This window comes from Populus alba, chromosome 4 (genome assembly GCF_005239225.2).
Source record: "Populus alba chromosome 4, ASM523922v2, whole genome shotgun sequence".
In the NCBI taxonomy this organism is placed as follows: domain Eukaryota; kingdom Viridiplantae; phylum Streptophyta; class Magnoliopsida; order Malpighiales; family Salicaceae; genus Populus; species Populus alba.
This window is the reverse complement of record NC_133287.1, coordinates 11,464,287-11,516,781: the sequence shown is the minus strand read 5'-3', so window position 1 is coordinate 11,516,781 and position 52,495 is coordinate 11,464,287. Positions and strand designations below refer to the sequence as shown.

Genomic DNA, 52,495 nt, shown 5'->3' with positions numbered 1-52,495 from the left:
CCAAAATATGATATAAAAACAATATGAAATAGGAATTATAATCCAAAATTTCAAATTTGATACCATAGGTACCCAACTAATTTTAATGAAATTAAACCCCAAAACTTCAATTTACCTTGTTACCTAAATGAATTAGTCCCTGTAAACCTAAATTTATGAATTTTTTTTTACTCTAAATAGATATTCTAGACATAATAAAACATTAGACAATTTTTTTTAATCAAAGGACCCTTGACACAAAACTAGACAATAAAAAAAGAAGAGAGAAAAAAAATTCACCTAATAAAACTTTAACCAAATCAGATCCAAAACGAAACAAGAAGAAAAACAATTTTAAATAATGAAAACAAAAAGGATATAACCTGATAAATAGAGTCAAGCTTTGATACCAAAATGATATGGAATTGTCCTTTAGATTGCTAATATGAGGTTTGAAGAAAAGTTTGCAAGTTGACCCAACAAGAACCTTGCCTTAAAAACCAAAGTTATATGCAATTGATCACCTTCACCTTACTACACCTATAATGAGATGCGAATGAGAAGTATAAATTATAACAAAATTGATCAATCATTTGAAGAGTTTGCAAGTTCAATCAAGAACTTAGTATGGAAATCACTCAATCACAAAGAAAAAAAAGGCAACAATTTGCGACAACTTGTATATAAAAACTCATTAACCATCGAAACTTATAAGGTCTACCATGCTTAACAGTGTTTAGATTCAATTTCTTAACAAGTATAGTACTATGAATATTAGAATAACTTTCACTATCAATAATTATACTACACACCTTGTTACTAATGTGACTTCTAGTATGGAAGTTGATCTCTCTTTGTTGCTCATTTACCAACTTCATAGCAACTTTCTAATCATCAACCCTTCAAAACTTCTTTTCTTTAACTTTAGAAACTCCTTGTCTACTAATCATCTCATCAATTTTACTCATTAACACCTACATCATAACTTCCATTTTATCATGCATTTCCTCCACAGTTCTCATTTTTTTAACACTTTTTGAAGACATTGTTTATACTCAAAATAAAGGTTACTAGCAAATAAAAAACTAATTATATTTTTCCTCACACAAACCTCACATGTTTACTCTTACAATAAAATTCATTTTTCTCGTGTTTCACATAATTTATAGGTTTTTCACTTTAATATACCTGCTACACCTTTTACCACTTTATTATTATACTTTGGTTCTTAAAAGTAACTTAACATCTTATCAAACAATTAACCAAACTATACAATGATTTATTTTATATTTAAAGACTCAAGAATCAAGAATTATTCAAAATTTCTTCAAAATCTCTCATACTTTGGTTCTAAAAAGTAACTTAACAACTTATCAAACAATTAATCAAACTACACAATTATCGCACGTGTGTGGCGTCGTGACGATCGTCCACCCTCAAGGAAAAATGGAATAGTCTATTTCCTGGCAAATGTGTAGAGATAAGGAATTCTTGTCTCTTATCAGTAAAATATAGACTAGGAGTCGCCACCTAGTATTCTGGTTACTAGGAACCCTAACTGATCTAAAAGATGGGGTACGAAGACTGGTTGCGTAAAGGGAAGGTATTAGCACCCCAAATACACCCTATCTAAGGTAGGGTGCATTGTTTTAATGTCTGATAAAATCTAAGGTTTTGTTTGTGGTTTCTAATTGTCAATATGTTTATGGTTCAAGAAAAGTTCTCCTTTGTAAGGAGATCCTTATCTTATTGGATAAAAACCTAACTATTCTAAGTCGTCAAAAGAAAATACCTTTTTAATATCAGGAATATGTTTTAGGTATAAATTCATAATCCTTGATACTAAAATCAAACAAAATAAAATTTTTTTTGTTTTTGAAATTTTGGCCAATGTTCTCTTGACTTTAATAAACTAGTTATTAAAGCCAAAATGCATGCTAAAACATTGATTTTTGATGTATGAAAAATACGATATGATTTTTTTTAGCTTTGAGACACTTAGCCGTATGCACAAAAAATATTTTCTCTCTTTTTCCATTTTTTTTTGTATTTTTGAAAGTTTTTACGACATGAAATACAGACCAATATTTAAGGAAAAAAAAAGTAGAGAAATACACTTGAGAAATTATGATTTTTAAAAGCCCATTTTTTAAGAAAAAAAATTGAATTGGGTCGGATCCGCCCAAACATTTTGGGTTAGGCCGGATCAGCCAGCCCATAAAAAAAAATAGTGGGTCTCTATTTTTTGCGACAACTTGTATATAAAAACTCATTAACCATCGAAACTTATAAGGTCTACCATGCTTAACAGTGTTTAGATTCAATTTCTTAACAAGTATAGTACTATGAATATTAGAATAACTTTCACTATCAATAATTATACTACACACCTTGTTACTAATGTGACATCTAGTATGGAAGTTGATCTCTCTTTGTTGCTCATTTACCAACTTCATAGCAACTTTCTAATCATCAACCCTTCAAAACTTCTTTTCTTTAACTTTAGAAACTCCTTGTCTACTAATCATCTCATCAATTTTACTCATTAACACCTACATCATAACTTCCATTTTATCATGCATTTCCTCCACAGTTCTCTTTTTTTTAACACTTTTTGAAGACATTGTTTTATACTCAAAATAAAGGTTACTAGCAAATAAAAAAACTAATTATATTTTTTCCTCACACAAACCTCACATGTTTTACTCTTACAATAAAATTCATTTTTCTCGTGTTTCACATAATTTATAGGTTTTTCACTTTAATATACCTGCTACACCTTTTACCACTTTATTATTGTACTTTGGTTCTTAAAAGTAACTTAACATCTTATCAAACAATTAACCAAACTATACAATGATTTATTTTATATTTAAAGACTCAAGAATCAAGAATTATTCAAAATTTCTTCAAAATCTCTCATACTTTGGTTCTAAAAAGTAACTTAACAACTTATCAAACAATTAATCAAACTACACAATTATCGCACGTGTGTGGAGTCGTGACGATCGTCCACCCTCAAGGAAAAATGGAATAGTCTATTTCCTGGCAAATGTGTAGAGATAAGAAATTCTTGTCTCTTATCAGTAAAATATAGACTAGGAGTCGCCACCTAGTATTCTGGTTACTAGGAACCCTAACTGATCTCAAAGATGGGGTACGAAGACTGGTTGCGTAAAGGGAAGGTATTAACACCCCAAATACACCCTATCTAAGGTAGGGTGCATTGTTTTAATGTCTGATAAAATCTAAGGTTTTGTTTGTGGTTTCTAATTGTCAATCTGTTTATGGTTCAAGAAAAGTTCTCCTTTGTAAGGAGATCCTTATCTTATTGGATAAAAACCTAACTATTCTAAGTCGTCAAAAGAAAATACCTTTTTAATATCAGGAATATGTTTTAGGTATAAATTCATAATCCTTGATACTAAAATCAAACAAAATAAAATTTTTGTTGTTTTTGAAATTTTGGCCAATGTTCTCTTGACTTTAATAAACTAGTTATTAAAGCCAAAATGCATGCTAAAACATTGATTTTTGATGTATGAAAAATACGATATGATTTTTTAGCTTTGAGACACTTAGCCGTATGCACAAAAATATTTTTCTCTTTTTCCATTTTTTTTGTATTTTTGAAAGTTTTTACGACATGAAATACAGACCAATATTTAAGGAAAAAAAAAAAAGTAGAGAAATACACTTGAGAAATTATGATTTTTAAAAGCCTATTTTTTGAGAAAAAAAATTGAATTGGGTCGGATCCGCCCAAACGTTTTGGGTTAGGCCGGATCAGCCAGCCCATAAAAAAAAATAGTGGGTCTCTCCACTGTTCACATGCAACGTGAACAGTGGCGAGACCCGAAGAAGAAGAAGAAAAAGAAATGGAAGGGAAGAAGGCTTACCTGCGGTGGCTCATGGTGCTACTAGAGATTGTGACGGTGGCAACAACGCAGCTAGTAGTGGTTGGGGTACGATGGCGTGCGGTGGCTAAAGATGTTGCTATGTCTCTTCTTTCTTCCTCTTCAGGTCTTCTTCTTGTTTTTTTTTTATTATTATTATTTCTTTCAGTATGTCCTCCTTTCTCTTATGTGCTATGTCTTCCTTTTTTCCTCTTCTGTTATGCTCCTTCTCTTTTCTTTTTTTTTTTTTTCCTTTGCTCTCTCTCTCTCTCTTACTCTATTTTTTTTTTTTTTTTTTTTTCTATCCTTCCATTTCTCTCCCTCTCCTCTCTTTGTTTTTTTTTCATCCTCATGTGTCTCTTTTCTCCCCTGTATTTAGAAGAAAGAAAGGAGGCCTACACCCCTACCCAGTCAATGGCGCAGGGGTGTAGAATGGATGGGGCGGCCACTATTCAGCCGCCCCTCTACCACCCTAGGGACACCTCTTGTCCCCTAACTCTAGCACATTGAAAGCTTTCCAAGGTGGAGGGGTCAGGTAGGCGTCTTTTTGGAAGGAGTCGGTAGCGGTGATAAAGGAAGAAAAAAATCTTCTTCTTCCCCTGCTTTGCGCGTCCAGAGGAAGAAGAAGACCCATAGTGCTGACAAAACAGCAACGTTTTAATCCCTTCTTCTTCTTTTTTTTGGTGAACAATATATGAAACGACGTCATTTTTCCCAAAATGCGTCTTTTCATTTAAATGGATTTTGGTGTCAAAACACGTCAGATTCAAAATCAGCCTTTAATTTGGGCGCGTTTTGCATTGTAGTCCCTGGTCTCGAATTTCTTCAATTAAGTCCTTAATTGGCCATCAAACTTCAATATTTTTGCAATTAAGCCTCTAATTTGATCAAATTAACTCTAAAAAATTATATTTTGACCCCAGAACTTTAATTTGTTCCAATTAAAGCTCAAATTAACTCCAAAATCAATTTTTTTTGCAATCAAAAACTCCAAAAATTCAATTAAACCTTTAGTAAAATTTAATTGAGTCCATAAACATCAGATTTTGGACTTTTCTTCCTCAAATTGAATTTTCTTTGTCAACAGGGTTCTCATCAGTCAATAAAATATTGTCAAATTTTAATTTTTGTATTTTTGAAACCTCTTCAACCAATTTTTAAACGGCATTTTATTAGGCACTTTGGCATCCTTTTTTCACTATTATTATTTTTTGGGTTTTTCGAATAGATATTTATTATTTATTATTTTTTGTATTTTTTTCTTTTTGTGTGCGGACCCCAAAAACGGGTTTACAACAGTTGCCCCCTCTTTACAATGCTTATGAATCAAAGATTTTTGTGTAGTAAGTGTTGTAAAGATAAACAAAATTGGTCTTCCAAAACTAGTATTCTTAAAATTTGGTTGACCTAAAACTTCAACCGAACCTAAAGTCCTGTGTGTGGTTGGGCTATACTGAGATTCCTTTCATCAATCCCCTCTAACCAGAACCAAAATCCTGTGTGTGTGGTTAGGATAGACTGAGATTCCTTTTGCCAATCCCCTTTAACCAGAACCAAAATCCTATGTGTGTGGTTAGGATAGACTAAGATTTCTTTTGCCAATCCCCTCTAACCAGAACCAAAATCCTATGTGTGGTTTAGGATAGACTGAGATTCCTTTCGCCAATCCCCTCTAACCATAACATCTAACTAGAAACCAAAATCTATATGTTCAAATCCTTTGTTTTTTTGAAGAAAAATGGTCTATTTTCACAGGTGACCTGCCTACATACTCACACTTACCCTGGTCTATTTTTCATGGGCCACCTGTCCACACACATACTCAAAATAGTTCTATTTTTAGGGGGGACCAACCCACACACACACGTCGGCCCTAGTCTATTTTCATGGGCGAAATGCCTAAACATTCTCAAAGTGGTATATTTTCAGGGGCAGCCAGTCCACACACTCACGCTGACACTAGTCTATTTTTATGGGCGACCTGCCCAAACATAAAAGGAAAGAGTGGTCTTATTGTAAATGGTGACCTACCTAGATGAAGGAATGGTCTCATTGTAATGGATAACCTATCCAAAGAAAAAAACATAAAGAATGGTCGAATTGTAATGGGTGACGTACCCAGATAGAAAAAGGAAGAGTGGTCGTGTTGTAATAGGTGACCTACCTAGGTGAAGGAATTGTCTCATTGTAATGGGTGACCTACCCAGATAAAAACATGGAGAATTGCTCGAATTGTAATGGGTGACCTATCCAAAAATAAAAATAAAAAGGAAGAATGGTTGTGTTGTAATGGATGACCTACCCAAGTGAAGGAATGGTCTCATTGTAAATATTGCTTTTAATTTTTATATTTTTGAACCTTTTCAACCAATTTTTAACCATTTACTGGGCACTTTAGCATCCTTTTTTCACTGTTATTATTTTTTGGGTTTTTTTGAAATATGTTTTATTTATTATTATTTTTTGTATTTTCTTCTTTTTTTTTTGTATGGGGATCCAAAAATGGGTTACACAAAAACCAATTATTTATTTTATATTTAAAGGCTCAAGAATCAAAGAATTATTTAAAAATTTCTTCAAAACCTCAAGTTAGCAATCTAAGGGACAATTTTGCATCAAAGCTCGGCTAATTTTAAGTTATATCTCTCTACTTTTCTTTGTTACAGTAATTCTAGGGTTTTTTCTTTATATATCTTGCTATATCTAGGGTTTTTTCTTGTGTTTCTTAGTTTCTTTCTCTCTAGGGTTTCGACTATTACAACAACAAAAAAGATTGAATCTTGATTAATCTTTATGGTATTTCAGTGGAATCTTAATTAAAAAGAAAGAAGAAGAATAAGAGAATCAATTTTTTATAGGAAAAGAAAAGAAAAGGTCTTGAAGTTGCTAGAAAAACAAATTTCATACAAACAACAAATTGTATTCATCTTTGGATTGGAGAAATTCAACACCTGTTAAAAAAAGGAATCAAAATTAGAAATCTTGAAAAAAAAATTGAAATTTTGGATCTTGCATGAACTAGGGTTTAGCCGAAACTTGTTGAAAGAGCGGTGTGGTTTAGTATCTTTGTTTGAAAAGAGTTTTATGATGTGTTTTGTTTGGACATAAATCAATATGCCTAAACTAAATACCAGCATTGGAGTATATAGGTTGTCTTTTATAGATGGGTGTAAACCTGTATAGCAGAAATAAAGAAGAATGAGGCCAGACGAAGTGAGGAAGCAATGGGATGAGGAAGCAATGGGATGCAGGTTTCCTAAAAGTGGTCAAATACCCTCAATGGGTATCCAATATAAAGGCAGTACCCATTAAAGGAAATAAGATCCGATTATATGTGGATTTTAAAGACTTGAATAAAACTAGCCTGAAAAATGACTTTCCTCCTTTTCATATTGACATGTTTGTAGACAATGACACAAAGAAATTACTTATTTTTTAATGGATGGCTTCTTAGGTTATAATTAGATCAAGATAACAAAAAAAAAAAGAAGGAAAAAAACTACCTTTGTTAACCCATTAGGAACATTCTGATACAAAGGAATGCCTTTTGGTTTGAATAATATTAGAGCCACATATTAGCGAGCAATGGTAACTCTCTTTCATGATATGATGTATAAATAGATTAAAGTATATGTCGATGACATGATCACTAAAATCTGGATAGGAGAAGATCATGTGCAAACTTTGAGGAAATTCTTTGAAAGACAAAGAAAATATCAATTAAAGTTGAATCCTTCAAGATGTAAATTTAAAGTTAAAACTAGAAAGTTATTGGGATATATGATAAGTAATAAAGTAATTGAGGTATCCAGTTAAAGTCAAAATCATCCCAAGATATGCTCTGTAGCCAAGATTGAGAAAGAAATAAAAAGGTTTCTTAGAAAGGCGAATTATTATTAGCTCATTTTATCATCTAGTTGACAACTACAATGCAAACCAATCTTCATATTGTTTGAGGAAGAATTAACACAGGAATTTGGAATGAAGATTATCAAAAGAGGCTTTTGATAAATTAAGCAATACTTTTGGTAAACCCACTTCTTTTAAGTAACACCAATTCCTAGGAGGTCTATGATACTATATTTATTGAAGCAATCATGAGTGATGTTTTGACTTTTCAAGATTCATTATCAATTTTATTATTAGTTGTATGATCACGTGATAATGATGATCGTATTAGATATTTTATTGGTGAACATGTAATTGATATTAGCTAATATATGCACATGTGAGCTTAGGGAAAAAGTCATAAAACATGTTAAATTCCTTTGTCACTGCACTTGAAAATAAATCGAATGTTGGTAGTTAATTTTGTCTATATGATTATAATCTTAAGCAAAACCATAAATGAATGCCAAATTCAATTAGAACCATTTTCTGCTTCGATTATTTCCTCGTTCTTATGATACAGTCCAAAAGCGTACGTGGAAAAAGCTGCTGTATTCCTTCTGTTCTTTTTAAACTAAGCCGTTGCAGCTAATCCCATGTGTTATTTTTGGATATAGAACAAACTCATATTTCTTAGTTTTGGTTTTATGTGCAATACAAGTATCCAGAATAAACTATCTGTAGAGTAACATAGATATTCAAATTTAATACGCACAAGAGAAGGAAATATTTAAATTAAAAAAGGGAAAAAAAAAACAAATAAGATTAGATTATTGATAATTCTCAGATTTGTATTCAACAAAAAACTGTTCTCCCATGAAACTTTACCAAATTCATTTAAAAATCTAATCTTCCATCTCCATTTTCATCAAAGATTCTGATAATCTTTTCTGCACTTCTTTCCAGCTCAAGTTTCTCCTTCAATCCCAATATGTTAGAAAACTCTCTGCAACTCACTTGCTTCAATAAAACCATCACTGTTGTGGTCAAAAACATTGAAAGTTTCCTTAATTTCGTCCAAGCTCGGCTCCTTCTCATCAAACAGCTGTGAAAGTTCATCAGAATCCATCCACTCCTTAAGATCCTCACTTTCTCTGCTGCAAAAAAGTCCAAAGTTTGCCATCACCATCTCCACATCTTCTCTGCAGATATTCCTTTCGTCTCTCTTGTTGTCAAAGCAAGACTCCTGGGATTTCATTGATGTCTCAGAATCCTGATTTCCATCATCATCTTCCCAAAGCTCTGAGTTGCCAAGGCTTAGTTGGGATTGGATGAAGAACCGAAATCTTGAAAAAAACTTCTGAAAATTACTGAACCTACTAAATATCAATTTAGATAAGAATAAAAGAACCATTTTAAACCATAGAGAAGAGGATCGGTTGGCGTTTGATGATGCCTTTTGCACCGTGATTAAGCTGGATAAATGGCAAGCCTCCATTGACTGAGTAATATATTGCTGCAAGAGAGGAAACTCAAAGGAAAAAAGAAATTATGAATGATGTGCTTTAAAGAATGGAGAGGAGGGATGCTAATTATATAGGCTCAACAGTCATAAGAGGCGGCATCTGAATGCACGAAGAGTCAGCTTTCAAAGGAGGTGAAGGGAAGCTGCTTGTATGTTGCCCATGGCGGCAAAGACGTAGAAAAAACACGAGGAAATGGTCACTAAAATCCCAATACTTGGATGGAAGTTTCTCTGCTCCTTCACCACAAAGAAAAGGAAATTCAGGCAGGAATTGAATGTTTTATAAGCAAAGTGGGGGTTACTTTTTATTTGTTTATTTTTTTATATATGGTGATACAAGTGACTATCTTGGAATTTTCTTCTTATTCCCTCTACCATTGTCGACTAATATTTAATTAAATTATTGCTTTTACTTAGTCCCTTTATTAGCTAGTCCCTCTGGTTTTAAAAGTCCCATATAGCATCCTTATGTCGCTCTTTCCATTAATCTTTCGGTTACGTATAAGGTTACAGATGATTATTAATACCCGTAGGTTAGATTTCTCGATATTTAAACCTTGCCGTTTATCCATCAAGATATAAGAAATTTAGATATTTATTAAATATTATTAAATTTTTAGATATTCAATTGATATCTATTATAATTAATAAAAAATAAAATAGTTAGTATATGTTATGTATAATAAATAATTAAATAATAAATATTTATTTAAATACATGTGTTTTATTTCAGTATTAAGGTAAATATATCTTAATTTGTATTAAAAAAATCTAAATATTCTACAAATATATATATATATATATATATTGAGTTAGGTTCAGGCGGTTTGAGATCGGGTTTGTCAATATTTATACTCTACTTTCTATCTATCAAGTTAAAAAAATATTTATCATCAGATCATGTTAAGTTTGTATTCATCAAACTCGATTAATTTGTCATCCCTGGATAAGGTGAAGAGCTATCACTTATTGATTTATTTTTCTTTTCAAAATACCCTTTACACTGTATATTAATTGGAAGATATGTAGAGATGGTTTGGTCATTAAAAAAAAAAAGTTAACAGAGATTTTAAAGAATTGACAGTGATAGTCAAAGGACTAAGATGTTGATTTTTTAAAACTAAAAGGATTAAGTTATTGTATCACTAAAGATAAAGGGAGTAAACTATTATTGTATTTGCGGTTTCCAATCATGAATCACAATGTTCCAACCATCTATGTGCATTTTTTTTTATAAAAAAATTCTTATTATTTTTCTAAAATTATTAGCATTATTTCCAAATTAAATAGCAATTGAACTTTAAAGTAGTGTTTGATTACTGTACTAAAATAAAAAAAGATAAAAACAATAAAAACACAAATGTATTTTGTTAAAGAGAAAGAACCACAAATAAATTTGTTTTTAAAATAATTTTGAAGGTGAATTTTTTTATTTTTCAAAAACAAAAGGTATAGAGAAACATATTTTTAGAGCCAATATTTATTATTTTTTTATTTCTAAAATATTCTTGTAAAAAAATTTTCAATTTCAAAATTACTCAATTAAAACATATAATTATAAAATAATTATTATCATAATTTTTAAAACCCAACTTGGGTCGTTCCAGGACAAAGTTTGGTTCATTAGTTGAGGCTCAGGTTTATAAGTTAGGTTGACCCAAGTCAATATAAAAATAAAAATAAAGAGTAAAACTAGGGTCATAAATCAAGAGGGTTAACCCGGATTAATATAATGATAAACATTATTATTATCATAATTTTTAAAATTCAACTCGAAGTTCAACCAGGATAAAACCCAGGTCACAAGTTAAGAGGTTAAATGTTTTTTAGTCAATATTCTTTATTCTTGTATTTATTTTATTTAAATATATTTTTTTTATCTAACAATAGTTCTTTAAATAAAGACCCATCATCATTTGAAAACCAAGTTAAAATATAAAAAAATTAATATCATAATAATTTTTACATATTTATATAAAAAACAAAATAATAAAAAAATAACAATAAAATATATATTTTTTCTCATTAAATAATTATCATCAATTTCTTAAAAACAATTATGTATATTACATTCATATATAATTATTCATATTTTTTATTTTTTAATTATTTTTTTCTTTTCTTTTTATTAAAAATGTAGTTTCTTTTTAAATAAAATTATTTAGATGATATTTAAAAAAATTCACAACTTTCACTATAAAAACTATAATCTTATTTAAAATTATGGTATAAAAAAATAATTTTTAAAATATCATATTAATAATTTAGTTGAAGATAATTTTATTTTTAAAATTAAAATAAAAAGAAAATAATTAATTAAAAAAGAAAGAAAAGAGGGGGGAACTTTAAAAATCAGCCTAGGCGTTGCTAGGACTTGAAGTCTAGGTCTATAACGTCACGCCAACACGTTTGACTTTCCTTTAAAAAGAAATTGAATGGACGCTTGGTTTCCAACTGGTCATCTAGTGGTACGTTTCAGTCATTTTCAGCTAAATGTTATAGACTATATAAATTAGGACTCGGTTCCAGGTTTTTTACCCTGTTATTTGGTTTTGACCAGATTATTTGGGTTAAATTTATTTTTTTAATAAAAATTTAAAATAATATTATTTTAGTTAAAAAATAAATAAAAATCAATGGGTTACAATCATAATTTTGACCGGGTTTTGTCAAGTTAACCGAGTCATACCAGGTTTTTTGTTACTGTTTTTTCTTCAACCTGGCCTGGTTCCAGTCTTGGGTTGGCCGGGTTTCAGGTTGACCCATCAAACTAAATTTTAAAAATTATAGTTCTTAGTCTCTTCTGTTTTTTTTTTTTTTTTTTTTTTTTGCATGGTTAAAGAAAAAATGTATGTGTAAAAAAAATAAATGACCAAATTATTAAAGTATAGCTAAAAGGGCTCCGTCTTTTACTGTGGACTGCACATTCCAGTCCACATTAAAAGCTGAGCTTTTTTATTTTATTTTATTTTTATTTTTAACCTTTTGCTTTTTGTTTTTTTTTTTTAAGTTTTTTTTTCTTTTTTTTTTTGTATTTCAAACTTTTATAACACGCATTCTGGATTTAATGGGTTAACCCAGATTTTTTTTTTTCTGGTTTTTCTTTTTAATTAATTTTTTTTTTTTTTATTTAATTTTATTAATTGGTTAAACCAAATTAATTATGGGTTAATCTGGTTTCATAGGTTAACCAAATTAATTATGGGTTAACCCGTTAATTTTTTTTCTATGTAGTTATCAAACTTTAATGACGCGAATCCCAAGTTTGACGGGTTAACTTGGTTTGAGGGTTAACCCAATTAATTTAGATTTTGTTTTTTTTTTTTTGCTTTTTGCTTTTCTTTTTCTTCATTTTTTCTTTTTTTTTTAATGGATATTTTTAATTTTTTTTTTGTTGCTAATGTTAAATTTTTTTCTATCTCAAACTTTTCTAACACGCATTCCAGGTTTAACGGGTTAACTCAGATTTTTTTTTTAATTATTTTCTTTCATTTCTACTGTAAAACACTGATTCCTTAGGCGTTTTTTTTTTTTTTTTAAGTTGTCTTAGTTTTTTTAGCTATTTTTTTTATGTTTTTTTGGGACTTTTTTTTTGCTTCTTCCTTTGTTTTTTTTTTTAATTTTTTTTGTTAATTTAGTTTATTAATGTTTAATTTTTTTATTTAGTTATCAGACTTTCATGACACATTTACCGGATTTAACGGGTTAACTTGGTTGACAAGTTAAAATAGAATTTTTTTTTTGCTTTTTATTCTTTTTAATTAAATTGTTTTCGTTTAGTTTAGTTTGTTAATGTTAAATTTCTTTCTATTTAGTTATTAGACTTTTATGACACATATTCCGAGTTTCATGGGTGAACCCGGTTAATTCCGGGTTGACCCGTCAATTTTTATTATTATTATTTTCATAAATGTTTTTGTTTAATTTAGTTTGTCAATGTTAAATTTTTTTTTTATTTAGTTATCAGACTTTCATGACACAGATTCTGGATTTAATGGTTAGCATGGTTTGACAAGGTAACCCGGAAATTTTTTTTTCTTTTTAATTAATTTCTTTTTGTTTAATTTAGTTTGTTAATGTTCACTTTTTCTTTATTTAGTTACCAGATATTCATGACACGGATCCTGGGTTTAACGGGTTAACTAGGTTTAACGAGTTAACCTGAAATTTTTTTAGCCTTTTTTTTTAATTATTTTTTTCGTTTAGTTTAGTTTATTAATGTTAAATTTCTTTCTATTTAGTATTTTTTTCTTCTTAGAGGTTTTTTTTTCTTTTTAATTAATTTAGTTTATTAATATTAAATTTTTTTGTTGTTTTCGGCTGATGCCTTTAGTTTTTTTTTTTTTAGTTTTTTTCTTGTTTTTATGTCTTTTGACTGTGGACTGCACAGTGCAGTCCACGGTGAAAAAGGCTGATACCCTTTTTGTTTTTTTTTTTAATTAATTTTTTTTGTTTAATTTAAATTGTTAATGTTAAATTTTTTTTTCTATTTAGTTATCAAACTTTCATTACACGGATTCCGGGTTTGACAAGTTAACCTGGTTGAATGAGTTAGCCCAGTTAATTTTGGGTTAACCCATTAATTTTTTTTTTTAATTATCAAACTTTCATGATGCGAATTCAAGGTATGACGGGTTAACCTAGTTTGAAGGGTTAACCCAATTAATTCATATATTTTTTTTTCTCATTAGTTTTTTTCTTCCTATTGGTTTTTTTTTTAACTAATCTATTTAATTATCACACTTTTATGACACGACCTTGCAGCCAGATCTACGTCCAATGCTATTGGATCTGGTATTGTAGTTCAGATACTTTTATGCTAAGGGTTAACCCAAGTTTAATGTTATTATTAATATTATAAACATTACTCTTGGATCAGGCGATGCAACCAAAATTAAAACTCTTGGGTATAACTTTACAAAAATATCTAACACTTTTAGATCTTAGTTATTTTTGAAATGCTAAAAATAATTGACCCGTAGCATTGCGCGAGACATGTAACTAGTACTATTACTATGGAAGATCGCGTTGCAGGGGAATAGTGCAGTCATTATTGAAGAGCTATAAAAAACAATATCCTAATTCTTAGTTACATTGAAATTTCTTAAACATGTTTTGAAGACATTATTTTATTTTTTTTACTATCTTTTAAGATATTTAATGCTATGAAGTTTTTTTTAACTTAATAGAGGAAAAATTATATATCCATCCTAATTAATTTCTTCATGATGAATATTAAAAAAAAACAGTTACATTCATTTGTTACTAAAGTATAACCGATTTACTCAACAATATTAGTTATATTTAAATCATTAACTAACAATAAATTAATTTGTTCATTGAGGGAAATTAAACAGAAAAGAAACGTAAAAAGAAATAGAAATAGAAAGGTAAAGGTAACTAGATTTTGAACCACGCTAGCCTTGGCACACCTAGGCCACTTGTAAACCCAGGTGTTTTTCTCCCCATTTGCAGATTAGAGGTGAATATTTTTTTTATTTGGTTTTTATCTAAAAAATAATTAAATTAAATTTTTTTAAAAAATAAAAATAAAATTGAATTGAAACCAATTTAAACCAATCAGTTCAATTTAATTAATTTAATTAATTAAAAAAATAGAAAGCCCTAATTATTTTTGTTGGGCTTTTTTTTTGTCTCTTTTAGGGGTTTTATGGGTTTTTTTATTGACTTATTAATTATTATGGGTTTTTAAAAGGTTTATAATTGATATAAAAATTTTATTTTAATTATCTAACTTTCCTTGACTAGAATTATAGTTCGAAGGAGAAATATCTGCCAAATGGCACCAATGGTTTTCTCAAAGAAGAGCCACCCATTTCGTTGATATTTACAAAAGTTGTTGAGATCAGCTATTGTCTTGGCCTTTCTTTCCTTGTAGGTCGCTTCTTCAAGTTAACAACAAATTTCAGAGCTTTCAACCAACTTGGCCTTTCTTTCCTAGTAGGTCGCTTCTTCAAGTTGTGTATGCAGAAAATATCAAGATCGTTGAACAAGATTCATCAATAGAGATATCCAGAATAGTCTTCATGAAAAGTTGTCATCTAAGGGAACATTGATGATAATATTTTAAAATCTAGTCTAGCAGGCAGATCGATCAAGACCTGGCTGATCCAGAACTGAAATTAAGTTAGGTTTATAAAAAAATATGAATAGTTAAAAAGTTGGCCAACCCGATAAGTCCACTAGATAATCTAGTTAAAAACTTGATTGAAACCATTAATTATTTTATATTTTTTTTTATCAAAACAAAATTTTGATTTATAAAAATATAAGATTGGCCCAAACCTTCAGTCAAGTTAATTATCAAGCCAGGTTTAAAAATACTATTTATGAGCCACAGCTATATTAGGTCCTATCCCTACAAGTCTCCTAGCAGGCAAGCAAAAAAAACAAAAAAAAACAATGATGAAGCTCACGGGTTTCTTAAATTGTGTATCATGATTAACCCCACAACATTTCACAAAAAATATTATGCTAAGCTTTTCATTTCAGTGTTGATTTCAAGCAATTCAAACACCAATCCTTGAAATCATCGAAGCTTTGCACAATTTGATTAAAAAAAAAAATCAAATTTGCTTAATAAAAAGAAAACCCAATCATAAAAAACAAAAAAAAAATCAACAATCTCCTCAACTCTCATCTCACATGAGAATTGCATAATTATTGAAACATTTTTTAATTATGATATACAATGAAAGTATTGCAGCTATACATGTGCGTGTAATTTCTTTTTTCTTTTGATAAAAATGAAACTTTATAGCTAAACGAAACGATACATGGTTTATTGCTTAAGGAAAAATACAATATAGAATATAAATGCAGCACAAACACACCAAAAATAGGCAATGTCATGATGAGATGCATATAATTCATTGTTGGACCAGACAAACATACCTTCAATTTTCAGATTTTTTTTAAAATAAAAAAGTTTGATAGATTATTCACTATATTATTGGGTTCTCAAATGTCATACAAAAAGTAAAAAAAATAATAAAATATTATTTGAAAGTCTCTAAAATTTCATTAGACAAATCTACAATTATTTAGATGCCTCACAACCACTAAATTCATAAAGGATTTGTTAATTTTAAATGAACATTTAATAGAAGCTCTGTTTTACTATAAATAGATTGTGTAACAAATGATAGTTGTATCGAAGTTTATGTTGCTTTAATTAGATCTTTTATGTAAATTTATGATATTTTATTAGAAATATGATTGCATATTATTATGTTACATTAATTTTATATGAAATTATTATTTGCATACATATATACATACACATACATATGTGTTGTGTGTGTTTGTATGCGTGTGTATATATAATAGTGTGATGAATGAGATATTGAGAATTTAAGTTTGAGATACTCTAAGTTGGTAATGCGATGTGTTTAGGATGAAAAAACAATGATTTGGATGTAAATTATTGTATATTGAAGTGAAACAATTTTTGTCGATAAATTAGGACTTTCTTGTATAAAGAAAGCTTTACCAAAATTTAGTAGATTTTTCAATTGAAGATATATATATATATGTTCATAAGAGACATGTAAATATGGAAGATGTTAGGCAAACATTCCAAATTAGTTACTTTGACTTGACCACTTACTTTTGCGTTTCAATCTTCTTTTAGGTATATGATTTATAACTAGCATGACATGACTCTATTAAATATTTTCGAAGTTTAAATTCTTGTCATTGTTCACTCAATCCAGTCTATAAAAGAAAAAAAATCATGTGGGGTTTAAACAAATATCCCAGACTGTGAGCTACAATGCTAATTTTGTTTTAAAAACAGATAAAGTTTGACCTCTCATGCATTATACTAAGGTTTATTTAAAGAAAATATTAAAAATAGGTCAATTCTTAAAGCTATACTCTTTGAGTTTACCATCCGTTTATGTCTAAAAGTGGTAAATTTAGTCTGAGTTAATGCAAAGATACCACATTACCAATAAATATTCAAATCAAAAGTTTTTGGAGGACGAATATTTATAAACATTTTGAAAATGAGTAAAACCTTCGAACTATCAATCATTTTGATTGGTACCTTTTATATTTTCTTTCTTTTAATTTTAATACCTAAACTATGTAGTGTTTATATGAGGTCCTCTATCATTAGATTTCATCACTATTACGTTGAGTTTGATTAATATACCAGGATATAAACATGTTTTGTTCCATGAATAGAGACAAAAAAATATAAAAATATACTTATATTTGAAATAGTTTTGGAATAAATTTCTAATTTTTTAAAATAAAAAATATAGGAAGACATGTCTCCAGAACACCATCAAATAAAAGTTATGATGAACACAAGTTGATTTAAACCAATTTTAAATCCAATGATTACTAAATTTAAGTATGTTGAGATTTGCAAGTTTTTTTTAAAAAAAAAAAAAAAAAAAAAACTAAAACTCAAATTTTGAGTTCATTTGAGTTTTGAAATGGTTTTTGATGTTAAAATATTGTTGACAAGATTGAAAGAATGATTCTAAATCAGCATATTGTAATTTAAATCACAAATCGAAGCGACATGTATCTGATACAACCCATATAGAAAAAATTTGCATAAAGTTCAGGATGGAATTATGAAATTACATTATTTTTATATGAAATTGATCCTCAATAATTCACTATGTGGGTTACAGACTTTTTTCTTCTTCCCAACTTTTTCCAGCTGAAAACTAAAAATCTAATTCTCTTTCCCCTAATTTCAGCACATTTTCACGACAAGAAGCCTTGTTTTTTTTGTTTTTTTCCTTTTTATTTGTTTCTAAGCAATGCATCAAGAACTCTACAACAGTAAAGAAAAGAAGAGACAAACATTGAAGCATCTTATAATAATAATAAAACAGAGAGAAAGGAGACAGAAAGTATCGTTACAACAAGAGATCCAACATTGAAGCATCTTATTCACAAATTACAGTTTGCCAAAAAGAGACAAAAACACAGCCAGTATAATTCTGAAAACCACATTGTTTTACAGCAACACAAAAATTAGAAAAGGAAACAAAAGAAGAACACAAACACAAACAACTATCAATCACCCTTGTGGAGGAGGGGTATATAAATAGCCAGTTTTGGGGTTAGTATTTGGCTTTGGATCCAAATCATAGTCCAGTGCATACATTCCCCTTGAATTCCCTGCACTTTCCTGGGAAACAAACACGGATCAATTTACAAAATTATCAGCAACAGTAACAATTATTATAAAGAGAAGGATAAGAAAAAATAGAGGATAAAAACCAACCTCTAATTCGACCGAAGAATCTCCAAACTCAAATGTCTCAATCACTTTCCGACCGAATCCTACAATTAACATAAGAAAATTGTAAACCCCCCTCCCCTAAAGAAAAAATGATTCCTTATAAAAGTCCTACAAAAATAACCCATCAAGAGGTTGTAATATACCACGTCCATGGGAGAAGCTTGGGAGAACCAGAAGAGCTAAAACAAGAAGCACCCTGAGAAAACAAGACCAGCCCATCATTTTTTGCACAGTTCTGGGAAATGGGTATGCCTTGGACTTCATGTATAGCTTTTGGGTAATTGTGAAACCGCCCAAGCTACAGATCCAAGAAAGAGGGTTTCTTAATGCCTTCTTCGGTGAGTAAATGATACCAAGGCACTTGGAAGAAATGCAATCCTATAATAAGGCAGTTCACGGGCCTAGGAGATGGTTTTAAGACATCGAGACCCTATTTAATACTCAAACCTCTTTGACATGGAAAGTGCTAAGGAGGTTTTCTATTTATATGTTATTGGAAGCTGCTTCGATGATGTCAATGGGAAGAAATCCTTGATCCTAGTCAGGTCCAACCTTGTCACTTCATTTCTACTGTTTTTTATTATTATTGTTTTTTTAACTAGTTCTTTATTTATTTTTTTTATAAGTGATTTATGTTAGATAATAATATAAATTATATTTTGGGACCTCACTTAACAATTTAACATAGTAAGCTGAATTGGTTCTTTAACATGGTATTAGAGCTTTGATGATTAAGTGGTCACGCGTTTGAATCTCACCATCCCTATTTATTTAATAAAAATAAAACACAATGTAATGTGAGCATGTGCAAGTTTTAAGCTCAAAGAGTTTTTACTTGAGGGGGTGTGTTAGATAATGATATAAATCATATTTTGAAACCTCACTTAACAGCATAAGCTATTGAGTTGAATTGATTCTTTAACAGTTTAAAGGCATCAATCATGCATGTTTATTATTGTTTGCAATTGATCTTTATTTTATTTCCTATTTTAGATGATTACTAGTTACATAACCAGCGCCATGCCGCGGTCATTCTTTTTGCATAAAAAATATATAAAAAAATCTAAGATTTAAAAGTCTTGGGTTTTTCCTGCAAAGCTATATCCAAAGAGTCTTAGATTTAGTTGCAACGCCTAATCTAAGAGTAATATTTATAATATTAATAATAACATTAATGACCCAAATTGAGTCTGGCTGCAACACCGTACCTAAGAATATTGGATGTGGGTCTGGCTATAAGGTCGTGTCATAAAAGTGTGATAATTAAATAGATTAATTAAAAAAAAACAAAAGAAAAAAAACCAACAAGAAAAAAAAAACTAATGAAGAAAAAGTAAAAAAATATATATTTAATTGGGTTAACCCTTCAAACTAGGTTAACCCTTAAAATCTGGGATTCATGTCATGAAAGTTTGATAACTAAATAGAAAAAAAATTGACAGGTTTACCCAGAATTAGCTAGGTTAACCCATCAAATCAAGTTAAATCATCAAGCCTAGAATATGTGTCATGAAAGTTTGATAATTAAATAGAAAAAAAATTAACATTAACAGACTAAACTAAACGAAAAAAATTAATTAAAAAGAAAAAAAATCTGGGTTAACTCATTAAACCAGGTTAACCCATCAAACTCGGGATCTGTATCTAAATAAAAATAAAATGTAACATTAACAAACTAAATCAAACAAAAAAATTCATAAATTTTTTTTTAAAAAAAAACAATTCTATAATATAATATAATAATAATTATAATAATATAATATATTAATAAGTGAAAGGTGTGGGGAAGCTATAGTGCTTTCCCCACGCCTTTTAGAGTATTACTTGATTATTATTGCTTCTTGGTTCTTAAAATTTTTATTTTTTTTTTTTTATAGCAAGAATATCTTTGTTTCAAAATGTAGGGTTACTTTACTGGGATAAAGTAACAAAAGGCATGTGTTTGGTTAAAAAAAAAAATGTATATGGATAATTTTGTAGTGAATTTTTATAATTTCAAAACAAGAGAGATATAAGGAACATATCTCAAATGACAATATTTTTTATTTTTATCTTTAAAATATCTTTGTAAAAAACATTTAATTCCAAAATTGTTAAAATAAGTCATGTAGAAATAAAAATGGTTATTATTATAGTTTTTAAACTCAACTCGGGAGTCGATTCGGGGCAAAGCCCAGGGTCACGAGTCGTATTGACCTGAGTAAAGCGTAAAAATAAAAATAGTTATTGACATAATTTTAAAACTTGATTCGAGCGTCACGAGTGAAATTGATCGTTGAGCCGGGTCCAGGTAAGGACAAAAATGGTTATTATCATATTTTTAAAATCTGACTCGAGGGTCGACTAAAAATAAGGCTGGAGTCAAGTATCAGGAGAGTGAACTCAAAATAAAAATGTTTATTTTCATAATTTCACAATGGGTTAACTTGGGGTAAGGTCTAGATCACAGATCAAGAGGGTTAACCTGGGTTGACTCGAGTCAATAAAGATAAAAGTTGTTATTATCATAGTTTTAAAACTCAACTCAAGGGTCAATTCGGGCAATGCCAAAGATATTTATTATGAGGATTAACACGAGTTGACCCGAGTTAATGTATAAATAAAAATAAATATTATCATAATTTTAAAACCCGACTAGAGTGTTAACCCAAGGCAAAGTTTAGATCACGAGTTGGGAGGGTCAACCTGTCAAGTCGGTCGTGGTTTGATAACTAGTGTTATTATAATATTATTAATGTCAATACTCAATATAAATTAAAGTAAAAGCAAATATATCTAATTATTTTTCTAAAAAGATAAGTTTGACAACAATAAATGTTAAGGGTAAAATAAATTATTTTTTATATTTTATTCTGTTTTGTTTATCATAACCAAACAAGATAAAAAAGACAATCACTTTATATTATATATCATTATCAGATATAATTCTATATTTATTTTATTTTTTTGTTTTATCTCATCTATTTTTATTATCTTTATCTTTTCTATCATGAGAAAATAATCCAACGCTAAAAAGAATAACCTCTTTTCTATCGCTTCATAAGTTCCTTCGTAGTTGAGTTGCTTGGAATCATTTCATTTTTTTTTACTTTTATATCTTTTTATGAATAAACAAATATAAGTCTTATATGTGTATACAATCGAATCTTAAACTTACCAATGCTTAAGTTGAAGTACTTCATGATATGTCACTACTCAAGGCTAAATAGTGTGTGATACTCAAACTTAACCTCCTACTTATATATTTAATAATTTTGTTTAACCTAGTAATTGTGATAATCTCGTTTAATAAAACATGTTTTTGATGATCAGAGGCAAAATAAATTATAAAATGGAGGAGCCACTGTAAAAAAATCTTATGATAAGTTTGAAAATAAAATAACAAACAAAAGACTAAAAGACTGCAGAGATATTAATAATTTTTTAGGTACAACATACATATTTTCTAAGAAATTAAGTATGAAATTTAAGAGTAAATTTTTTCTTAAAAAAAAATCAAAATTATAGGACTAAACTATAAAGTTTCTCAAAGTTTAGAGGTATGGCAGCCTTAACCCTAAACCTAATTATGCCCACTACTAATGATTTGACTAGAAATTATATAGTAGAAATGGTGAGAGAGTTGACCTGCCTTTACAATCAGAAAGGAAGTCTGCTTATGCATCAGTACTGTCTTCAGACCTGAAGGGGAAGCACATGCAATCATACCAAATAAAATTGAATAATTTCTGGATAAAGATCGACAAAGACGTTTTCCTATCACTCTTTCGATTGCGTCGTTGAGATTAAATTAAAGATGAATTGGTACAGCTTTAACAAATTAGGTCTTCTTGCACTGCACGGAAGCTAGCCATGTTGGAAAGCTTCGATACATACATGATACACCCACTTCATCTTTCTTTACTTGGTTGCCTATCACAGACTTGTTAATGCTCACTCAACAGTATATAAAACTCGAAATATGCTCGTTAAACATCAATTTGAGGCAGATCCTTTATAATTAATGGATATCCAAGTCATCATGCCCAGCCTCTAGCTATCCTTGTTAATTTGGATAGATAATTGACTCGTCCTAGATTAAAAAAAATGTAAAAAAAAAAAAAATTATCTAGATTAACCTGTCAAACCCATGACTTAAATTTTAAGATCAGGATAACCTCATAGAAAAAAAAATTAAAACAAATGATGAAATTCAATCCTTAATCAATTCAATATTAAAAGATTAAATTGAAAAAAAAAATCTTGTTTTAGTTTACAATGTCATGTGAGCACATCCTCATTTAGAGTGTGTTTGATATTGTAGTAGCATTTGTATTGTGGTTGATTTAATTAAAAAATATATTTTTTTTATTAAAATTGTGATTGATAATATTGTTTATCCAAAAGCATGTCAATACGTTTTTTGGTTAAAATTATAGTTAAAATCGATGTTGTTTATAAAATTACTTAGAAGGACACAAATTTATTTCTTATTTTGCATTGTTTTGTTCATAAATCGGAGAAACAACAACTAGAAAAAAAAAAAAAAAACACTGGTTTTTTATCTCATCAAACTTGTTCGCATTGTTATCACGAACATAATCTATATGTGAATGCCTCTAGTTTTCATGTGTTTGTGAATATGGAACCACATCGATTAAAATATCTTCAAGAACAAATTCGGGATAACAATCAAACTTATTAAATGCAACATCATGTTCTAACTTTCTTCTTATATAATTATGCAGTGCCATTGATGCCACGAAAATATAAACTTATGTTTTGTAAGGAAACACAAGCATGTTCTGCAAAATTCTTCACCTTTTTCTCTATATTCCAAAATTACATTCTATTAAACAACATAGTGAAGAATGAACATGATTAAATATTTCTTCTTGACTTTGTGGTTGGTGTCATCGATGAAATTCTAAAAGATAATTTCTCTCACCTCTATATGGCCCTAAGAAACTGTACTCATTTGGATATTTAGAATCGACAACATAATACTTCCCTATAATAACATAATGTTTCTTTATAACTTAATCCTCATTGCATACTAAAAAATAAACTTATCTAAATATAATAACATTTACTTTGCTTCTTCATCAATACCTTCTAGTGGTTTTGGAGATTTAATATTAGGATTGTCAATCACCTTAAGAAAAATTTATATATCACGTAGGCAACCTTCTCATCTAACCTAAACAAATATAAATTATATGTCAAAGCTACATGCTTCTATTACATTTTGTGTCGCTACATATATTTTTCTAACATATGGTATTTGATTTTCTTATGATACACATGAACACACATGTGTGCCATGGATAACTCCAATATAATTCTATAATAAAAACATGAAGCAAGAAAAATCATTTCATATGTTTTTAGTAAAAAGTAGTCATTATTATTCATGCATAAAACCACATTAAGGTTACCTTGATACGAGACATATATTGTGAATTCACCGTGAGTTCTTATAGTGTGCTTGAAAATTATAGGTCTTCTGGTTTGATAATTTCTATTGCTAACAAACACATAGATCTCAGAACTTCATTAAAATATTTACAAACAGTTTTACTGGAATATTAAAATCTCTCATGAACTAAATATAATTATTATTTAGAACCATGGATGGTTTCTTTCAACATAGAAATGTGATAGTTGAATGAAATTTTGCATGGGCTTTTAATACGCTGTGTTAATATGTTTAAGATGAATGTAATGACATTTCAAAGTAGGATGAGTGTTAGTAAATATGTTAATGAAGTTAATATATTTAGGATTGATGCAATGATAAATAAATATAATATTGTAATACATAGCAAGAGCTCTAGCTATGCATACTAGTTTACAATGATTATATTCTCTCAACCAAAATGACTCACCTTTCTATCAACATTGTTTTTATTGTGTCATTGTGTCATTATCTGTATAGCTATCATCATCACCGTCATTATTGTTACCAACACCATCATCACTGTTGTTATAGCCACTACAATAAAAAACATATCCAATAACATGATTCATAACATTATCATAATCCTCATCAAATAAATCATTAAATCAATACATGTGCATATCTATAATTTTAAAAGAATTAATTTTTTCACATTAACTCCTCTTTCATCAATATTGAGCTGTTCGGAAATCAGTTAATATATACATGTCAATAAAAAAATATAATAGATTTAAAATAAATGATTTTTAGTTTATTTGGTCTCCATCAAATTAATATATTCATGCAAAACTTGCTCTATTAAATTTATATTTTACAAATTACATCAAAACAAACAAAATAAATAACCATTCCACTTTACAGTATTATTTTTAACAAAGAGTATCGTATGCAAATACAGATTTTTGAATAGTTGTGCACATTTCTCCTAAACCTGGGTCGCGCATGCAGTTTCAGTAGTTTTAACTGTGTGCAGCCAAGCTCTAAAATCAGTCTAATGGTGAGAACCATCCTCATCTTTTGTTACTGTTCACAGGTGGCTTCCGACATTTGGATGCATCTTTCAGCTTTTCATGGTTTAATTCGCTGCTGCTACAATATCTCAAGGCGAGAAAGCTGAAGTTGCATATCTTCTTCGCCACGCCCCCGCTCTGTCCTCCGGTTCTCTCCAGAACTTCCGTTTTGAACTCTGTACTCTTGGGCTTTGACACAGTGAGGATCAGATCACGGTGATGGTGCTTGGGATTCGAAGCAAAGTTTCAGGATAGAGCATGGCAGTGAGGATCAGATACACGGTGATGGTGCTTGGGATTCGAAGCACAGTTTCAGGATAGTTAAATTTGGTTTGTCTCAAGATGATGCTCGCAGCTAAAGAAGTTTTGAGTTCACGGTGATGGTTTCTATCCGCTCATGGAGTGTGATATTTGGATTACCTTTATGAGCTTTTTTTAGGAGTTTGGTTGCATTTGCTTTGTGTTTTTTATTTAAAAATATATTAAAATAATATTTTTTTTATTTTTTTAAAAATTATTTTTAATATTAGTATATCAAAATAATCTAAAAATATCATAAAAAACAAATAAAATATCTCAAAACAGAATGTTCGCACATCAACTTTACTGCTATGACCTCAAGACTTTCAACTCAGGAATATTTGAAAGTGATATTTGAACTTTTTAGAAAACAATGAATTCTATACCATAAATTTTCGAACTTAATTATTGTCACCTAAACTTTAATCACACTAATAATCCAAGTCAATACTACAACAGAAACTAAATTTCAACTACATACACATCAAAGTAAAGCAGCACAAAAACATAACAATAATAGAGGCATGTTGAAATAAGTAACAACACAACAACCATGAAAGTCCAAATAGTAGCAAGCAGTACACTATAGCATCAAACCTTCCAAACTGTTTTTAAAATAAAATAATTAAAATTAAAATTAGTTTCATAACCTAATATTTGAATTTTCAAATAATAATAAATTAAATAATTAGATTAAGACAACACAAATTAAAGATTCGGGGACTAATGAGGAGCAAATTATAAATTTGAAACTCAATATGACCAAAAATAAGGAGAATTGATAAGTTTAGGGACTTAAGTACGTAAACTTTGAATTAGTTTAATTAATGAAATCAGGGACTTAATTGAAGAAATATCAAACTTTTAAAGAGAATTGTAGAAACCTAAAGCTATGGAACTCCCCCACTAACTTTTGATTACCTAACATAAAACCAAAATTAAAATTGAATATTTTTTATTTAAATCACATGACTTTTGAATTAAAATATATGTTCAATTACTACTAAAAGAGTTTTGGAAAAACAGATCAAATTCTTCATTTTATAAGTTGGATAAATTAATAAGGTTGGAAGAAATAATTTTTCATGGACTAGGCTCAAGCTCAATTTCATTTGGCAATAAATAATCTTTTTTTATCCCAAAAAAAACCATTTTACAATAAACCCAATTCAAAGCCTAGGCCTGCTCCAAAGACTAAGCGCGTGCAGGGGATTTTAGCTCAAAATTCTCTTTACTTAGAACATCTTTTTCCCTTTAAAAGTTTGGGTTTCCTTTTGATTTCAATTTTAACTTCTCATTTTTTCACTATATAAATACTAAGAAAGTTTTGTTTTAGAGGGTTTTAAGTTTTACTAAAACTTGTTAATCAAGAGTTTTTTAAGATTAATTTTTTATTCACTATAATTTATTTAAAGCATGTTAGTATTCCATGTCAAAAAGTTTATATTAAAGATTAAATTCCAACAAATGTTTTGCATGAAAACTTGTATGCAACCACCGTTTAGCACTTATTAATATGCGATGAATATAACAGATCTTACATGAATAAATAGGTGTAATTATATCACAATTCTGCCATTGTATCTGTTTCTCCAAAATTCATTAGCTTGGTTTTTTTTTTTTTTTCGTTTTAAGTAGCATTATTCATATGGAGATAACTATCCGAAGTAAACGTTGCAACACAAAAGACACCGCTTTTGGCCAATAACCATCACGATAAGCCTATTTAGATTTTAAGGCACCTCTTAATTGGTCGTTCTTTGTGAACTCCTTTTCTACCGATTCCTTTGTTCATATTGCAATATAAACTCTACACATTGCAACTTTCACTTGAATCATTAGCTTGCTTGTATGATATAGTTCCAACAAAGGTAGCCTTCTATTTCATAGTTTTTTTTTTTGTGTGTGTGTATAAAAAATAAAATAAAAACCCAACAAGATGGAATGTCCATATATATATATGCCAAAGTATTATAACCTTGTATGATTTTTATTCCAACGATCTAATTCATTGTTGACCCACGGAGGACATCATAGACATGGACGAATAAGAAGTCAATAATTCCTATACCATTGTCATGAAATATGTGAAATAAATTTAAAATATATTAATAAGAATTGTTCTAGTGCATGGAGGCTCGGAGTAAAAAAAAACGTTTATCCGTTGCGTTCAGCTTTTGTCAATATGTAGCTCTCCTTTTTCTATGTTTTCTTCTTTTTTTTTCGATTCCTTGGATCATATAATAAAGAACAAAATGATTCTTTTGACAATCATGCCCTTTTCAAGCATGTCAAAATCCACTCCATAGTAATCAAATTCGATCCGGGATTGACCCGGTCAAATGATCAAGGTCCCGAGTTTCATGAGTCAACCAGGTCAACTTGGGTTAATCCGGAAAAAAATTTTAAAAATTAAATTTTTAATATTTTATATGAAAACATTAAAAAAAAATTATGTAAATATAGGTTATATATATTGTAAATAATAAAGTTTAAAAGAATATATTTTTTAAAAAATTATATATATATATATACACACACTACCTTAATACGTGTACAAAAACTAAATATAAAATTAGAAAAAGAGTGAAAGCGTAACCCTATCTATCTCGCTATCTTTTTGCCTCTTTTGTCCCAACCCATCATGCTTTTAAGCGTGTTGGTGGCATAGAAAGCCAAAGCCTCATTGCCGGCCGTCCCATTAACATTAAAATATATTTGTTTTCACTTGTTGACGTGTTGATCCATAATTAATAAGGTAATTATCTTAAATCACGTCTTAACACGTACAAAGAAAAAGAACGCAACGAGCTTTTGGCCTCCCTACACGTGTCAGTTCTGTAGAAAATCTCCATATACCAGGAAAAAGCTGAGCCACTAGAAATGGAATCTTTCTGAAACCCCTGGTGGATGCTTCACACGTGTGATAACTGGGAGCGCGTGTGGTAAAAGTAAGGAAATTCAGTGCATGTTTAGTACAGTGGTTTAAGTGTTTTTTTTTTAAATATTTTTTATTTAAAAATAATTTTTTTTATATTATCACATTAAAATCATTAAAAAAAACCAAAAAAAAATAATATTAATTTAATCATTTTTCATGCAAAATATGCTTCAATACAATTTCAAATTGGAACGGGAGAATTAGAAAAGGTAGGTATTTTTCACTTTTATTTTTTATGGTGGACCCTACTTGGAATATGTTCTGACGTGGCAGAAAGCTATTTCTATTCAGTAGGTGTATGTTAGTTTTGTGGAGTCAAACTCTCGTGAGATGCTTAACATCAGTTTTTTGACGGATTAACAAACTTAGAATGGTTGGACTTAGATTTAAATATAAAAATATATTTGATTGAAAAAACAGAAATAAATACATAAAATAAAATTTTCATTTAAATAGTTTTATAATGAATTTTTATTCTTCTAAAACAACATGAAATAATCTATATAATTTCTTTGACAAATGTTTTGGTCATCCTACATCTTTTTTTCTTGTCAAGAATTTTATTTTATGATTCCAAATGTTATTAGCTAATAAGATTTTCATTTTAGAAATATAAGAATAGTTAAAATTTCCAATATATTTATTACTATTACTATTACTATTACTATTTATTTTAATTTCTTTTAAATTTTAATAATTAGAAAGTAATATTTCAATCATGTTTATTTGAGAATAAGACAAATTGTAATTAAATTGCTATTATTAAAACTAGTTTTTTTTAAGAGTGTATATTCCAAATATATATTGAATATTTCTGTTAATATTTAATCAATATTATTAATTATAATTAACAAATATTAAATATTAAATTTTATTGAAAATTTGACATTATACATTTAAATGGTTTTACATAAAGTTTGAAAATCCACTATAAAAATACATATTTCTTCTATTATTAAATTAAAAACATAAAGTAGAATTGTCATTCAATATATTGTTGATTCATATTATTAAAAAAATTTCATATTTTATTATTAAAATATAATGAAATAAAAAAAAAATGAATAGCTTCAACTGACACAAGATTAAATATCATGATCTATATTTATCTCTTAACTTCCTGATGTAGTCTTTGATTTGTGTCGCATCTCGGTGGACATCAACCAAGACTAAAATATATTATGGGAAATTGGATGCAACCACCTAATAATTAGAGTAAAATAGAGATCTTGAAAATTAGCACTGATTATAGAAATTTAGATAAATAGTTAGTTATGATTAAAGAAAAAATAATGTTTCTCTTACAACATTATTTCTTACAAAAATTACCTTTACCATGTGTATTTCTCTTAGATTTGTTCATATGATATGATATCCTGAGCTAGTTCGCAATTTAATATCAAGATTGACATGGTGAAAATTTAAATTATTGATAAGAGATTAATATTGACCATGTTTGCTTTTGTGTTTTAAAAATATTTTAAAAAAAAATTAAATTTTTTTATATTTGTTTACTTTCAAATTAATATATTTTTAATGTTTTCAAATCATTTTGATGCACTAATATATATAAAAAAATTAAAAAAATTAAAAAATATATTATTTTAATATATTTTAAAATAAAAAACAACTACAACCACACTTCTAAATAAACTATATCTTCTTAACAAACTCTACAAACATCGCAAATATAGGGGGGATCACATTAATTTATTTATGATAAGATAAGAGAAATGCACCCCTCGTAATCAAAGAGAAAAAAGCTTCAAAAGAATAATAGGTCAACATACGATTTCGTCCACAAAACTCCTCCACTCAAGCAAAATATCATGGGCGGGCAAGATTGAGAAGAAGCCTTTTTCATTCAGAGAAAAGGTTTTTGGTCCATATATATATATATATATATATATATTAGATAAGTTACAAGGGTTAGCATGAAGGTTAAAAAGTTGGGGTGATTCTTCGGTTCGAGTTTTTATAAAAAAAAAAAAATAACTAAACTGAATTTAAAAAAAAAAAAAAACCGAATGAAACCGGTTCAAACTGACCGTTTCAATTTTGTTTTTTAATTTTTTTCAATTTGGCTTGGTTTTTTCAGTTTTGGACTCGGTTTTTTGGATTTGGCTCGGTTTTTTTTTTTTTTTTTGGTTTGGGCTCGGTTTGATTTTGGTTTTTTTTAGTTTCAAGCTTAAAAAACCGAAACTGAAACCGAATCAGTCGGTTTTTTCAAAATTTTTAATTGGTTTTTTTCACAATGAGATTTTTTCGGTTTAATCGGTTTTTTATTTTTTTACTCACTCCTATTAAAAAAAGCTATTTTTTATTTTTAATTTTTTTAATGTATTAAATTGATGCAATGAGTGTGTTTTCAAATTATTCAGCAAATAAATTAATTTTGATTAAAACACAAATTGATCCAAGAATATTTTTATTATCAGATAAGCTGCTTTTAATTATTCTACACTTTAGGTTTAGTAAACCTCTTCATCAACCAGAATATTTTTATGCTTTTTTCTAGAATTTTATAAAAAAGAAAAGAAAAGAGATAAAGGTGCTAGTATTAGCTTTAAAAAGGAAACTTTGAGCCATCAGTCATAAGCTAATCCATTAATTTAGGCAATAAAAAAGTTATTTGTATATTCTCATAATTTTATATTTTTTATATTTTTATATTTTAAAAGTGTTTTTAAAAAATTAATTTTTTTTAAATTTTTTTTATTTACTTTAAATTAATATGTGTTGGTGTTTTTAGATTATTTTAATGTGTTAATATTAAAAATGATTTTTAAAAAATAAAAAAATATTATTTTAATATATTTATAATAAAATATATTTTAAATAGCAATTACAATCTCACTCTCAATAAGAACCGCACTCTCAAATAGATAATTAAGATTGAAATAATAAATAATAATAATGAAGGAGGAGGAGGAGGAGGATTACGGAGGGACAAAGCGGACATTTGAAAGAAATGGAAAGGGCGTGGCTGACTAGGACTGAAACGAAAAAGAGTGCAAGTAAGAGAATCAAAAAGAGAAGAAAGAGAAAAAGGAAAAAAATCTTTCCTTCAAGGCCACGAACAAAACTCTTGGCTCAGAATTACTCTCCTTGCTTACGTGGCACCACCCACCTGCAAATGGATCAAAAACGGAGAACAAAAACTTTTGACACCAAAAACTTAACACTAGTGTCAGATCTCTTTGCACACTTTCTCTCTCTAAAAATACCAAGTCTCTCTAGAAGCTTACAGTTTTTTTAGTTGAAAAAAAAAAAAAAAAGACGCAGAGAGCAGGAGGCAGAAATGTTGGAGCCAAAAGACCCGGCTATTAAGCTGTTTGGGAAGACTATTCAAGTGACAGAGATCTCTTCTACTACCACTACAGATAATGATGATAGTCAGGATCAAGACCGTCCATCTTGTGCAAGCTCTTCTCTTTGTGACACCGATACTGATAATAATAAGAGAGATCATGGAGAAGAAGATATGGAAGCTGATGATAAGGTAAATGATTATTATTTGATTGGTTTATGAGATTTTGAGAGTGAACCCTTTCTTAGAAAGTCAAAAGAAAGAATGGGTTCTTCTTAGTTCTTGCTGAATTTGAAATTCACATGCTTGTTGTTTTGGTTTCTAAACGTCAGTGTTTGCCTGCTTGTGCTTATTATTGATTTGGTTCAGATGGCTTATGTAAATTTTCTTTCGCTTGGAGATTGCAGGTCTATAGATAACAAGTGTGTTCAATTAACTAGCTTGATGATTCGCATAATTATTATATTAGATTTGTGGATTTTGTTTTTTAATGGGAAATTTTGATTTGTTGCCTTTTTGTGTTCTCTCTCTCTCTCTCTCTCTCTCTCTCAAACCAACTTCTGTATTCTATTTTACCGTCTGGATTTTGGGTGCTGAATTGTTAGATCTCGGTGGTATAATTTCTTCCCTAAGTATATCTTTGAAAACCCATTTTTCCCCAAAAAATAATCCTTTTTCTTGTATAAAAAGTGGTTGGTATTTTGAATTGTTCCTTAAAAGGCATTCTGCAATCATTTTTTGCAGTTAATTTTCAGTTTGACTTTTCTTGATAGCTCATCTAACAGTATTTCCTTGATTCATCTAAATAAAGGGTGGAAAAAAGGAGTGTCCTTGATGCTTGTGGTTGAAATTTCATACCACCATCCATGCTTACTGTCTACCTAACCTAGCCCAGCCTCCTTGTAGAGGTTTCTGTCAATTTTCCATTACTTAAAGTACACATGATTATTGGTGCTTACTTTTAATTTAGGAGCAGCTTGGATCAATATACTTCTGGCTGTAGATTCTCATAAAAGTGATCAGCAAAATCTTATTTCATCTTCTAGTTTATCACTTTGTAATTCTGCTCTTTCCAGATTTACATGGATTGGGGGGGGGGGGGCAATAGGTTTCTTTTACCATTCTGACCAATCAAGCGTGTTGAAACACAAATGCTCATCATTTCTTGGTTTTGTTATTTTGAATGAGAAATGCATCAACCTTGTCATACAACAATATCCTCTCTTGCCATATCCATATTGTCCGTGTGAGTAATCGAGTTGTCAATGGGAACAGCATCTAGTTTAGGGTTAATGGTTCAAGGAAAACAATGTCACTGACCCCAAACTGCTATTAAATGGAGGAATTGAGATAGGATAAACCTCATTTTGACTTCCTATAATAAAATATCTATTTTGCGGGAAAATTCTGTCACTTTGTGATTGTTTGTTGTAAATTTATCTGGTTTCTCCTTTCATATTCTTATTCCTCTTCAAAGTTTATCAAGAATCTAGTGTTTTTACTTGTATTTATTAATTGTATTATGATCAATTCAGGACTCGGTGGAAAAAACCCTGACTGAGAAACAGGAAGATGGAGTTTTACCCGTGGCTACTGAAGAGCCTTCAAACCCAGATGCAACCTCAGGGACAAGTGAAAACCCTAAAACACCTTCCATTGAGAAAGAGAGTGAAGGATTGAAAACTTCAAGGACAGAAGAAGAATATAGTGATACAAGTAATTCGCAAGAAAAGACCCTGAAAAAACCTGATAAGATCCTTCCGTGCCCCCGCTGTAATAGCATGGACACCAAGTTCTGTTACTACAACAATTACAATGTGAACCAACCCCGACACTTCTGCAAGAATTGTCAGAGATATTGGACAGCTGGGGGAACCATGAGGAATGTGCCTGTGGGTGCTGGTCGTCGCAAAAACAAGAACTCAGCTTCTCATTATCGTCACATATCCATTCCTGAAGCTCTTCAGAATGTTCGAGCTGATGTTCCAAATGGAGTCTACCATCCTTCAATGAAAACTAATGGAACAGTGCTAACCTTTGGCTCTGACACACCTCTTCATGAATCAATGGCTTCAGTATTGAACCTTGCAGATAAAACAATGCGGAATTGCACAAGAAACGGGTCTCATAAACCTGATGCAGTGAGGATTCCAGTTTCTTATGGAAGTGGAGAAAACGGTGATGACCATTCTAATGGATCTTCAGTCACAGTGTCAAATTCAATTGACGAGGCAGGCAAAAGCATGTCGAAAGAATCAGCTATGCAGAATTGCCAGGGCTTCCCCCCTGAGATACCATGTTTTCCTGGAGTTCCCTGGCCTTACCCTTGGAATTCAGCTCAATGGAGCTCCCCATTACCCCCACCTGCCTTTTGCCCTCCCAGTTTTCCTATGCCATTCTATCCTGCAACAGCATACTGGGGTTGCACTGTACCAGGTGCTTGGAATATCCCTTGGCTTCCTCAGCCATCTTCTCCAAAACAAACCTCCTCGATCTCTGGCCCAAACTCTCCAACCCTAGGAAAACATTCAAGGGATGAAAACATGCTCAAATCTAGCAACTCTGAAGAAGGGGAGTCGGCAAAAGAAAATAACACTGAGAGATGCCTTTGGATTCCAAAAACGCTCAGGATTGTTGACCCAGGTGAAGCTGCCAAAAGCTCTATATGGACGACCCTGGGGATTAAGAATGATAAGCCTGACTTGATTGGTGGGCGAGGACTGTTTAAGGCGTTTGAATCAAAGGTTGAAAAGAATCATGAAGCCGAAACCTCTCCGGTCCTACAAGCTAATCCTGCAGCATTGTCTAGATCACTCAAATTTCAGGAGAGCTCGTATTTTGGGTAGCTTTTAACTTAATATACGTTCCAAGTTGTGGAAACAGATTCTGGTGTTCCAACTTTACAGCTTTATAAACCGAAGGTTCACAGTTCAGTCTCTGGCCTCGTTTGTCAATAGTATCTTGCAGTGAATCTATACGAGGAAGGAGCATAGGAGAAGAGAACTATCCTATTTAGCAGAAGTAGCCACTGAAGTATTTATCTTTTTGTTGGATGAAGTCCAGGACGATGCTTTTTGTGTCCAGTTAGATGGTTTGCCAAGTTAATGTACATATTTATATATGAAATAGTGAGACTGAGAGCTTAGCACAGAATTGAGTTTGTGCACCATAAATCCCATTTGTAATAAAATAAATTTGGGAATGGAAATCCAACTTGTTTATACTGGCACTACATCTATACAGGGAAGACTCCCATGTTTAGCTCACCCCTAGATTGTCCAGGTTCAGTACAGGCATATTCTATGCTAGCTCTTTTTGGAAGCTCAAGATATCAAGGCCTCGTGATGAAATCTATGATACAACATTCTTTTAAAATATTTATTGATTAGTTTTTCAAAATTAAATATATCTCTTAAATCATATATCAGAATGAGTTGAAATTTTACAATGAGATACTAGACACATTAAAATATAATTTGATAAATTTCTAGGTCAAATGGAGTTCGAGAACATATTATTTCAGAGGGTTAAAGTTACTGGACAGATCTTGTTAAATCTGTCAGACTAGATATTTATGTATTGTTTGAAACATATCTGGAGTTCCAGGTGGATTTTTGTTGAGATCAAGTTGGGCTAGAAACTAGACATTTTAAACTTTCCAACCTTATATGATAGATTTAATATTTCAATCAGATGAGAGAGTCCTTGAAGTTAGGATTGAAAATTTACAAAGAATATGCGGAAATTGGAGATTCAGGCTACATGAAGGAATTTTAGCATGAAGACTATGTTTTTATTATCTTATTTTATTTATTTAATGTTGAATAATTATTTTTAATTTGGGTTTGTTCTGGCTCACTAGACATTATTTAAGAGTTTATTTCATTATTTAGACTTATATTAATTGATTAGTAGTTTCGGCTCATTAACTTGTAACCTAAAAGAGGTCCATTAAGGTTAGTTAGAGGAGAATGCATTGTTTTTTTAGTGAAAATTGCAACAGCAAGTTTGAGAATAAACTTGGGTTTTCTTTTTGTTTATTTGTGACAAAACAACATTTTTTTACAGGGACAAAGATTGTACGCTGACTTATTGAATAATAATTGGTTTTGTAGTGTCATTCGCACACTTATGGTTTTTATATATAAGGTTATTTTTTAGTTTAAGTTTTTTTTTTAATACATTTGATTTTTAGATATATAATTAACTTTAGGTCAAATTTTTAGCTTTTCAGATTATTATCTATTTTATTAGGGGTTTATTGACTATAGTGATGAAGAGTTTCGCATCAATCTAGATTAAAAAATTCTAAATATTTTAAGAAATGAATACCAAATTAATAATGTCAATAATGATCAGCCCGACTATCACGCAGTTGATGAAGGCCCTTCAGATTTCAATTGTTATCGGAGAAGGCCAACGCCTTGCTTTTCTTTATAATAGAGAATCCAACCAAACAACTCCCGCCAAAAAAGAGGTAGAAAGTTTAGCATAAAAGTTATTTCCATTTCTTGTTGCTTTTACTTTCTCTTCCTTTTTTTTTTCTTCTTTGATATGCTTATATTATACATCATAAGAAAGAAAATGACATATAATTTAGGATCCTCTTAACCCTATACCAAACAAGGGTTATTATAGCAGAAGTAATTAAGCAACTCAAGGTTAATCATACATTAAAAGGCCTAAAATAATAATAATAATAAACTATTATTTTCCCCTATTTTATTGGGTTCGATAATAGAAATATTTTACTTTTATATATGTTTCCATTTGTTTATCAATGATCGAGAAAAAAACAACTAAAACAAGGTGACACTTTCCATATAGTCCTTTAATTTTGAGGTTTCGTAAAATTGGATACCTTATTTGCTTAAATCAAGGTAGTCAATTTCATTATGTTTTTCAAAATGACTAGTATATCTCGTGTTAGTTAAAAAAATAGAAAATCCTAGAACAAATTTGATCTTGCTCGAAATCTTAGATCATTCTGGTTTCGTTCCATGAATAATGTTTTTTTTCCCTTGAGTCGTGATTGAGAAAATTAACATGGTTAGATATAATATGTTGTTATATATATATATATATATATATATATATATATATATATATATATATATATGCCATCTTGAATTTTTTAGTTAAATTAAGTTTTTACCATTCGATTTAGTTGTCTTTTAGACATGATGAGTTGATAAGGTAATAATGGGTTAACTCCCATATGATTTTTGTTTTTACTAGAAAAATATTAGCTACACCTGAATATTTCTTTTAATATTAAAAAATTGATCTAACTTGAAGTGTAGTGCATACCAATAATCTAGTAGTTACTTAATAAAAATGTTTAAATTTTGAACATACTTGAAATTATGTTTAAATTTATTAAGATATTGATATTGTGTATGAAATTTAAATTGTATAATTTTAAGTTAATTTATTTTTAGATTTGATTTTAAATGATGTATTTTTAATATATATATATATATATATATATATATATATATATAACCCCCAAATAACATGTGAAAATACTTCAAAACTAATCATTTCAGTTTTTTAAAAAAAAACAAACACAAACCGGAATAAAATTGATAACCATGATATTAACATAACATTTTAAAATATCGTCAAGTATTGATGCATTTTGTGGATCCTTTAGTGCACTAATTAATCGTATACAGTAATTTAATGATGTTATTGCCAAGAAATTAGCTTAAATCCATGATATGTTATAAATTAATTATCATATTATATTATCGGTAGCCCCGTGAATTTACTAGAGATGGTTTGATCCATCAAAATCAAACCAATGTCTTATTATATATTTTGTGTTTTGTTTTCGGCAAAGGTAGGCTACGATTCTTGTGTGCCATGAGCTGTTAATGGGACCCAATGCACTTTAGATGAAGGGAAGGAAGGGAAGTGACCCCCCACCTATAATGCTCAAAGTAGTTTTCATTTCTTTTGGTGCTGAATTTAATCTCATTTACGTTTTTGTTTTGTATTGCGTTCCAAATAAAAATATTAAATTTTGATTTTTTTTATTTAAAATTATTTTTTTTATATATTTTCGAATTATTTTTTATCTGCTGATATAAAAAATAATTAAAAAAATAAAAAATATTATTTTAATATTTATTTTTAAAAAATAACAATACTTTAAATACGTAAAGATGATTTTGACTCTCAACGTTGTAGATGGGAGCCGGGACCTCCCCACAAGTCATGATAATATCACACGCTTGAGAGAATCTTGTGGTTCTTCTTTCCCATCATGAATTTCCACTTTTTTTTTTTGATTTACATGGGTATTCGGGCCAGCTTGCGCGCACCACGACTAATCTCACGGCTCACTGAACATCCTGCAAATCTAGTGAGCATGTAAGGCACCGCGGGGATGACAGACGTGCACGGTGAGGTTTGAACCCAGGATGCAAAGAAAGGAAACAAGTTCCTTCAACCACTGGGCCCAGACCTCATGTGCATGAATTTCCGACTCTTAATTGTATTGGGTGGTGGCCCAACTAGTTAGAGTCCACGTCCATGTTCATGTGAATGGACCTCCAATCACGTGACACATTCATTTTCTTTTCTTTTTTTATTTAATCTCATGAAAAATTCTTCTAGTAATTAATTAAGTAATATATTAAAATGTGTAGTATTTTTACTGTAGTTAAAGTGTTTTTTTTTTGGAGTTTTTTTTTTTTTTTTTTTTTGTTGCAGTTTTTTTTTTCCTGTTTTCTTTTTCTTTCTTTTTTTATGCCTATGGGTTTTTTTTTTAGTTTTTTCTTTGTGTTTTTTTTCTTTTAATGAATTTTTTTTGTTTAATTTAGTTTGTTAATGTAAATTTTTTTTTATTTAGTTATCATACTTTCATGACACGGATCTCGGGTTTGATGAGTTAACTTGGTTTGACGAGTTCATCCAAATTTTTTTTTTTTTTCCTTTTTAATCAAATTTTTTTCGTTTAGTTTAGTTTGTTAATTTTTTTTCGTTTAGCCCATCGATTTTTTTTCCTATTTAGTTATCAAACTTTCATGACGCGAATCTCAGGTTTGACGGGTTAACCTGATTTGAACTCAGATGATTCAGATTTTTTTTTCTTTTTCTCATTAGTAACAGGCTTATGTATTTTGTTTTGTTTTTGTTTTTTTTTTTATTTTAATTAATTTTTTTCATTTAGTTTAGGTTGTTAATGTTCAATTTGTTTGTTATTTAGTTATCAAACTTTCATGACACGGATCTCGGGTTTGACAAGTAACCTGGTTTGACGGGTTAGTCCGGTTAATTCTAGGTTAACCTGTCAATTTTTTTTCTTCTATTTAGTTATCAAACTTTCACAATACGAATCCAATGTTTGACGGGTTAACCTAGTTAATTCAGATTTTTTCTCTTTTTCTTCATTAGTTTTTTTTTCTTTCTATTGGTTTTTTTTCTTTTTAATTAATTTATTCTAATTATCACACTTTTATAACATGACCTTGCAGCCAGATCAGCATACAAGGCTATTAGGTCTGGTTTTTTTTTTTTAGCAGGTTTTTTTTTTGTTTTCTTTTTTTTAGTAGTTTTTTTTTTTTTTTTTACATGTTCTTTTTTTTTCCTTTTTTTCCCCAAAATTGATTTCTTCTTCTTTTTTTTTGTTTCTTTTTTTAATTTTTTTATTTCAAAATTATCTTTGCTAATTTTTTTAAATATTGAGCTGGTTGAAAATTTAACTATATAGTTTTTTTCTTTAAAACATTGTGGATTGCTATAATATTCTCATACATTGTTTTCTTTTTATACAAAATGATCTTTATAGATTTTATTTTTTATATATTAAGTTGGTTGAGAATTTAGCTTTGTATTTTTTTTTAAAAAAAAATAATATTGATTGCTACAGTGTTTCCCCTACATAGTTTTTTGCTTTGCTGCAGTGTTTCCCCATATATTTTTTTATAAAATTATTTTATCGAATTTATTTTTTTAATATTGAGCTGGTTGATAATCTAGCTTTAGCTTTCCCCACATGTTTTTTTTATTTGTTTTTCTTTTTTTTCCAAAATTGTCATTTTTTACATATTTTTTTTTTTCAGAATTATTTTTGTTGATTTTATTTTTTTTACTATTGAGCTGGTTGAAAATTTAATTTTTTTGTCTTTTTCTTTAAAATACTGTAGCTTTCTCTACATGTTTTTTTTTTCCCGCTTTTGTTTCCTTTTTTTTACATGTTTTTTTGTTTCATTTCTTTTACCCAAAATTGACTCTTTTTTTTTTTAAATAGCCTTTGTCGGTTTTTTTTTTTATATATATTAAGTTGGTTGAGAACTTAGCTTTGTAGCTTCTTTTTTTTTTAAAAAAAAAAAAAATATTATGCATTACTATAGTGTTTTTCTTAGATGATTTTTGTTTGGTTGCAGTGTTTCCCTCACATATTTTATTTTTAAATTATCTTTGTTAAATTTATTTTTTTAATATTGAATTGGTTGAGAATTTAGCTTTAGCTTTCCCAATGTTTTTTCATTATAATTATTATTATATTGTATTATATTATATAACTTTTTTTTCTTTTATTTTTTCTTTTTAATTTTTTTAATGAATTTTTTTTGTTTGATTTAGTTTGTTAATGTTATTTTTTTTTTATTTAGTTATCATATTTTCATGATATGAATCTCGGGTTTGATGGGTTAACCTGATTTGACGAATTATTTTTTTGATTTAGTTTAGTTTGTTAAAGTTAATTTTCTTTCTATTTAATTATCAGACTTTCATACTTTGCATGATACGTATCCTGGGCTTGATAGGTTTACTTGGTTTGATGGGTTAACCCGGTTAATTCTGGGTAAACCCGTTATTTTTTTTTTCTATTTAGTTATCAAACTTTCATGATGCAAATCCCAGGTTTTACGGGATAACCTGGTTTAAAGGGTTAACCCAATTAATTCATTTTTTTTCTTTTTCTTCATTAGTTTTTTTTTTTGTTGATTTTTTTTCTTTTTTTTTTAATTAATCTATTTAATTATCACACTTTTATGACACGACCTTATAGCCAGACCCACATCCAATATTCTTGAGTCCGGTGTTACAGTTAGGCTCACTTAAACTTGGGTCATACAAGTTTAATTTTATTATTAATATTATAAATATTACTCTTAGGTCAGTTGCATTGCAGCCAAACCCAAGATTCTTGGGTATAACTTTGTAGAAAAACCCAAAATTTTTAAATTTTTATTTTTTTTAAATATTTTTTATACAAAAAAAAAAAATAACTCACAGCATGCCGTGGGTATCAAAGCTAGTAATTGAGGAAAACATGTAGTTTATGGTGAGATTTTATCAATGAGCAGTAGAGGTGCTATTATCTTATATATTCTCCAACATTTGTGTCCCTGCCAGGATTCTTATTCATATGTTATTGCTTTTATGCAAATATCCTTATTAGTGTATTTGATCTTGAAAGTTTTAACCCGATATTCTACATTATTTTTCTTGGATCTAAAACTACTCAGTGGGTAAACCTATTGACCAGAAACCTAGCCTCGTTCAGGTTAGTGGAAAAGACTATTTAAAAATAAATGTTTTTTCAAGGTTTTTTTTTATACATAAAATAATTAAATCTTGAATTAATTTAGGTCAACTTACCCGATTTATAATCTAGAATTTAAGCTGGTCATGTATTATAACTATAATGTTATCTAAATGATTCGAGTGAACCTGATAGAGATATGAAAATAGGTGTGGGGTAAAAAAAAATCCACCTAAAATCAAGTATTTTCTATGAAATATGCCGCAGAACCCCTTACCATTTAAAAAGATTCTATTCAAAATAAATATTTTTGATAATCAATGACGTGAAAGTTACGGTGCTTTAATGAAGTCTATGTTTCATATGCTACGAGAATATGATTTTACTAAAGAAGTATAAAGAAGTTAAGTTTGGATTCCTATTTTATTAGTTGTGATAACTTGTATAAAAAATTAGCTATGAATCTATTTTCTACACAAATATAATAAAATTTTTAAATTTGACATTATGATAGATTGGCTTTGTGATATGCTTAGAATGTTCTTCATTTTCTAAAAAAGAGAGATTGGATGCTCACCTCTTATTAATATTGTTCAATCTACATTCACTAGGTTTTGTATTGATTTCATGATTCTTACTTAAAAGATATTTTAAGTAATTTCTATATTGATTTTTTAAAATTTCCCTTATGACATTTGAGATAAACAATACATGATATGTTAATGAATAATTAAGAGATCAAAATAATAATTAATTATAGAGAGAGAGAGAGAAAAAAAAAGAATGAAGTAAAAATATAAATACTTGAAATCCTTTTTAATTACGTCGGAAGATAAAGTTCAGAGAATAGAAATGATCAAATTTCTTTACCTTTTAAGTCAAGTCAAATAAAGACTTCACATGGACAAAACTTTAAAGCTTGTGGAAGATCTTTACATCCAAAGAAAATATTCATATCCTTTTTAAATCGGAAGATGAAGTGTATCTTTGAAAATATATTGCGGTTTTTTGCCCATCATTTTGTCCATTTTTCTCTATGTCAACCAATAATTTTTTGAGATTAATTTTTTATTTATCCATAATTTATTTAAATCATATTAATATTTCATATTAAAAAACTAAATGGATTTCATTTTTAATTTAATCTTAAATATGACCATTAACATTGTGCTGAACAATTTTTTCAACATTGGCTTTAGATTTAGAAAACATCCACATTTTCAAACACTTTTTTATCCACAACTTATTTATAATAAAAATCCATAAAGGATTCTTATTTTCCTGTACTCTTTCAATTTTCTTAATGAACCCCTCTATTATTATTATTTTTTAGTTTGATTAATTCCATGTAATCTTTGAGTTTATTTTAAAAATATGGTTTTTGCCCATCATTTGTCCATTCTCTCTACCAATCATTTTGATTGTGTCTTTATACTAATCCAAAATTCTCTTAGCAATTCGAAAAAAAGAAGAAGAAAGAAAACCCTACTTTGAGTTTACAATGAACCAAATCAAATCTGTTAATAAGATTAGAAAAACTAATTTCATGGAATTAAGCATTCGTGTTTTTTTTTTTTTAATATGCATAGGAATTTTATTAAAGAAAATTAAGAAAGGCTCCGACATCTAGCTTAGGATCTAATGAGGATGCAATAATTTTTTTAATATATTCTGAACGGGCTAACATGGGAAGGGCAAAATAAAAAATTAACAGAGAAACTAAGATCTAGAATTTGCATCTAAAAAACCTTTTCTGCAAGTGGTGGACAGCTGGCACACCCATCTTCAACAATCGATCATTAGATCTATTTATTACCTTTAATACTCCTTTTCTGAATAAAAAATTTAAAGCCTGAAAATTAACAATCATAAAAATTTCATTGCATCTTAAGATAATCATGCTAAGACAGAATCTAAAGTAAAATTAGGCAACTTGGACTGACAATAGAAAAATAGCCGAAATAATAATTAAAAAAAAAATCAAAATAATCCATATCTAAAGTATAGAAAAGAAAAGAAAAATGCAGAAGTAATGATGCCATTGATGAAAGCTTATAGAAAAATCTTTAAATAAAACTACATAGAGAGGGAGAAGAATTTTATAAACTTTTCCTTTCATTTAAGTATCTGATTTAATTAGAATATTAGATATTTATTTATTTATTATTTTTTTAAGCAGGAACCTATATTATGTAATTTATAATTATGAAATAAAGACAAGCTTTATTAAAAGGAAATGATGTACGAAATGACATAATTATAGATTTTTCCATTTTTTTTTACTGTAGTGGATATTGTAGAGATGGGAAGTCTGTATTATTTTAGGAAATGATAAATCGCTCACAGAATAACATAATTATAAAAAAATATTTTTTATTCTTTAAACTTGAAATATTTATTATTATATACTTGATTTATTTAGATATTTTTTTTGTTCTTATCTTCATTATTTTATAATTTTTTTTATAATTTTTTACATTTTTTTTGGAAAAACAAATTATACAAAAACTAAAAGGAAATGTTGTTTCACTGTAGCAATATTGTCTTCTTTAAAAAATAAATTGAGATTTTATATGTTTTTATTGATGCATATAATCTTCATTTTATTTTATTATAGTATCTATTTTTTTATTCATAGTTATATTTTTTTACTTAATGTAAAAAATCATGGTGGTAACACCTATATAAAAAATTTATTTAACATATAATAAGGTAAGTCGAATAGACATGTTAATATTATTTTTTGTATTTATCAACACATAAAATTCTTGACTTATTTAATCAATACATGCATATATTTTCAATTTATAATCAGATTTTTTTTTAATTAAAAAACCTATATATATTCAAGAAAAAATAAAAAGAACCGAACTCGAGAGAAGAATGAAATCTGAAACTAATTAAAATATAATAAAATTTAAATAAGTTAAGTTAAATCTTATACTTTGAAATCAGGGGTGGAAATAGGGGCCGAGCCCCCCGTTGACCCATTTTAATTTTGTTTCATTATTGGATAATGAAATACGAGAAGAAGTTATATATTTTATTTTAAAGAGGTGGGCCTTAACTTTACTTTTGATTTTCTTTGAATTTATTCTTAACTTACATGAAAAAAAAAAACAATATAAAAATATTATTTTATAAAACAAAAAATGGAGCACTTAATTTGTCCTCATATAAGTCATGCAGCAATCAAAAATATAAATAAAAATAAAAATCTCGAGTAAAAATTTTTTATAAAAAAAATTAAAACAGAGTCACTAATTAATTTATCTTTCATCAAACAAAACAAGGTAACTTAAATTTAAAATCTATTTTTATTTTATTTGAGATGTTTGTTAATAATTTGATGGAGTTTTATATATATATATATATATATATATATAATTCTACCATTTTTGCTCCTTTTTTTTCTTCTCAAATCTGCTAGTTCTACCAATTATTTTTTAAATTCTTGTTATAGTGATTTTTTTCTCATTAATTAGATATATTTTATTGGTTTGTTTTGATTATGCTTGGATTTTTTATGTTTTGTTTTTAGCAGAGCCACCAAAATTATCAATTTTTTTTTTACTATATATATTTTGATTTTAGATTGAACCATGAACAAAATAAGAATAATTGATTTTTTTTAAGAAAAAAAAAATATTGATAACTCACAACCTATTAAATGAGCTTTTTCAACGATGAAGATTGTTAAAACAAGACTTCGTAATCGGATGGAAGATGATTTTCTTGCAAATTATTTGATTGTCTATATAAAAAAAGAAATTGCTGAAAGATTCACAATTGATATGATAATCGATAATTTCTATTTTATGAAAGAAACAACGAGCACAATTAAAATAAATATGTAAGAATCATTTTTTATTATTTTTTGCTTTATTTCAAAGTTTATCAAATATAAATAATGCTTCGCTTTAGTTAATGTTTCTTATATACTTTGTATGTTTATATTTGTTAGGTATAAAAATCAACAACATTAAAGTGATAGATACATTATAAATATGAAATTAACTTCATTACTTTGACTCAATTTGTATTACTCCAAACATTTTACTTTATACAGAGGTTATTATATGTTTGTAGTAAGTTATTTAAATAAAACTAAATTATATACGTTTTGTTTTACAACTCATATATAATAAATTAAAATAAATATTATATCTTATTATATTAATTTTTACCCCTCCTAATAAATAATTATAGTTCTGTCCGTGTTTGGAATGGTCATAAACATGATGACCTAACCATCAAATCATTTTAAGTGGAATCCCACCTTTTACACCAAAAATGGCTGAATAATAATAATAATAATAAAGAAGAGAGGTCGGCCAAGCCCATAGTATACCCCACCAAATCATTCAAGCATCATTAGTCCAAGCCCACTTCATATCAGCCCTCGTATGTGACCACCAAAAATGATTCTCTCTTCAACTGACGTGTATGACCTTCTCTTTATTTATTTATTTACTTCTAAACCAAAACATAAATAAACAAACAAACCGAAGGCGACTGTGATGGATTGAAAAAATCGAAACAAAAAGGCTAGTTAATGACTCTTCTCTGCTTCTTCTTGGCTTGGCAACATCATAGCCGGCCAGCCCTGTTAAACCCATTCAATTCAATCCAAAAACACTCAGCTAAAGATTGATTCCTTTTCCTTTACCTTTTGTGGAATCATTTCAGTCTTGATTGAGATTTACGGTCTTCTCTAATCATTTGTTGCTGGAGAGACGCACACATATAGGCACCGACAAGTTTGCTGCCTTTTGATCTTCAAGAGTAGGTGAATTTCTTGATCTTTTCGATTCTTTACGAGGTGGGTCGATCTGAATTTAGCTCTAGATTGGTGGGTTTCAATTGTTTTTGTGATCTGGACTGTTTAAGATTGCTGGGTTGGCGTCCTCTTGACTTTTCAAAAAACAAAATTATTGGGTTTGATTTGAGATGGTCTATTTCCCTAGCTCAATCTCGGTCTGCAACTCATTTGACCACTCATCAACAGCTTCCATGGCAAATTCTGTGAGTTCCAGTGAGTTTAATCCAAAATCAAGGCACAACAATAATCATGTGCACAAGAATAGGAAGACAGTGAATGGCTCGAATTGTAATACTGTACCTGTTTGTGATAGATCTCAATCAGCTGTTATTGATGTTGTGATCTTGATAGCTGTCATTGGTGCTTGTGGATTCTTGTTATTTCCTTATATCCGGATTGTAACTCTTGGTTTTATTGAATTTGTTGCTGCTATTCATTATGTGGTCAAAGAGGAGGTTATGAGAAATCCAGTGATATACGGATCTATAGGGATTAGTTCTTTATGTGCTGCAATAGTTGCCTGGATTGTGATTTTGTGTGTTGCTAGGAAATGTGGGAATCCGAACTGCAAGGGCTTAAGGAAGGCAGCAGAATTCGATATCCAGTTGGAGACCGAGGAGTGTGTGAAGAATTCTAATGGTACCTTGGTGAGAGATGGACTGAAAAGGGGCCTTTTTGAATTGCCTCACGATCACCATCGCGAATTGGAGGCCGAATTGAAGAAGATGGCACCAACTAATGGAAGAGCGGTTCTTGTGTTTCGAGCAAGGTGTGGATGTTCTGTTGGAAGATTGGAGGTTCCGGGACCTAAGAAGACAAAGAAGATCAAGAAGTAGGGTGTTACTTTTGTTGTTAATTCTATAGGGATGATACAACCAATAAAGGAGTAGAGTCAAAATGGAGAGAAGTGCCTTCTCCAACGGATCTTCTCAGAGCTACTGTGTACTTAAATAAGCTCATGGAAATAAGTTGTAAGGGATTATATATACATTTGGTTATATTGGAGAATATAAGAATCCTTTCTTTCATAAACTTGATATAATAATCCGTTTCTTTATTCCTGTATGTGGTTCTGCATTTTTTTTTTTTTTTGAAATATTAGACTATGCAGTGTATCAAATCTCGTTGAAATATGGTGATTGTTCTCGGTTAACTTTAACCCATTTATTGTTGAACTTGATATTTCATAATTGGCGTGATCTTATTATAAACAAGCTGTTGTTGAATAGGTCTGATAAAAGTAAAGTGCAAAGTTGTATTCTATCATTTTCCCTTTGCATGCGTGATGGTTCTGCAATTATGTGCTTTGGAATCTATAAATGATTATGTGATGGCAAATCATAAAACTTTGGACAATGATTGCATAACATGGAACTTTCTAAATGTCAAGAGTCATCGAAGAGATGAAACTTCTGTTCTGCACACTGAAGTATAGATTTTGCATGACATCAAGCAATAGTTATTTCACTGTACCATACAAACTTCAAAATTCTAAATAAGTTATTGCAAATAGTTCTGCATATATATTAGTCATTCAACTCTACCACACAGATTTCAAGATTCTAAATAAGTTCGTGCAAATTGTGCTCTATCTATATAATAGATAAGTAAAGTTTGGAACTTGAAAAGGATGGGGGTGGGGGTGGGGGTGGGGGTGGGTTACAGAAGTAAGGCTCTGTTCAATAAGTAGATGGTCTATAGCTCCTTTTTCTTTATGTGGTGTTCGATGTGATTTTCAGACTTGGCATGACAATAGGAAATAAAGAAATGACAAATTTCTCATAGAAAGGTTTTTTCAGCTGGCTTGTGAAAGCAATGTTGTGTGGCTGAATTAATTGTAGGCCCTTGTTGGCAACAAGGAGTTGGCTCTTCTGCAATGTTATGTTGGTATGGTGTTTACCTACACAACAGGAAAGGTTCTTTAGCAAGTCTATGTGAACATAATTCCTTTTCTTGGGTCGGCAACAGAAAGGGGGTTTGATTGAGCTGAAAAGACTTTTTTCAAATCTATATTTTATCATTGTTATTATTTCGATGACACCTTTTTCTCTTAAGCTGGAGGAAAGTTTTAAATTGCCTCTCATCTCTTCCAGATGAGCCACTTACAGTTGAAGAGGACACTCTTAGAGTTTGATTTACTGGTTCACGTTGTTTTTTCTTTGCAAAAGACATACAAACTTGTCTAAATACTATGATTCTCTGTTGCCAGTATCCTATAGCATCACCAAAGAGGAAATTTAGGTGCACTTGAATTTTGATGGTATGTGTTTTCAATTTCATTATCATGGAATATATTTAACTTCAAAAGAAACTAGCTAAAACTTTTATTGATGTAAACCCCCTGATCATATGGTCACAAAACCCGCATGCAAGAGAGACGAATATGGAAAAGTCAAAGAATCAGGTTTGATATCAGTGTGACACAAAGATTACTGGAACCAAAGCATCAACACTATTGGAATGAATCTTCACCCAAGTCATATCAATTCACGAACAAAAAATATAAGGAAGACACTATAAGGTCAATTTTAGATCTTTGAACTTTAGGTTAGTGAAAACGATGTTGATCAATAAAGAGAGAATATCTTTTATAATGGATGTCACGTAAAGAATTAGATATGTAGTATGATTATTAATAAATGTAGTTATATTAATGTTACTAGGACAACTTTGGTTAGAAAGTTGAACTTGACTACTACTAAGCATGTTACACCGTATAAGCTTTAATGGTTGAATGAATGTGGAGAAGTTAGGGTTACTAAACAGGTTTTAATTTTATTTTTTGTAAGAAGATATAAAGATGAGGTTTTAAGTTAATTTCTTTATATGCTGCACACCTTTTATTGGGGAGACCTTGTCGATTTGATAGAAAAACTAAGCATGGTGGTTTTAAAAATAAGTATACACTGGAAAAGGATGGGAAAACATGCACCCTTGCATCATTGTCACCTAAACAAGTGTATATAGATCAATTAAATCTAACAAAAGCAAAAAAAAACCAAACAAACCTCATTACGAAATAATGGTGAGGATGTGAGGCTAAGTGAAAATAAAAGTGAGCTATGAGTGTGAAACACGAAAGGGTAAAGTTTTGGCCAATAAAGATAAATTTGAAGTATTTAGCCAAAAAAAAAAAAAGAGAGAGGAAAGTTGAGTGTGGAGAGAAGAAAGAAAGAGTGAGGAAAGAAAAGTGTGTAGAAAAAAATTAGGGAAACACTTTAATTTTTATACAAAATAAAGTGATCTTACACATGCTTATTTTTCTAATATGCCTTTGATTTTACTCTTGTATAAGGAGGCATACTTTAACACTAACAAACTTGATTCCTATGCTCCTAATGTTTGTATTTCTTTGTTACAGGATTTTGGAGATGTATTTACCAATAAAATTCCAAATGGAGTGCCACTTGTGAGAGGAATAAAACATCAGATTGACTTAGTATCAGGTTTGACTATTCCTAATAGACTAGCCTATAAAAGTAATCTTGAGGAAAAAAAATCTTCAAAGGCAAGTGGAGGAGTTAATTTCAAAGGGGTACATTCGAGAAGGCATGAATCTATGTGTTGTTCTCGTACTTTTAGTACCTAAAAAAGATGATACTTGGAGAATATGTGTTGATTGTAGAGTAATTAATAACATAATGGTAAAGTATAAACATCTTATCCTTGATTAAATGATAAGTTTAATGAATGACATTAATCTTGTTTGTTTTTCAAAATTGATCTTGAAAGTAGATATTATCAAATTAGAATGAACGAATGTGCCGAATGGAAAATTGTTGGTAAAATAAAATATGGTTTATAAGAGTGGTTACTCATGCCTTTTGAACTTGCTAATATGCCTAGTACTTTTATGAGATGGATGAATCATATATTACATACATTCATTGGTAGGTTCATAGTTGCTTATTTTGATGATATATTGATTTACAGTAAATAATTAGATGAGCATATGGATAATTTAAGACACGTACTTGATGTGCTTAGAAAGGAAAGTTTGTATACTAATCTAATGATGTGTGACTTTTACTTCAAAAAGATTATTTTTCTTCGATATATTGTTAGGACATAAGGTATTAAGATGGATGAGTCTAATGTTAAAGCTATGAAATAGTGGCCTACACCTAAGACGGTAAGTGAGATAAGAAGTTTTCATGGATTGACTAGTTTATATCGAAGATTTGTGAAAGATTTTAGTACAATAGCTACTCTATTAATTAAAATTATAAAGAAGACAACGAGTTTTAAATGGGGAATTGATAGTGAAAACCAGGTCAACCTAAGGAAAATTTTCTTTAGGGGCTTAATTGGTGAAAATTAAGTTTGAAGGACTAATTTGGAATTAATTAAAAAGATTGGAATTTTAAGAGACCAAATTTAATTTTTACAAAGTCAATTGGTTCAAATCAGGGGTAAAATCGCAAAAAAAATCAGAGTTTTGAGGTCAATTAAGGGCTAAATTGAATAATGACCATTTTGCAAAAGGCGTCAAATTATGTGAACTATATTGATTGAAATTAAGGGCGAAGTTGAAGAAAATTAAAAATTTAATACTTAATTGAGGGTCAAATTGCATAAATCCAAGACCACAGACTAATGTGAAAAAGGAATTGAAATTCGGGACTAACATTGAGATTCGGCAGGGGTAAAATTGCATAAAATTAGAAGTTTAGGGACAATTAGGGGTGCAATTAAAATAAATCAAAAGATGGAGGACCAAAATGAACTTTAGCCAAAACCCTAATTTAAAACCCTAGAAGTCTATAACAACACCATTTTGAATAGTAAAAAAAAAGGGGGGCAAACAACGCGTCGTCTAGTGACCGATCATCTTCTTCTTCATTTACATTAGAAAAACTATTTCAGTGGCTTTCTTTCCAAGGCATTTAATGTTCATCTCTCCATCAAATTTGACAAAACTTCATGCAAACGATAGCCTGACATCTTACAACACCCTGGTATGGTCTTTTCTGTCTGATTGACACCACAGCGGTCGTGGTGTTGCCCCAAAGTAGCCAACCCAACTAGTCTTCAACTGACAAATTTGACAGTTTATAATAGCCATTTTGAGCCAATAGTTAAGATTCATTTAAGCTGAATCAAGGGTCAAGATTTGGTACCACTAAAGAAAAAATATCCATCTTCCGCCTCTTATAAATAGGGGTGGAATTCATGGCCAGAAATAAGAAGCCAAAGTTGAGAAAAAAATCATTTCTTTTCACTTTTTCTTCCCCCCCCCCTCTCGACCACCACTTTGGCCACTTTCTCTATCGCTCCTCAATCATCGTTGTCGGCACCAACTACTTGTTGGTCTTCCCTATAACACTAGCAATGCCACCGGCCTTTCTTCTCCCCCAGCCAAGCAAGCAACCTACTTCCCTTTATCCCCTAAAACCTTTCCCCGACCATTGCATGTAAAAGGCAAACTAATTAACATGTTTGCTGGGTTGAGCCCAACAACCATATGGACTGTAGGCTAAACTCGTTTAAGCCTAGCCCATATGGCTATGATAGGTCTAACCCACCCTAAAAAAAAAATGGTTTGTTGGGCCACCTATCGACCTATCTCGAGTAGGTCAGGCTAGACTTATTTCGGCCCAACCCGATGGTTAGGTTGGGTCCAACATAATTTATATTTAATAATATAATATTGAAAAAAAACAAAAAAAATCCAAAAAATTTCCAATGGTCATTTCAAAATATTTTTTATTTTCTCACATGTTTTTTGAATAATTATGCATACTATCGGGTTGTATATTTGCACTGTAGGATAGAGATTTGATATTATAATATTTGGTTTTCTTCAGAACTTTCCTTAAAAAATTTAAATTAATTTCTTGTTTAGAAAAAAATCAAAAACAAAAAATATTTTGTTTTCATGTATGTGGTTAAATCCTAAAAGTTTTCCAAGCATATTTTCATAATAAAAAAAAATGCATTTTTCTCATGTGTTTTTTTTAATGGATATCGTAGCTAATTTATGATTATTCATTAAGGTTTGACCAAAATATCAAAAATCATTCACCAATTATTTCGTTCACTTTATATTTAAAGTGTTAGAGTTTAATTATAAACTTTAATATTCAGGGGTGTAAAACTAAGCAGTAGAGTATACGCTCAGGTATTAAAGATACAAAATGTAAAATAAATACGATGCAAAAATTTAGACCTTATAATAGTTATGATTTAACTTGATAAGGTAAAGACTTCTTCACAAAAGAAGATCTACCTTAAACCTTAGATGAGACCAATAAATAGAAACTTGACATAGAAAAACAATCAAAGAACAATGCGGTTTACCTTATGTAGGGTGTATTTGGGTTAATGCGTCTTTCTCTTGCACAACCAGTCCCTTATGCAAGCTCTCGCAAACCATAAGTTTTCTAGTAACCTTAATACTAGGTGGCGACTCTTGAATCTTATAATCATAATTTTATAATTATACTCAAAATCTCATCCTTTTTCCAACACACCTCTCATAAGGCATTAGCGCATCATTTGACGTCACCCCGCGATAGTTAAGATGAGAAAAATCCTCATTTTCTCTTTTAAATTGGGTATATATAGCTAACCTTAGAAAAAATCTAAAGTTACTTATCGGGTAAGGTGGTTGTTCTATTGCATAGCTTATCTTATCACGAATAGCTTAA

General features: G+C 29.4%; 2 protein-coding genes and 1 pseudogene across 2 annotated transcripts; 2 read left to right on the top strand and 1 right to left on the bottom strand.

Moving 5' to 3' along the window:
* Positions 1 to 8,600: 8,600 nt before the first annotated feature.
* LOC118055094 (probable calcium-binding protein CML46) lies at positions 8,601 to 9,483 on the bottom strand (annotated as a pseudogene).
* A 21,823-nt stretch (positions 9,484 to 31,306) lies between these two features.
* Positions 31,307 to 34,742, top strand: LOC118055093 (cyclic dof factor 1). The gene is made up of 2 exons (XM_035066892.2): positions 31,307 to 31,713; positions 33,057 to 34,742. The coding sequence occupies exons 1-2, from the start codon at positions 31,513 to 31,515 to the stop codon at positions 34,365 to 34,367; spliced, it is 1,512 nt and encodes a 503-aa protein (XP_034922783.1). The 5' UTR covers positions 31,307 to 31,512; the 3' UTR covers positions 34,368 to 34,742.
* Positions 34,743 to 45,507: 10,765 nt separating this feature from the next.
* LOC118055092 (uncharacterized) lies at positions 45,508 to 46,910 on the top strand. Its single transcript, XM_035066891.2, has one exon. It carries the CDS (start codon positions 45,974 to 45,976, stop codon positions 46,679 to 46,681), a length of 708 nt encoding a protein of 235 aa, XP_034922782.1. The 5' UTR covers positions 45,508 to 45,973; the 3' UTR covers positions 46,682 to 46,910.
* Positions 46,911 to 52,495: the final 5,585 nt, after the last annotated feature.

Excerpts from the sequence above, each read along its gene's own strand:
- LOC118055093 (XM_035066892.2), top strand. The coding sequence starts at position 31,513 with ATGTTGGAGCCAAAAGACCCGGCTATTAAGCTGTTTGGGAAGACTATT. Across the intron at positions 31,714-33,056 it reads ATATGGAAGCTGATGATAAG|GACTCGGTGGAAAAAACCCT; the intron begins GTAAATGATTAT and ends TGATCAATTCAG.
- LOC118055092 (XM_035066891.2), top strand. The coding sequence starts at position 45,974 with ATGGTCTATTTCCCTAGCTCAATCTCGGTCTGCAACTCATTTGACCAC.